This window comes from Diceros bicornis, unplaced genomic scaffold, assembly GCF_020826845.1.
Source record: "Diceros bicornis minor isolate mBicDic1 unplaced genomic scaffold, mDicBic1.mat.cur scaffold_55_ctg1, whole genome shotgun sequence".
NCBI classification, from domain to species: domain Eukaryota; kingdom Metazoa; phylum Chordata; class Mammalia; order Perissodactyla; family Rhinocerotidae; genus Diceros; species Diceros bicornis.
The window spans coordinates 3,024,530-3,096,618 of NW_026691429.1; the positions used below are offsets into that span (position 1 = coordinate 3,024,530).

Genomic DNA, 72,089 nt, shown 5'->3' on the forward strand with positions numbered 1-72,089 from the left:
GTTCATAGAAATAGCACATTCCTGTGACTCTGCAATAGAGTTTGAATCTTTTCACACATAGCTTAGTCACAGATTTCTTACAGCATACAGGAATAGCCTCTTGGAATGGTCATTGTTTTCATGTTGAGTGTCTTGCCTGAGAATTTTTATATTCAGTTAGGGACCTGAAGTCATATACTTCTCTTACTCACAAATAATATTTCAATATGTGATCTAAAAGATTACATCTTGTATCAACTTAGTAAACTGGAGCCGACTGAAAACAAGCAATTACTAAAAATAGCTTCCAGTTTCTTAACTAGAAAATCTTCCATGGAAATAAGGGCTGTCCTTTCACACACCTGGCTGATTTATAACTGAAGATGCTGTACCCACTTGAGATCTCCAGAAAGGGAGAGTGGACATCAGTGAGGGCTCTGACATGTCTATAATCTGCTAACAAAGAAAACTTTGAATGTTTTCTTTATGTCCATATTTCTTACACATCACTGTTGCCCTAGGAAGCAACACCGCCTTCTCTGCCTGCTGTGTTCCATCACACTCCATCTCCCTGTCTCTGTCCGTCATCTTGGTATTTACCTTCCGTTCATCCTTTCTGTTCTTTTATTCTTGCTTCCTCCTTTCCTGCTGTACTTTGGGTTAACTAAGTATTTCTTTACATTGCATTTTATCTTCTCTATTGGGTTTTTTTGCTGTAACTCTTCATGTTATATTTTATTGTTACTACAGGGTTTATAAATACACATCCTTAATTTAATACAATCTACTTTGAATTAATATGACACCACTTTGTATGTAATGTAAAATCCTTACAACAGTATAATTCCATTTAACTTCTCCTATCCTTTGTGCTTTGTAGGTTACATATTTCAATTCAATGTATATTGTAGGTTCTACAGTGCATTATTATATTACTCTAAAGAATCAGTTAACTTTTAAAGATTATTAGTTAAAAAAATCTTTTATACCTACCCACATTTTACAATTTCTAACACTCTTATAAATACAAATTTCCATTTTCCTTTAGCCTGACTTTCTTTAGCAATTATGGTGTGAACCTGCTGGCAATACATTCTTTCAGCTTTTGATCATCTGAAAATATCTTTATTCTGCTTTCGCTTCTGAGAGATATTTTAAGTGGACATAGAAGTCTAGATTGATGCTTTTCATCTTTATCACTTTAAAGAAGTAACCCATTTCTTGTGGCCTACATTGTTTCTGATGGAACGGACTCATTCTTATCATTATTCCTCTCTATAAAATGTGTTTTTTAATCTGCTTGAAGAATTCCTTTTTTAAATAAACGTTTTATTTTAGAACAGTTTTAGATTTACAGTAAAATTACAAGGATAATACAGGGAGTTCTCATAGCCCCCACACCCCAGTTTACCCTATTACTAACATTTTACTATAGGATATTCCATTTGTCACAACTAATGAATCAATATTGATATATCGTTATTAACTGAAGTCTGTATGTTATTCAGATTTTCTTGTTTTTTACCTAACATCCTAATTCAGTTCACGGATCCCATCCAGGACACAACATTACATGTAGCCCTGTCTCCTCAGCCTCCTTTGGGCTACGGTAGTTTCTCAGACTTTCCCTGTTTTGGTGACCTTGACAGTTTGGAGGATTCCTGACAGATTGGTCAGGAATCTTGTAGAATGTGTCTCAGTTTGGATTTGTCTGTTGTTTTCCTAATGATGGGACTGGGGTTATGTGTTCTTGGGAGGAGAGACACAGAGGCAGGGTGCCTTTTTCATCACACTGTATCTAAGTTACATCTCAACATGGCTTATCACTATTGATGTTGACCCCAATCACCTGGCTGAGGTGGGGTTGTCAAGTGTCTCCACTGTAAAGTGACTCTCACCCCCTTTCCATGCTGTGCTCTGTGGGAGGAATTTACTATGTGCAGCCCACACCTAAGGAGTGAAGAGTTATGCTCCACCACTTACAGGGCAGAATATCTGCGTGAATTATTTGAAGTTCTGAAGATGGGAGACATCCATTCTCCCCCATTTTTAATTCATTCTATCATTTGTTTATATAAGTATGGGCTCATAGATATCTATTTATACTTTGGGTTATGACCAAGTAACTCTATTTTGTTCCTCCAGTTGGTCCAGTTTTGGCCATTGGGAGCTCTTTAGGATGGCTCCTGTGTCCCTTTGACAGACTGCATCTTTGTGCATTTTAATAATTGCTTCCTTACTTCTGTCATTACAAGATGCACCAGCCTCATCTTCTATATTTCCTACTCCATCCCTAGAAACAGCCATCTCTCCAAGAAGCCTTTAGGATTTTCTTTTTATCTTTAACTTGATGGAATTGACCATGATGTGCCCAGGTTTGGGTTTCTTTGTGTTTCTCCTCTTGTTGTAACATTACATATTGTACATTTGTTTAATATACACATCACGCTTGCAGTGTCTGGCACATAACACGTGCTCAACACATATTAGCTATTACAATTATTAGTGTAAAAAGATCTCATTTGCATTACATCTGAGGTCCTAAGTGACCTGGGAACCAATCTCCTTTTTGACCAAAATTTCACTAACTTTATCTCTTTTATGTGTGTTCTTCTCACCCTAATCACATTTCGTTTTTGCACACATAGCTGCTGTAGTAACATCTTCCCAGAAGGCACCGTGAGTCCTCCCAGAAGCCGTATTCTGCCATCCATGTGGCTCCATTGTGGTGCTTTCTCCTGTTGACCGAATGTGCTTACAAGTCAGAAGGGTGGTTGTCCAGGGTCTTCCTGTTCCCCCTTCCTCTTTGAGGATGGCTTTCAGTGGAATATCAATAAAATGCTACCTAACTGTTTATGATATTTATTTTCTAATGTTTTTATTCCTCTACCTTTACCCGCATTTCCAGCCTTAGGTTGTTAGAAATACCTTTATAATGTCTCTGAAGGCTCTTGAACCCTACGAAAATGCTAGTAATGTTGATTGGGGTAGCAGTAAGATTATCTTACAATGGAATTTGTGAGTAGGCTTTTGAATTTTTGAATCCTGATTTAACTGAGCCTCTTTTTCTCCTCTAAGAAGACTTAGAGGGAGTTAAAACAAACCAAGAGGGAAAATGAATCAAAATATCCCTTTATTTTTAATGGGATTGGGCAAGAGATCCCAATGGCCTCAGAACCCAATGTTTAGCGAATGTGCTGGACCATGTAGAGGGCACTACTTTTTTTTTTCCCCTACTCCAGGAAGGTCTGAATAGTCTCAATTCAAAGAAAGCACAAATATCACTCCTATATATTTCCCTTTAACGTCTAAGCCTTAGTGTCAGCCATCGTCAATATAACTAGAAGAAAGACTGATTAAAAAGAATCCAGGGCTGCCAAAAGCCAGGACAGACACAGAGAGAAGCCTAGAGCTGTCTTAGTTCAACTTGGCCAGATTTCCTGTGGTCACCACTTTGCACCAAATCTTAGGGCCACAGCCTTGGCCTTCTCCATTCTGTCCACTTCCACTGTGTCATCATGTGGAAGAAGAGAAAGAAAGAGCAAGTCAGAGTCTCAGAGGGCCGTCCTGTCCAGAGTGTATTTTTACAATTTTTGAAGGAAAGTGGTGGGGGGAGATCTTCAGTTTTATGTATACAAGAAAAACGTAAAAATTCTGGATTCCCAGGAAAGGTAAGACAATAGGGCATGGTCTTGTGCAGCCTCTTTTGTTGTTCTTCTCACATTTCGGGGTCAAGAAGAGAAGATGGTGATGGGCATGCATTATAGCTCCTGCTCCAACAGGTCCACAGCCAAGAACTCCACCCTATCCCAACTAACATTATAAATCATATCTGGGTGTGTTGCCTACAAAACTATCAAGACAGTGGTATAAACATACAAATGATAATTTAAAAAAAAATGATCAGTTACTTAAATACCCCAAATTCACGGCCACTTTATAAAATTTAGTAGGTATCTCTTTCCGTTATGGAATTACTTATCTCCACAGATAAGTAAAAATTTCATCGAAGTGTATCTTCCCTTATTTTGTTACCAAGAGAAAATCCCAATATATGGCCCCTTCCCCACTTATTCTGCTCATCTCTGAGTCAAAAGCTGAAAGAACAGTCTTTATTTGGAGGCTAATTTGCTTAAGTTTCAACTTCAGCCTGTGGAATCATTCATGGGAGCTGACACAGCCACCTCAGTACCCCCGGAGCCGGGTTTTCTCAAACCCAATGCTTTCACATTCCTCATCTTTCCACGGCTCTAAGAACAGTTAGTAGAGATAAGAATAGCACAGCAATGACCCCACACCCATAAAATTGAGAAAACATCAATAACAGAATGAAACGTGAAGACTGCAGCAACTTTAAATCTACGTACCAAGTCTAGACTGACACCACTATCAGTACAGTCAGCAACCTCATCTGGACCCTCCCTTCTGCCTACTGTGTCATTACACTTTGTGAGTCGTCTCTCTCTCCTTCTCTGCCGTTTTATGTAACAGTTCTTTCAAGTATGCCCTAGCATCCTCAAACCTCCAGGGATTTCCATTTCTCAGACATCACAAAGAACACAGAAGTAAGAGACAAATTTCTCTTGAAATTTACCTTCAAGGCTACACATTTATATGCATCTTTATATATCGTGTTTTCTGTCTTTCCTCCTTCCTGTAGGCTAATTTCCCTGTGTGTTCTCTGGATCACATCTCCTCTTACCTCCTCAGACTATTTGATTTATTCAGTTATTCTCTCTCGCTTCTCTCTCTCAACTTCTTTATATTTCCTAACATGTAAATCCATATCTGTACGTTAAAACACCTCCCCTGATCCCACATCCTTTTTTAATTATCACTCTTCTGCATGCCACATATTAAGCTTTTAAATGGGTTTCAATGCGTTAATTTTTTCCTCACTTTCCACTTTTTTGCTTGTTTTTGTTGTTGTTGTTTTTCATTGTAGTAAAATACACACATATAAGATTGACCATCTTAACTATTTTTAAGAGTACAGTTCAGTGGCATTAAGTACATTCACATTGTTGTGCAGCCATCACCACCATCCATCTCCAGAATACTTTTCACCTTGTAAAACTGAAGTTCTATACCCATTAAACAGTAACTCTCCATCCCCGCCTCCCCCAGCCCCTGGCAGCCTCCGTTCTACTTTCTGTCTCTGTGAATTTGACTACTCTAGAGACCTTATATAACTGAATCATACAGTATTTGTTCTTTTGTGACTGGCTTATTTCACTCAGCATAATGTTCTTAAGGTTTATCCATGTTGTAGCATGTGTCAGAATTTCCTTCCTTTTTAAGGCTGAATAATATTCCATTGTATGAATATGCCACATTCTGTTTATCCATTCATCTGTCAATGGACGCTTGACTTGCTTCCACCTTTTAGCTATTGTGAATAATGCTGCTATGGAAATGGGTGTACACATATCTCTTCAAGACCCCACTTTCAATTCCTTTGGATGTATACTCAGAAGTGAAATTGCTGGATCGTATGTTATTTTTTTAAATTTTTTGAGAAACCACCATACTGTTTTCCACAGAGATTGTGCCATTTTATATTCCCACCAACAGTGCACAAAGGTCTCTTTCACTTTTTTAGCCACTATGATCTTGTTTTACACCAGCTATTTAATTGAAACTATTCTTGACAGGATCGCTACTTAATTCCCTACCACTAAATCCAATAGTTCTTATTCCGTCTCTATTAATCATAATTTCTCACGAGTTTTCATTCATTAATAAATATTTATTGAGTGCTTACTCTGTGCCAGCCACTGTTGTACTTACTGGGGACGTAGTAACAAATGAGACAGATGAAAAACCCTGACCTTGTTAAGGTGTGTTAAAAATAAAAAAGCAAATGGTAAGTGGCAAATGTAAAGCAAAGACAATATCTGGGAGTTATTGATGAAAAGGTATTGAAAAGTTAAATAACTGGTTAGAGAGAAATCACTGAGAAGATGACCTTTGTGTAAAGACAAAAAGGAAATGTATGCCGAATGGTACACTTAAATTGGGTGAATTTGTGCTTTGCAGTTAATATCTCAAAAAAGCTGTTAAAAAAAATAAGTGGTAGAGAAATTTACAATTCGGTTATCAGCAGGAAAATAAAGAGAAGAAGAAAGAGAAAAACCAGTTTGAGAACAGGGGAAACTTTGCATTAATTAGACAAATTAGTTTTGAGGTTATGGCGAGGAGATTAAGTGTAAGGTGCGCAGTTGGGTGACAGAAATGAGAGATGAGGCCTCAGAAGAGATATCCAGATATAAGCGATACTGAGGGGCTGCGTGGAGCCCGTAGACAGTACCCAATATGTTCTCAGAGCATCACTTAATTGCTGCTCTACTCCTGATACTCAAGATGAAGTTAAACCTCTTTGAAAGTCTTATTGACTCCTTAAAATCACCAGTTCTGGTTTTTCTATTCATATTTTACACTTGAGAGACTATAACATGTTATGAGATTACAATTGTGTAAACCTATTGCTAAATTTAATTTACTTTTTGTGAGACATATAGTCATAGTTACTCACTTAAAGTAAATGCCATTTAGTAATGGTAGGATGCTGTTTTGAAACTAATGAGAATATTCTAAAACATAACACATTCAATATGTATAATTTATGTTGCTTATTGTGTTTTCAGTCTTTTGTACATTTAGTCAAATATAGAGTGCCAATTGTAGACTCAAATTCAATGCATTGATTTCAAGTTTCATTTCATTTCAACAAAATGGTAAGATTTGGTCCAACAACAAAGATTTCCAAGGATTTCTGTCCATTAAACATTTCTTCTAAAGAGCTTTTTCAAAGAGTTAATGGTAACTTAATCAAATACACATGGTTTAACATTTCTTTGCAAATCCAGTGATTGAGGAGAAAAACAAATTTGTGCAAAATGTGTTTGCCAGAACCTTTCAAAAATAGGTTAAGATGTATTTTGTTGAAAATGAAAGGCTGCTGGTTTCTCCCATCTCTATCAGCAGATACCGTTGTTGAAAAAAGGAGAGCCAAACCCAAAAATGATGGGACACTAGAACCAGATGTGAGTTCTCACACAGGAAAGTGTTTCATGATGTTCCAGACAACTAACACTACCAGCTTTGGTTACCATCAAATGGAGGCTTTGCAGCTGACACAGTTCCAGCCCTTTGGTAAGTGGTCTTGGGGTTGGCTCCAGAAGGATTGTCTCCTGCACCTGGTCTCCAAGCCTTTCTGTTATTCCTCTCTAGACTAATAGCCTTCAATATTAGTCTAAATCTTTCATCCATGACAAAAACACATATTACCTTTTTTGAATTAAACAAAACTCCACTCTATTGCATAAACTTATTACATAAACTTATGTAAGCTTAGGTTTCATTAGTAAAATGGGGATAACATTGCCTTCCTTCCAATTCATTGAGACAATTGGAGGTGTTACATGCCCAGTTTAGAAGAGCGACCAGAATGAGGAGTCCTCATTGTGAGTGGCCAGGACTCAAGGGTCTTTGCTCCCCAGACCCACTTCTCTCACTTCAGCACAGCTGTATTTTGGAGTATTTCCCTGTGACACCACGCTTGAGTCTAATTTCTGTGGCATTCCATATTTTTTAGGTTGTAACAGAAATCCAATTTGAACTAAAGTAATGAAAATAGGATTTATTGGAAGAGTACAAAAGTAGAAGACAAAATTAGTGAAAAATATAAAGGAGGTAAGGCATCTCCTAGCATCACTGTCAGCAATCTCTCTCCCAGTACCCACCCCTCTTCCTCTCTCTCTATCTCTCTTTCTTTCGATCTCTTTGTATTTTGTCTTTGCTTTTTGTTTTTCTTTCTGTCTCAGCTTCATGCTCTTGTACGTCTGATGGCTTTCTTCACACAGCTGAGCACACAGCTGCTGGGAGCTCAGGAGTCACATCCTTAAAGAGTTGGGAGAATGTGAAGGAGATTTGTTCCCCAGAGAGTTGGACAGGAAACTCCTGGAGGGTGCCGACTGGCCTGGAGAGTCAGGTGTGTCTTCCTGGACCAACCATTGTTCTGAGGGATGGAGTATGCTGACTCACCCAGGGTCAGGGCCCACCTGGAGCCAGAGAGTGTGGAGACTGTGAGGGCAGCACTCCTCTTTTTCAAGAACCAGATGGTCAGACAGGAGATTTACCAAGGGAAGAAGGGTTACAGTTTCAGGCAAAATAATTTTTGTTTACTGTAGAAGTAGTAAAAAATACTAAGCTGCAATTAATAGCATTGTGCGTGTATGATTCAGATAGCCATTCCTGTCTTCAAATAGGCTTTCTAGACACATCAAAATGTGAAAATAGTTGAACAACACGAGTTTCTCAAATTATTAAAGTATTTTAAGAAATTAGGATAAAAAAATCCTTGCCCAAATGATGATGACAGTCTATTCACAGTTGTAAATGAGCCAAGAGAGAACGTAAGTCTGCATAGATTACTCAGAATTTTCTCCAATAAAGAGGTCAATCTGGAGTGCTCTTGTCCTCAACGCTAACCCTTGATTCTCCCCTTAGAGTGCTGAGAGCACTGGATTTCACTCCTCGCTCTCATATGTTAGAAATGAGATCTCCTCCTCCTTCTTCTATCCTCTGCTCTCCTTCACTTATAGATTAAAAGTATTTATTAAGCACACAGTAGGTGCCAGCAGGAGTCCAGGAACTGGTTTATAGTGAATAATATTACACATGGAGTTGATTCCTTATGCAGTGAGGCTAATGGAATGCCTTCTACATCCTGGACATTCTGACTAAATTGTATTGTCCTACACACACTGTTAATACATCCTTCATTATTTTCCTTGCAGGCATTTTTATACAAGAGTAGTGAATTGTTTGAACATTATCTTCCGTTCTCAAAATATTTTCAAAAGATGCTATTTCCTTTTAGTTAAATATAGTCGTGTTCAATAGTGTTTGAATCGTGCACTTCATTGGATGCTGGGGGCAATCTCAGCCACCCTTCTCTGCTTCCTCTCCATAGCACTCTTCACTGTCAGATACACGATACAACTGACTATTTATTACACTGAATGTCCATCTGCTCCACGAGAAGGCAAGTGCCACGTGGTGGGGGTTTCTCTTCTCTGTTTGCTCCGCTATCCCAGTGCCAAGAAAAGTGTCTGGTGTCTAGCAGGCTCTCAAATTATATTTGTTGAATTGGGCAAAAATAAGACACAATGTCTGTCTTTGAAGAGATTTCATCTAGTTGGGACAGCAGAAATCTAAACTGTGACAGCAGATGCAGACATGGCCAGTGGAGGGTTCTCCATTCAAACTGGAACAGGAGAGGTCAAGAGACAATCTTAGCTGTTTTCTACATAAATCAATGGGAGTAAGATTGTAGATCTGGGTGCCTCATGTTGAAAGTTATGTTTTCCTAATAACCGCACTGTCTTTGAAAAGTAAATTGTAAACTAGATTTTGTGATTTAACAGAAAGCTGTCTTTCATTATGAACTTAGAAGAAAATAATAGAAAAACGGCCAAATGGGATACTTAAAAAACTCAATCTGCATTGAACAAAAACTGCAAGGATTAATAATTAAAATGCCTTTTGCTCTGAGGAAGTCTTAGCCTTTTCCCCTCTGCAAGTACAGGAATTTAGGTCAGGCAGCTGAAGGTAATCGAGAAGGCCTCCCCCTTTGAAAGAATACTGAGATTGGGCCCCCACGCTCGGGTCTGATAAGACAGACAGTTAGAATAACTTAGTAGGAACCTTCTCTAAAAGCTGCATCATCTGGTGGGCCATAGAGAGGCTGAGAGCAGGGCTGTTTTCCAACAACCACCAGAAGATGCTAGGGGAGCCAAATGAGGAATCTTAATCAGGTAAATATTAAGACTAAACTGAAAAATTGGAGGGCAAGAAGTTTACCTTACGCCCCATGACCAGCACTTGGAAAGTGGTCAAGGATGCTTTTCCCTTGAGTTGAGGTCGCCTGCCAGCATCTACAGGTGTCCTGGCTGCTCAGTTTCTATGAACAAGTCTTATCTTTAAAAGTGTATCTTGGGATCAGTCTTTCTCACCAAGAGAGTTACTAAATTCATATTGTTTGACATCATTCTGCCCGCGTAGGAAAGAACATGGGGAAACTGCAAACTAGATGGTGAGTTTGAAGATCTCAGGTATCTGTTGCTAGGAAAGTTACCATCACTTCCACTTAGTAGAAAACACCAAATTACTCACCAAATGTAATTCATAGAATCTCAAATGAAATAACCAATATTTAATAGTGGTTATCAAATGTGAATGTGCCAAAAGAATACAAAACAACATTTTAAAAATGCATGTTTTCAAGAATTGTTCTAAACATGCACAAATTAACATACATGCACACATGTACACACATTAATTTACACTCACGCACACACATACACGTACATGCAAATACATACAAATGTACGCACACAGATATATACATGCATACATCTATAATTTGTTTTACTAGGTTTAAAGTGGAAAGATTTACATTTTTATGAACATCCCGAGGCATCCACAAGTGGACAGTCTTAGCAGGCCTGCGCCATGAGAAATCCTGCTGTGGGAGGTGGCCCCTGCCAATTCATTTGATTTCTGTGACTGCAAACACAGAAGAATGTAGCAAAATTATTGAATGCCTAGAGCAAGCCTGTGGCCACCTTGCTACAGGTCTGTTTCTACTACCCCCAACCTAGTTTCCTCATTGTGGTGGGAGAAGGGAACTAGCAATGATATGTCAGATGCAGAGAAAGTGATTTTCGTGCACAGTCTCATGTAATTCACACAGTGACATTGACACTGGTCACATCATCTTTGTTGTACAGCCAGGAGAATGAAAGTTCAGAGTGATTAATAATATGCTGGAGGCCACACAGCCTGTTGGCGGTTGAGCCTGAGGCTCTGAGCACTTGTCTGTTGACTGCCCCACACTGTGTGCAGGGTCTGATCTCAGGAATTGATTCTGAGACCTGGTGCCATCTGAAGACTAGTGGGGTTTTGGGAGGTTTGTACTCTAAGCCTGGTGGTCATTGGACAAGGACATGTGTTTATTTATCAAGCTGTGAATTTGAGATTTGTGTGTACTTTGCTGCATGTATGTATAGCTCAATTAACAGAACAACAAACATTTGTCCTTGGAATTAGACACAGGGGTTAGAACAAACCTGTTCATGCGTGACAACAAGGTTCCTGGACTTCAGCCCAGTTTTAGAGCAGTGGTGGCTGTGCAAGTGCTGTAGAAATGAATGCAGCCTGGAAAGACTTGATGACTTCACACTTTTGAAATGTTTAGAACATGTAAGCATAATATATCTTTATAAAAACTACATCAAAGTGATAACTTTGCCAGTTTATGGAGAAGACCATTGCTGGTGATGAATTAAAAATGAGATAAATTGAGGAACAGGTGTTATTGAACCAAGTGAGCTCGCCTCCTGGTGAGTTAAATAAGACTCGACACGAGTAGAAGTTGTCTCACAAAGTAAAGTGTATTTGCAGCAAATAGGAGGCCACGAGGAATCATTTCTGAAGTCATGGCATCCCTGAACAAAGGGAAGCAGCAACTTTTATTTCGTTGGGGAATGAATATTCAAAAGGGAGAGGTGGGTATTCACTTGTAGAGGCTCAGTTGGAGAACATGCGTCCACATAATGAGGCCTAAGCTCCCCCTGGAGAGATCTTTGCTTTAAAAATAAGGCAAAGGTCGTGGGCACAGCTCCTGTGATGAGGCTTGGTCAGTTTCAGGATGGCTGGTGGTTACATCTCCCTTGAGTGCCTCATTTGGTCAGTTTCAGGATGGCTGGTGGTTACATCTCCCTTGAGTGCCTCATTTGGTCAGTTTCAGGATGGCTGGTGGTTACATCTCCCTTGAGTGCCTCATTTGGTCAGTTTCAGGATGGCTGGTGGTTACATCTCCTTAACATACAAAAGGAAAAGAAACAACTTGGAAAAACAGTTCATTGTTTCCAAACCCACCCTTGAGTTTCTGAGGAACCTAGTCAGTGACACGGGCACACAGTACAAAATGAATTTTCAAAGAAAACTGAAAAGAAATGAGAATTGATGGGGAAATGAAATTAGTGGGTTCTTTTAAAAGCACATAAAACATAGAGTCAAAAACTGCTGTTCAAAACGTTTTTGAACCAAAACCTCACCCTATGTAATTCTGTGGTGATTACATAATCAGGGAATCCCATAGAATTGCGAGTTCATATTGTCTGAAGGGTGGATACAAGACAAGTTCTTAAGGGAGATGACATCGTGTTTTTTCCAAGTAGGATCGTCTGGATATACCAAAGTTTATTTATCCACTTACCTGCTGAAGGACATCTTGGTTGCTTCCACGTTTTGGCATTTGTGAATAAAGCTGATATAAACATCTGAATGCAGGTTTTTATGTGTACCTAAGTTTTCAACTCTTTTGGGTCCATAGCAAAGAGTGCAATTGCCAGATCGTTTGTTAATAGTATGTTTAGTTTTGTAAGAAACCTCCAAACTATAGTCCAAAGTGTCTGTACCATTTTGTATACCCACCAGCAATATATGAGATTCCCTGTAGCTCCACATCCTTGCCAGCGTTTGGTCAATATTCCACATTTTGGGCATCCTGATAGGTATGTAGTGGTATCTTAATGTTGTTTTAATTTGCATTTCTCTGATGCCATGACTTGGAGCATCCTTTGGCACATGCTTATTTGTCATCTGTGTATCTTCTTTTGTTAGGTGTCTGTTAAGATCTTTGGCCCATTTTATAATTGGGTTGATTGTTTTCTTATTGAGTTTTAAAAGTTCTTTGTATATTTTGGATAACAGTGCTTTATCAGATGTATCTTTTGTGTAAATATTTTCTTCCAATCTGTGACTTGTCTTCTCATTCTCTTGACGTTGTCTTTTACAGAGCAGAAGTTTTTAATTTTATTGAAGTTCAGCTTATCAATTATTTCTTTCATGAATTGTCTCTTTGGTGTTGTATCTAAAAAGGCATCATCAAACCCAGGGTCATCTAGGTTGTTTCCTATGTTATCTTTTAGCAGTTTTGTAGTTTTGCTTTTAGATTTAGGTCTATGGTCCATTTTGAGTTAATTTTTAAAGGGTATAAGGTCTTTCTCTAGATTCATTTTTTTGTATGTGGATGTCCAGTTGTTCCAGCACCATTTATTGCAGAGATTGTCTTTACTCCATTGTATTGCCTTTGCTCTTTTGTCAAAGATCCGTTGACTATATTTATGGGGGTCTATTTCTGGGCTCTCTATTCTCTTCCATTGATTTGTCTGTCTGTCCTTTTGCCAATACCACACTGTCTTGATTAGCATAGCTTTATAGTAGTTGTTGAAGTTGGGTAGTGTGAGTCCTCCAACTTTGTTCTTTTTCTTCAATATTGAGTTGGCTATTCGAGTCTTTTGCCTCTCCATAAACACTTTAAAATCAGTTTGTAGATACCTATAAAATAACTCACTGGTATTTTGATTGGGATTGTATTGAATCTACAGATAAAGTTGGGAAGAATTGACATCTTGACAATATTGAGTCTGCCTATCCATGAACATGAAATATCTCTCCATTTATTTAGTTCTTCTTAGAGTTCATTCATCAGAGTTTTGTAGTTTTCCTTATATAGATCTTATATATATTTTGTTAGATTTATACCTAAGTATTTCATTTTGAGGGGTGCTGTTTTTAATTTCAAATTGTTCATTTTGGGTATATAGGAAAGTGAATGACTTTTGTATATTAAACATATATCGTGCAACTTGCTATATTCACTTATTAGTTCCAGTTATTTTGTAGATTTTTTTTGGATTTTCTATAGAGATGATCATGTAATCTGTGAACAAAAATAGTTTTATGTCTTCCTTCCCAATCTGTATACCTTTTATTTCTTTTTCTTGCCTTTTTTGATTACCAAGGACTTCCAGTACCATGTTGAAAAGGAGTGGTGAGGGGGTCATGCTTGCCTTGTACCAACTTAGTGGGAAAGCATTGAATTTCTCACCATAAGTATGATTTTAGCTATAGGTTTTATGTAGATAGTCTTTTTCAAGTTGAGAAAGTTCCCCTCTATTCTTAGTTTACTGAGAGTTTTTATCATGAATAGGTGTTAGATTTTGTCAAATGCTTTTCTGCATCTGTTAATATCATCATGTGATTTTTCTTTTTTTCCTGTTGATCTGATGGATTACGTTAATTGATTTTCTAATGTTGAACTAGCCTTGCATGCCTGGGATCAGTTCCACTTAGTTGTGGTGTGTAATTCTTTTTATACTTTTTCAGATTCATTCTGCTAATATTTTGTTGAGGATTTTTTTTTTTTTTTTTTTGCTGAGGAAGATTCACCCTGAGCTAACATCTGTGCCAGTCTTCTTCCATTTTGTATGTGAGTTGCCGCCACAGCATGGCTGACGAGTGGTATAGGTCCACGCCCAGGAGCCAGACCTGTGAACCTGGGCTGCTGAAGCAGAAGGTGCCGAAATTAACCACTATGGCACGGGGCCAGCCCCTGTTGAGCATTTTTGCATCAATGTTCATGAGAGATATTGGTCTGTAGTTTTCTTTTCTTACAATGTCTTTGTCTGGTTTTGATATTAGGGTAATGCTGGCCTCGTAGAATGAGTTAAGAAATATTCCTTCTGCTTCTGTCCTCTGAAGGAGATTGTAGGGAATTGATATAATTTCTTCCTTAAATGTTTGTTAGAATTCACCAGTGAACCCATCTGGACCTGGTGTTTTCTGTTTTGGAATTTCGTTAATTATCGATTCAATTTCTTTAATAGATACAGGTTTATTCAGATTGTCTGTTGGTTCTTGTGTGAGTTTTGGCAGATGGTGTCTTTCAAGGAATTGTTCCTTGAAATTGCTCCATTTTATCTAGCCTATCAAATCTGTGGGCATAGAGTTGTTCATTATATTTCTTTATTTACTTTTAATTTCCGTGGGATCTGTAGTGATGTTCTCTCTTTTATTTCTGGTATTAGTAATTTGTGTCCTCTTTTTTTTTTTTCCTTAGCCTGGCTAGAGGCTTATAAATTTTATTGATCTTTTCAAAGAACCAGCTTTTGGTTGCGTTGATTTTTCTCTATTGATTTTCTGTTTTCAATTTCATTGATTTCTGCTCTAATTCTTATTTCTTTTCTTCTATTTATTTTGGATTTAATTTGCTCTTCTTTTTGTAGTTGCCCAGGGTGGAAACTTAGATTGTTGATTTTAGATCTCTCTTCTTCTTTTTTTTTTTTTGGTGAGGAGATCAGCCCTGTGCTAACATCTGCCAGTCTTCCTCTTTTTTTTTTTGTTGCTCAGGAAGACTGGCCCTGGGCTAACATCCATGCCCATCTTCCTCCACTTTATGTGGGACACCACCACAGCATGGCTTGACAAGTGGTGCGTCGGTGTGTGCCCGGGATCCGAACCGGTGAACCCCGGGCCACCGCAGCGGAGTGCGCGCACTTAACCGCTTGCACCACCGGGCCCACCCCTCTTCTTTTTTAATATATGCATTCAGTGCTATAAATTTCTTGCTATGCACTGCTTTTGCTGTATCTCACAAATTTTGAATAGTTGTATTTTCATTTATCTCAAAATATGTTTTTTTGTGTGTGTGAGGAAGACCAGCCCTGAGCTAACATCCGATGCCAGTCCTCCTCTTTTTTGCTGAGGAAGACTGGCCCTGGGCTAACATGCGTGCCCATCTTCCTCTACTTTATATGGGACGCTGCCACAGCATGGCCTAACAAGCGGTGCGTTGGTGTGCACCCGGGATCCAAACTGGCGAACCCTGGGCCGCTGCAGCAAACCACACGTACTTAACCGCTTGCGCTACTTGGCCAGCCCCTCAAAATATGTTCTAATTTCTCTTGAGGTTTTTTTTGTTTGACCCATGTGTTATTTAAAAGCATGTTGTTTAATCTCCACATATTTTGGGATTTTCCAGTTATCTTTCTTTTATTGATTTCTACTTTAATTCTATTGTGGTCTGAGAGCAGACATTGTATGATTTTTATTCTTTTAAATTTGTTAAGGTATGTTTTATGGCCCAGAATGTGATCTGTCTTGGTGAATGTTTCATGTAAGCTTGAGAATAATGTGTATTCTGCTGTTGCTATGTGAAATCATCTGTAGAAGTCAGTAATATCCAGTTGATTGATGGTGTTGTTGAATTCAACTATGTTCTTACTGATTTCCTGCCTGCTGGATCTGCTTATTTTTGATGGAGGGGAGTTGAAGTCTCCAATCCTGATAGTATATTCATCTATTTCTCTTCCCAATTCTATTGGTTTTTGCCTCACTTAGTTTGATGCTCTGTTGTTAGTTTCATACACGTTAAGGATTGTTATGTCTTCTTGGAGAATTAACTCCTTTATCGTTATGTAATGCCCTTCTTTACCCCGGATAACTTTTCCTTACTTTGAATTCTTCTCTCTCTGAAATTAAATAGCTACTCCAGCTTTCTTTTGATTAGTGTCAGCATGGTGTGTTTTTCTCCATTCATTTACTTGTGATCTATGTATCTTTATATATAAAGTGGGTTTCTTATAGACAACATATAATTAGGCCATGTTTTTTGATAATCTTTATCTTTTACTTGGTACATTTAGACCATTGACATTCAAAGTGATTATTGATACAGGTGGATTACTATCTACTATATTTTTTACTGTTTTCTATTTGTTGCCCTTATTGTTTGTCTATTTTTGTCTTCCATTCTTTTTCTGCCTTTTGTCTTTTTAATTGAGTATTTTATATGATTTCATTTTCCCTTTTTTCTTAGCATATCAGTTACACTTCTTTTTTTTTTTTTTTTGCTTTTTTACTTGTTGCCCTGGAGTTTGCAATATACATTTATAACTAACCTAGTTCACTTTCAAATAACACTATACTGCTTCACATATAGTGTCAATACCTTATAATAACAAAATAACACTAGTTCCTTCTTTCCTTCCCTTTTATCTTTGCTGTTATTCATTTCACGTATATATAAGCATACATAGGGTATATTCATAAACATAATCAATTACATTGTTGCTATTATTATTTTGAACAAACTGTTATATATTAGATCCACTAAGAATAAGAAAAATAGAGCCAGCCCTGATGACCTACAGTTAAAGTTTGGTGTGCTCTACTTTGGCGACCTGAGTTCAGTTCCAGGTGCAGAAACACACCACCTGTCTGTCAGTAGCCATATTATGGCGGCTCATGTAGAACTAGAAGGACTTAACAACCAGAATATACAGCTATGTACTAGGGCTTTAGGGAGAAATAAAAAAGAGAGAGAGGAAGATAGGCAACAGATGTTAGTTCAGAGCAAATCTTTCCCAGCAAAAAAAAAATAAGAAAAATAAAATTTTTATCTTACCTTCACTTATTTCTTCTTTGGTGCTCTTCATTTCTTTATGTAGATCTGAGTTTCTGTCTTATATTATTTTCCTTCCCTCTAAAGGACTTTTAGCATTTCTTGCAGGGCACGTCTACTGGCAACAAATTCTGTCAATTTTTATTGGCCTGAGAAAGTGTTTATTTCTCCTTCACTCTTATAGGATAATTTTACAGAGTACAGAATTCTAGGTTGATGGTTTTTTTTTTTTTTATTTTTTTTGTGAGGAGATCAGCCCTGTGCTAACATCCGCCAATCCTCCTCTTTTTTTTTTTTTTTTGCTGAGGAAGACGGCCCTGGGCTAACATCTGTGCCCATCTTCCTCCACTTTATATGGGACGCCGCCACAGCATGGCTTGCCAAGCAGTGCGTCGGTGCGCGCCCGGGATCCGAACCAGTGAACCCCGGGCCGCCGCAGCGGAGCGCGCGCACTTAACTGCTTTCGCCACCGGGCCGGCCCCGGTTGATGGTTTTTTTATCTCAACACTTTAAATATTTTACTCCACTCTCACTTGCATGGCTTCTGAGAAGTTGGAAGTTGGATGTAATTCTTATCTTTGTTCCTTTATAGGTAAGGTGTTTTTTTCCTCTGACTTCTTTCTGGTTTTTTTGTTTATGTTTGATTTTCTGTATTTTGAAAACGATATGCTGAGGTGTAGTTTTTTTGGCATTTATCATATGGTTTGGTGGTTTGGTGTGAGACATTAATTTGGGGAACTTCTCAGACGTCATTGTTTTAAATATTTCTTCTCTTTTCTTCCTTCCTTCCTCCCTCCCTCCCTGCCTCCCTCCCTCCCTTCTTTCCTTCCTTCCTTTCTTCCTCCCTCCCTCTCTCTGTCCCTCCATCTTCCCATTACATATATGTTTCACCTTCTTTAGTTGTCTCACAGTCCTTGAACATTCTGTTCTGTGTTTTTGTCTTCATTCTCTTTGCTTTTTAGTTTTCAAGGATTCTGTTGGCGTATCCTCTAGCTCAGAGATTCTTCAGTCTAGTCTACTAATAAGCCCATCAAAGCCATTTTAAATTTCTGTTACAATTTTTTGTCTCTAGCGTTTCTTTTGGTTCTTCCTTAGGATTTCCCTCTCTCTGATTACACTGGCCATGTGTTCTTACATGATGTCTACTTTACCCAGGAGAGTCCTTATCATATTAATCATAGTTTTTTAAAATTCAGTCTGATAATTCCAACATCCTGCCATGTACTTGCTTTGTTTCTTCAAATTGTGTTTTTTTGTCTTTTGGTATGCCTTGATAGCCAGACATGATGTGCCAACTAAAAGGATCTGCTGTAAGTAGGCCTTTAGTGTTCTGGTGGTGAGGTGTGAGGGGGAGGGAAGCAAAGCACTCTGTAGTCCTATGATTAGGTCTCAGTCTTTTAGTTGCCTTATGCTTCTGGACTGTGGACTTTACAAGTGTTTCTTAGTTTTTTCTCTCCCCTCAGAGAGGACAGAATGGCTATGGTGGGCTTCCTTTTGTGGAAGGCTAGAGCTGGCTGGAGGTGGGTATTCCCCTTCCCCAGGTCAGTTAGGCTCTGATAATAGCCCAGCAGGTCAAGCTCTGCTTGACTGGTTGCCCCACAATGGCAGGCCTTGTTAAGAAAAACTGAGTGCTTTGGTGTCTCTCAAAATGGTTTCTTTTCCCCTCCCCCTGTTGGAAGCCAGAGAGGATTTTTCTCTGATATTTAGTATGGAAATCTAGTTGGACTCTTGGAGGTAAATCTCACAATATTGTGGGAACCCCCTTATGACTGGGTCCTCCTGGAGTTTTTAACTCTCAGTTTTTAACTGAGCAGTTTGTCAGTTACAGTTAAGGTTTTACTACCCCAGTGCTAGTTCCCAAGTTGGTTTCCCCCGTGAGTCTCTGCTCCAGGAAGCCGTGACTGCCTGTATTCACCTGTTGTCTTTCCAGTCATAGAGCAGCAGTTTGCTCTGTGTCCTCTTTTCTCTTATGGATCCAAGAAGAGTTGTGGATTTTTCAGTCTGTTCAGCTTTTTACTTGTTAAGACGGAGTGGAATGGCAGTTTCCAAACTGCTTACTTGCAGAACTGGAATGTAAGTGTTATTTTAGTTTTCCCCACAGGGCTTGTTAGCCAAAAATGCCTTTCTAGCCACCTGTTATACCAATTACACAGCCTGACCAGACTGCCTTACTTGGGCCTAACCCTGTTCCTAAAGTTCTTCTAAGAGGATTAAGAAAGAGGTATATGGACTATCACTTGAGAAGTTTATCGTGAAAGGAAGAAGGTTTGGATGGTTTCAAAGCTTTAAACATGGAGACCTGACAAAGTATAGCATATTTCCTGTATGTGTTATAGAATCTAAATAACTTGAAAGACCCTGGAAGAGGCAAAGACACCAGGTTTTGTGAAAATGGACCAGAGTTTTTATACAGGCAGGTTTTCCTTAGGGTATGTAGACACGGTAGCAAGAGGTTGGGAAAGCTAGGGAGACCCTCACCAATAATCAAAGTAAAAAAAAGTTTACTGTAGGTATGTACTGCTCCACTCTTGGGTAGACAAGTTGTGAGATAGATGCATGTTTTGTGGAAAGCCAGAATTATCTTATGTTCAGTTCTCTTTCTGTGAGGCCCCAACATCCTAGGTCCTTTTTGTCCACTGAAATGTGTGAGCTGTTCTTGGCCCTGAGGGCAAATATCTCTCTGTTGGGATGGAGAATGGAAAAGGCAGGTGTCAAGTGCCCCAGCTGTCTATCATTTGTAAGAGAATCTGGGTAGACTGCTCCCTGCTCAACTCTTGATCAATGTATATGTTGACTCTGGCCGTAGAGACTTTCCAGAGACGCTAGATTACAATGAAGAACCATTTTGAGGGGCTATGGTTTCCTCTGCTCTGATTTCTTTTTTTGTGTGTGTGAGGAAGATTAGCCCTGAGCTAACATCTGTCGCCAATCCTCCTCTTTTGGCTGAGGAAGATTGGGCTTGGGCTAACATCGTGCCTGTCTTCCTCTACTTCACATGGGACGCTGCCACAGCATGGCTTGACAAGCGGTGCGTCGGTGCGCGCCTGGGATCCAAACCCGCAAACCCCGGGCGGCCGCAGCGGAGCGCGCGCACCTAACCACTACGCCACCAGGCCGGCTCCTGCTCTGATTTCTTGATCAATTCCTTCCTACTGCTTTCTGTCTTCCTGTAATTTCTCAAAGTTTCTGGTCTACTGGTGGGACCTTACCTTGGTTTTCAGTGTTATTATTCTGTCATTCTGAAGGTATATACATTATATTAATTATGTGTGTGTAGGGTGGCAGTTGGGAATATATATTGCCACTTGAGAGGGATCTTGAGATGAAGGCTAGGCTCGATGCACATATTCAGTTTGTCTTATTGAACCAAACATGATGACTAAATTAAAAACCCTATAATCAGGACCATAGCCCACTTAAGATATTGCCTTTATTAAAATGACTAAAGTTTTATTAAATAAGAACTGACCGTAATCTTTGCTTTCCGTAGTTACTTCTGAGAGTGTAAACTTCATCAAATATTTGAAATCCTTACACGGAAGCTGTGACTCCTGACCTGTTGGTTGGAGCCTACCTCCAAGTGCAAGCTTTGAGTTTATAAGAATGGGTACCTATAGCTGTCGAAAAGGCAGGAGGAAAATTAGATTCCAGGAGTAATAGACCCAAGACTCCTGGTTTATTCAACATGGGACTGGCTCGTTGCAGAACTGAGAAATACCTTTTTATCTCTCAAGTTTTAGGCTTATTTAACATTTCATATGGCTATTTTAGATTCCAAATATTATTATCTAGTATAAAAGAGTGCTTTATGTTTTTCTTAATTCTTAAGATGCACAGTAGTCATGAACAGTAATAAGTGTATCATTGAAGAATTATCGTTGGAGCATTGATAGGATTTAAATTCTGTATCTGTACGGTATAATATTAGGTTCTCATTTTAAGCTTTATATTTGAAAAGCCGGGTATAGCAGAATATTAATAGTAATGTAATAATCACAAGAGTTTCAACATGGTAAAAAAGTGCTAGTAGGCAAGTATGTATTTGGTTTTCAAACGGTATCTAATTGTTCTTATCAGTATCGAAAGATCCTGTTACTGCATGTGTCCTTATGTTTTATTTCGTTTCTTTTAGGTCTCTTTTATTCAAAACCTTGTATTTTGTGTAGAAAGAGTTTACCGTGTGCCTGATTTTGGTGTCTGGGAAAGAGGAAGCAAATATAATAATGGCAGCACAGAGCTACATTCGAGGTAATTTGTTTATTTCTAAGGTTTTTTTTTTTTTAATTTAAATGTGTGGAATTTGAATATGAATAAAAATCAAAAGTATTAGATGGGAACTGTGGTTTCTATGTTAATTTCATCTCTTTTTTTTTTTTTTTCTATGTGATGCAGATGAAATTCACTTAAAATTAAACCAGAAGAGTCTGCTCTCAGTGCCGATAAACAGATGCAGGAAAGGAGCAGGGTGTCTTTCCCAGCCTCCCGTGGTGTTGGTACATGCATATCAGCCTCCAGTCCACGGCTTGGCCTTGCTGCTCAGCCAAGTCATTTTCTTTTTCCTCTTTACAATGACACTCTTTGAAAGATCAAGGAAATTAAAATTGCCAAACACCTATGTATATACATTGCATGTAAAATTCCCTTCCATGTTATAGAGCTGATTTTTGTCCTAATCAGAGATACTTATACTCTTCATATAAAACTTAACATTCATTGTTTTCTCTGAGAGGTGTGGTCACCATCTTGAGCTGTGGTTTAGGGGGTTTGAATAAACAAGAATAGTTGATAACTTATGTTAGTAGTTTGTGAATTTCCTTTACTCTTTAGGGTGAGGGAAATAGCTTTAATGACTGATTGCACCTTTCAGATGTAAATTTTTGCCCAGGAGGTCATCTTTTAACTAAAAAGTGTAGCTCAATGAGTCCTATCCATTTCACACTAAAAGATTTAAGAATTTAAAGGTGATTAACTATAGGTCAGTTTACATCATTGAGACTTGAAGTAGAGAAACAGTTTAAGAAACACTGGTTAAGAGGAATCCACAGCTGTATATTTTTTTGGGTAGAAGAACTAATCACACAGAAAACTAAGCCAATATAAGATATAAACTAAGATATAGAAACTGGCTCCAGATCTCTAGCTGTGTATCATCTCCATGCCTCAGTTTCTTCATCTATAAAATGAAGATAATAATAGTTTCTACTTTATAAAGTTGTTATAATGATTGAGTTAATATATATGTAAAGCATTTGAATACCTGGCATAAGTGAGCACTAGAATACAAGTGTACTCACACATTTAAGAATATTTTAATAACAAAGATTGAAACAAAAAGGACTTCAGTTAACTCTGGGTTAACTAAAATACAAACATTTTTCTGTAAGTTTTATGATTCATATGAGGCATTTTTATAGTGCACAGCAGAATAGTAACAATCAGTGAAGAAGTCAGTGAAGTGGAGAAATAATTTGTGGGAAAGTTCAGTTCAGACATTAAACAAATTCTGGCAAATATTAAAAATAGGAAGATAATGTTATATTTCAGCCATAATCCAAATTAAGTTCTCAACATTTTCCAGATTATCAAATTACAAGAAAGAAAGTGGATTTGATTAGAAAAGGTGATTTTTAAAAATTTACCTTTCTAGCATTTATGATTTATCAGACCTTTTATCTGCGTTTTAATAACCGTTTGATACATGCCAATGTTATCCCACTGACATTATTTTCAGTATAAAATATTTGGAGTGGCGTTTTTCCTGTTTATAAAAAGTGTAGTAAACTCAGAAAGAACCTTGGGTGAAAGATACCATCCTCGAAAGTGAAGGTGTTGGAAGGTTTCTAGTGAAAAAACAGGCTCCAACTTGTTTTCTTGTAACTAAGGTGCTAATCTTTAATTGAACCATTAAGGATTGTATTTCAAGGCTTGGAAGATCATTATATGATGTTCTTTGCTACCTTTTGCATGCAAAATTAATCTTAATTGTAGCAGGCCAATTCTATTCAAATGGATGGGTAATGAAGTTTGCCATTAGGTTTGGATGATGGGTTTTATACATTTAACATTGATCTTTTAATTTTCTATGGTATAACACTTTACAATTCTCCATAAGAATTCTAAACATTTTTTTCAAATGTGTCTGACCTCAGATCTCCACAAGCCTTCTTGGATGTGTCACCTCTGGTGCCAAAAGGGTCTATTTTGACACTGCAGGCGGACTTGGCACTGACGGACGCAGCGATAGCGGTAGTCGTGGGAGGCCAGTATCTTTCTGTGCTCAGGCCTGGGTAGTGGAATGTGGAGCTGCTGCTTAGCCTGTTGCTGCTGTAAGACATCCCAGAACTGTCTGTGCCTGGTTGGATCTGATCCTTACTGCTTAGTGCAATACCCTGTTATCTCCTTAAGCTGTCCTCCTCATTTCAGACAGCCTGAAGTAGTCTACAGTAACTCTTGCTGTAAGTACCCACACCACCCTTTTTGCCTTCTGGCTTTCTTTGCCGTTCTCCCTCTAGCTGTGTACTATACGGTCCTCCTTAGCAGGAGTCAGAGAAGAGACAGAGCACAATCTGACTGTTGCCTTGGTGCTCACTAGGGCCTTGGCCAAAGCGACTGGCTTGGTGAATGTTCCTTTCTTCCCTTATCACACTGGGCACATCCCTTCTAAGCTGCAACTTGATCAAAGAAGGTTACCACCCCTAGGCCCCCAAAAGGCACACATAGTATTCCGAAGTCAGAGCCTCCCTTTTCAGCATCCATTCTCAGTGGTCCTTTAATAATTGCAATCTGTGGCACTGTCCAGTTACAGAATATATTTTATTTAGGTCGGGCAGGGAACATTATTGCCTTTTATACGGGAAGAAACTAAGGTTTAGAAGGTTTAGCGATCTCCCCCCGACCCTGCCTTTAAATGATACACCCCAGTAAGTAGTAGAATCAGAACTGGATTCCAGGTGATTGGCCTCCAAGTCCAAAGTTGTTTCTGCTCTTTCACGTTGTATTTTCAAGTCTTAAAAAGTTTTTCTAAAGTTTGAAAGAACAGTAGGGTATATGCTCTTGGTGAAACTGTTATAAGTTTCAAGTATATCTTTGTTTAGTAATCAGTACAGCTTGATTCAGCTTAATGCTTTGATCAGACCCTTCCTGATCTGCCCTTTTCAGCCCCAGGTTTGCTGGTATCCCTTTTAGTCCAAGTTTTTGAATTATTTAGTATTTCTTAGATAAACCCTAGAATTTTTTTCTGAAAGGTGATCTCTTTACATTTATCTGAACTGCATTCTAGCAGCTGCCTCACCCTTTTCAGGGCTTTAGGAAAAGGATCCATTGCTCTAGGCTCACTATGATTTTCTTGAAATGTTTCCTAAGCAAGTGTTCCCTGCTTTCCTGGTTTTTCTGTTGACTTGACTTTCCTCAAGTGACATGCTCCTTTCAGTTTCTCCCAGGGTGTCTGGAACTGTGTCAGCTAATTCTCCTCTTTTCTCTTGTTCAGTCTCTAACAAATGCCTATGTATTTTAAAATCCTATATTATTTGATTTAATTACATTTTCCTCCATATATCTTTTTGGTACCTATTTATTGTAGCACTAATTCTTAACCCCCAGAATTACGTATCCAAGTAGTCTTCTCAGCTGCTCCAAGTTGAATTAAAGTATTTTAATCTTTATATTTCCCCTTCCTCATTTATGTGAGGATATTCCTACACCTTGGGACTACCTTTAAACCAAAATTCTTTGTTTTGGAGAAGAGATGAGTCATCTATAAGATGTGAATTGAACCTTCACCAAGACTAACTTTGAATTTTTTGGCTGTTGGGAAGAAAAAGGAAAATTGTACTTAATAACTTAGTAATGTGGATATCTGCCCAAATAGAAAGAAAAGTTTTTGAAACATTAACTCCTAAATAGAACTTTCTATTTAATAGCATAATTTCCTTTTTTACTTTGTTAAATCTAATATTTGCGGTACAAAGAAGACTGTAGAAGCAAAGAGAATTTAGAAATTTAGATCTGATTTTTCAGTTTTTTTTTTTTTTCATGGTTTTATGTTCTATTCGCTTGGCTTTTCCAATAAAGAAAGCCATCACTAAAATATCAGATAAGTAACCATCATATCACCACTTTACTCAGTTTAAGATGTTTTTAGTGACCATTTTATTCCACACAGTGCTTGTTATTTAAAGTAACTACTTAATCTTCTTAAATCATTTTTGATGTTCCAGTCATTGAACTATGATAGAAGCAACTATCCCTCCGTTCTGCTTCATTTTATGTATTTTTGCTGTACTGAACAATTCATCAGCACCCATTAAAACTATAGTCCTGTCAAGTTCTTGCTGTTTCAGGGGATATGATTGGGTGGCTCAGGGAACTAAAGCATAGTGTTAATGAGCAGGAGGATGTGAATTTAGTTCTCATGCTTGTCAATGAATTTTTTGGATTCTGTGGTGGGTTGTCAATCACTGAGTCCAAACCCATCATCTTTTCTAGAAAAGCTTTGAAATATGCAACAAACCACTTTTATTACAAACTATCTCCCAAGCGAACATCACTTCATTTTAGCCCTGTTAAATGAATGTTGAGGTAACACTTTTCAAGACCAGATTGGTGAATGTTCTACTGGTAGTATTCACCTAATATTAATATATTCAATAACTAATTATAGAGTAATTTAATTTTCTGAGAATGTCTTGTGCTAGTAAAATATTTTTAACTCTTACAACAGTATGTATTATATTTGACAGTAAAATGTAAGATCACATTAGGAGTATGTTTGAGTTTCTAAATAGCTTGCTGTAGCCAGAGATTTAAATAACCAGTGGATAATAAAGTAACATATTTGTGAATTTCAGTTAAGTCCAATTATTTAACCAATTGCATTGGGAAAGAAAGTTAAAAGAGAAAGAGTTCCACATTTACTCTAGTCCAGGTACAGTGTTTGTTTTTTTTTGTAATGCTTTATTTAGAAGACAATTTCAAAATTCATCCTTTAGCTGTCTTGTTAAAGACAAAACCTTGAGTTAGCTACATCGTGTATCTCCTCCAGTGCAGTATTTCTTTTGGATATTTGCCTTTTGAATAATTTATTTATTCTCGCTTCTCAAAATACTACAAACAGTCTTCATAACACATGTACGTCACACTGTAAGTGGAGGTTTTCTGGTATTACTCAGTTAAATGCATGTAAATGTTTGTGCGTTGGGGACTATAAGGGAACTCCTAGGACATCAGGAACACATTCTTAAGCAAGAACACCAGTTGACGATGGATGTTTTTGCATGAACTGTCAGAATAGATGACCCCTAGGGGCTCTCCTAACCCTTAGGTTCCAGGAGTCTAGAATTCTTATGCAGGTACTATTTGGTTTCCATTTGGAGCATGCAAGGCTGAGTATGATTGGCCTACTTATTCTGGGTACGTGATAGAATTAGGAACCTGACTTAGGTTCTTTTCTGGTTACCTATTGTTGCCAATAAACTACCCCCAAATTAGAGGCATAAAACAACAACAATATTTTATTAGTATTAACTCTCATAGTTCTGAGGGTTGCTGGGCTAAGCTAGGTGGTTCCTGCTCAGGGTCTTTTATGCATTTTCCGTCAGTTGTGGGTGGGGTTGGAGTCAGCTTGATGGCTTCCTCACTCAGGTATCGGAATGTTGACTGGAACCTTGGCAGGAGCTGTCTGCCACAAGACTTATATGAAGTTTTTTCATATAGACTTCCTCACAACATGGTGGCTGGGTTCCAAGGTCCAGCGTCACAAAAGAGAGGGCCAGGTGGGGGCTGTATTGCCTTTTATGACCTAGCTTTAGAGGTCATGCAGTATAACTTCCACCACATTCTATTTGTTAGAGTCAGTAAGACCAGGCCATATTCTAGTGAGGGGAATAAGAGTCCACCTCTTGATGGGAAGACTGTCAAAGAATTTGCAGACATGTTTTAAACTGGCACATATTTTTCGCTTGGACTTTATTCCTTCAGGTTCTAGGCCTTGTCATTTCTCTGTTTTCTTTTTCCTACCTTCCTGTGGGTTCTTCAGCATTTTTTAGAATTGCGTATTGATTTATCTGTAATGATTTTGAAGGTATCTTTTTGTATAGCTTTTTAGCGATTGCTCTAGGTATTACATTATATATATAAACTGAGTGTACCGCGGTCATTATTTCACCCACTGGAGGCAAATATAGAAGTCTTACCTCCATTTATGTCTTGTTACGCTCCCCCATTTATATTATAGTTATCATAAATATTTTTCCCACATGCATTTAGAACCCACAGTGTTACAACTGTTGCTGTAATTGTCAAACATAATTTATAAAACTCAAGAGGAGAAGAAAAGCCTATCGTGTGTACCCATATTTTTGCTTACTATATTTTTTCTTCCTTTTTGATTGTTCCAAGGTTGATTGGTTGGTTGGTTGCTTGCAATCATTTTGTTTTGAGAATTTACTTTAGTCATACTTTTAGGGTAGATCTACTGGTGACAGATTTCTTATTTTTCTTTCATCTGGGAATGTCTTGTGTAAATAAATAAACAAATAGGATATATTTACTGGTATAAGATTCTGGGTTGACAGTTCTTCTGTTTCAATGCTTGAAAACACTTGCGCCACATCCTTTTAGCCTTCATGGTTTTTGGTAAGCAATTCATTGTCATTCCGTTGTTTTTCCCCTATAGGTAAAATGTTGTCCATGGCTACTTTAAAGATTTTTTCTTTGTCTTTAGTTTTCAAAAGTTTTGATGTGCCTAGCATGGATATATTTATTTTATTCTGATTGAGTTTCACTCGCTGCTTGAATCTGTAGCTTTTTGTTTCTTGCAAATTGGGAAGTTGTCTGCCATTATTTCAAGTACTTTTTTTTTTAGCTCTGCCCTTTTTCTTCTCTCCTTGAGGGAGTCCAATGACATGAATGTTAGATCTTTTGTTATAGCCCCAAAGGTCCCTGAAGCTCTCTTCGTTTTTTTTTTCTAGTCAATTTTTTTCTCTTTTGTTCTGATTGGATAATTTCTATTGTTTTATCTTCCAATTTGGTTATTGTTTCCCCTTTCTCCCCCATTCTGCCATTGATCCTGTCCACTGAGCTTTTAATTTTTATTATTGTAATTTTTCACTTGTAAAAACTTTGTTTACACTTTTCTGTTTCTTAGCTGAGGCTTTCTATCTTTTCACTTGTTTCAATCATATTTATAATTGCTCATTGAAGAATTTTTATTATGGCTGTTTTAAAATCTTTGTTAGATAATTTTAACATTGCTTTCGTCTCAGTGTTAGCATCTATTGATTGTCCTTTTTCATTCAGTTTGGCTGGGTCTGGTTCTAGACATGATCAGTGATTTTTGATTGAAATGTGGACATTTTGAGTATTATGTTGTAACACCCTGAATCTTATTTTAACTTTCTATTTTAGCTATATTTTTTTGGCACCACTCTGCCAGGGGAAGGGGGCAGGGTCATCACCTCATTACTACTGGGTAGGAATGTAAGTCTAGGTTTTTCTTTGATATCCAAGATGGAGACTCTTCATTGTTGCTGGGTCCAGTTGGGATGCCTAGTTCCCCAGTAGGCCTCCACTGATACCTCCTTGGCTAGGAAGGATAGGAGTGCCTCATTACTCATTCCCAGTTGGCCTCTACTTATGGAACAGGGAGAGGATGTGGCCTCTTTGCAGCTGGGCATTAGTGAAAGTACTGACTCTCCATTGGACCTCCTCTGATGCCATCCCAGCAGGAAGGGTAGGTTCACCTCATTACTGGCAAGCAGGTGTGGAAGTCTAGGCTTTCCGTGTGTTCTCCACTGACGCTGAAGTGTGAGGGGGGAGACTTCTTAACACTCATTGGTAATGAAAGTCTTGGCTTCCTTCTTGGACTTCTCTGACACCACACGGCAGCTGAGAGGGTTGCAGGTTGGGTGCAGTTCCTTATTATAGACTCAATGTAGAAGTCTAGGTTCCCCACTAGCCTTTACAGGAGTGAGTGGGGGTAGGGCCACAGTTTTCTTTTCTTGAGTGGTTCTTCTCTAAATTTTAAACTGTCTAAATTTTGAGTGGTTGTTGTCTATTGTGTTTTGCTAGGCTATCCTTTTCCTGGTCCTTTAGCTAGAGAGAGCAGGCTTTTGTTGGGGCTTTTTTTAATACACCTACTGGCATTTCCTGGTTTTTGGCTTCTTTAGCTCTAAGTCTGGTATATTGGAGGCAAAAAGGAAACTCAGGGAACTTACCAAGTGTTGTTCCTAGAATCCTAAGGCTCCTAGCCAGTCTGGCTTTCCATCTTTCTGAGGCTTTTTATTTTTGTTATGTGATGTCCAGGGTTTTTTGTTGTACTTAGTGAGAGAAATAGGGAAACTTATGTCTACTCCACTTCCCCATCCATGTATTTTAAAAGGTTTCCCACCTATTTACTATCCTGTATTAAAAGTAATGCATACTTGAGAACATTTCATGTAAACAACCCATTGAAAATGTAGATAATGATGATTCGAATAGCTTAGAACAGTGGTTCTCAAATTTAAAGTGCATTTAACCCCCTGGGGGGCTTTTTAACACTGATTGTTGGGCCCCACTCCTGGAGAGGAGTGAGAATTGGCATTTCTAACAAGTTCCCAGATAATGCTACTGCTCTGGGGACCACACTTTGATAATCACTCCTTTAGAGAAATGCTGAAATGATGACTGATCATTAATTTTAAATGATATTAATAGCATATGCATTTGCTTTTAATAAAAACAGAAAAAATGCAATAAGTAAAATAAACTGGATATTAGATCTAAAATATTTAAATGTTATTTATAAGATGACAGTCATATTTTTAATGAAATTTGTCTTCCCATTTTCCAGCACTATTGTATGTGGCATTTGAGAGGGCAAAGGAGTACGTATTTTATTATAAACAGAACAATATAGCAAAAAATGAGAGGTATGATGATCAGTTGTTTTGTGAGCATAAAGTAATGCCTATTTTATTGGACTCTAAGCAAAGAGTATTTGAATGGGTATATTAAACCCCACTCCGTGGTAAGTGTATGATGTGCAAGAACTTTTTTTAAGGCTCAGAGTTGATATCAGAAAAGCTCTTTTACATTGATCTGAGCTAATGATGCGCAACCTTGTTATTACTGTGCACATATTATAATATACCTTCCTCTAAAGTTCATCTTTTTTTTTCTTGAGTTAGTGAATATAAATGATACTGGAATTAAAACTACTCCCATCAATAGTATGACCATTTGCCTAGATCAAGGTGAACTTAGAAATATTTTTCCCAGAAGATCACTAACTATAAAAAAGAGAAATTAAAATAGTGAAATGTCAGACTGCGATCTCTTAGACATTATTCTTCCTACAGAAGTTGTTCTAAGTTTTAATAAAGAAACTTACTTGTGAATATTCATCAGATAATGGTTCTTATTTTGTAGCCAGATATATTAGAGTTATAAAGTATTTCCTTTTCTCTTTTAGCTCTGTTGGCTTAGCAAAAGCAGCTCTAGAAGCAATTAATGGATTCAACCTCTTTGGCAACCAGGTAAAAAAAACAGCAATAGTAACAATAAACTGTGATTGTTTATTTGAATTATGTTTTTAATTAATTTGGCCATTCATTAACCAAGTTGTTCCTTATGATCAGAGAATGTCTGAAATTTATGTGGCAGACCATGGTTGAACAGACTTTCCTTTGAATATGATTTGCCGGTTAAATTTTAGTTTTCTAACTAAAAAACATTGCTTAATTAGAAAAAAAAAAAAATCTCTTCATAAAGAATTCTCATTGTCTTTGTTCCCTAGCTTTTTCCTCAGGTCTCTTGTTGAGCTTTCACAGTTTTAAATATTCCTAGCCTTATATATCATATATTTTCCATATTAGTTCTCATGTTGGTTTCAACTTAATGTAAATCTTATGTAGAGGGGAATTTGTGTAATATGTGCAGCCAAAGAATTGGAAATTTTAATCCTAGCTTAACCCTCAACTGGCTGTAATTATATGTCTAAATCTCATTTTCTTCGGGATAAAAGAGAAATCCTAAGGGTTGCCTTAAATTTTCTTAAAACAAGATCTTTAACAAGTTTCTGCACCCAATCAAGTGACCGTGGATTGAGTTGTCAATGAAAGGGAATAAAATGTAGGAATACAGGTTATTACTCTGGATCAAGAACTAGGCTAATTGTCTTTAGCAATTTTTGTAAAGATTCTTAAGATGGGAGGGCAAAGGCGGTTTCCAGCTGATATTATAATTAACCTTAAGTTATTAAAATGCTTGGTGGTCTAGTGGTTAAGATTCAGCACTCTCGTTGCTGTGGTCTGAGTTCGTTTCCTGGTCAGGGAACCTCACCACCCATCTGTTGGTTGTTATACTGTGGCAGCCATGTGTTGCTGTGATGCTGAAAGCTATGCCACTGGTATGTCAAATACCAGCAGGGTCACCCGTGGTGGACAGGTTTCAGGGAAGCTTCCAGACCAAGGCAGACTAGGAAGAAGGACATGACCACACATTTCTGAAAAAATTGGCCATGAAAACCCTATGAATAGCATTGGAGCATTATCTGATACAGCACCAGAAGGTGAGAGGATGGAGCAAAAAGACCAGGCGGGGTTCTGCTCTTTGGTACACAGGGTCACTAGGGGTCGGAACGGACTTGATGGCACTAAAAACAACAACCAATTAAAATGCCGAGTCAGTAAAAATACATTTTAGAAAGTTATGCAGATATGCAAAAGGTAACATGGTTTTTGTTATGGCAATTGTAATACTATGTACCCGAAGTCTTGAATTTAAGAAAGTTTTAAGTTGAAGTGTTATAGTACAACTGCCTCTCTTTCACTCCCTACATCCACAAACTCACTTCTGTTCTCACTCTAACTTCCTCTTGGAGGATGGACTCTGCTTACATCCAGGACATGAAGAATGAAGAATGAACATAGACATGAACGGATTGGGAAGAGGGGAGCAGCACCTTATTTTGGGTGCCCAAGACTAAATCGCCCACTTCCCACACTCTTCCTCCTCTCTCAAGACCTCTGGCTGGAGAAATGGAGAGATCAGAGCTCATGGGGGTTTGAGGGGTGTGAGCCTATCGAAATCATGATTATTAATATTATGCCTCTCCTGGAGATTCTTGGTGCCTCTGGCACTGATCTCTTGGCTTATGTCAACATTTCTTTCTCACTGGAAGAGTCAACATACTCATGGAAGTCCCACATGTATCCTTCAGTACTTCTCATTTCCTTTTCACCCTTGCCTCACTCTCAGTACATTCATTTAAATTAGTGTGTACGTGTGTATGTATGAATTTGTGTGTGTATATGTGTGTGTGTATGTCTGTGTTTGTGTTTGTGTATGTATATAGGTATATTAGATAGATAGGTAGGTGGGAAGGAAGGAAGGAGTATGGCATAAAGGTATAAAGGCATAAACATGGCATAAAGGTATGGCATTGTAGCATTATTTACGATGGCCAAGATATGGAAACAACCTAAGTGTCCATCGATGGATGAATGGATAAAGAAAATGTGGTAAATATATATACAATCATGTGGCGCATTACGATGTTTTGGTCAACAATGGACTGCATATATGATGGTGGTCCCATAAGATTAGTACCATGTAGCATAGGTGTGTAGTAGGCTATACAATCTAGGTTTGTGTAAGTACACTCTGTGATAGTCACACAATGATGAACAGCATACAGTGTGCCTAAAAGCACATTTCTCAGAACATATCCCCATCATCAAGTGATGCATGACTATACAATGGAACATTATTTAGCTATGAAAAAGAATGAAATCTTGACATTTGTGACAACATAGATGAACCTTGAGGGCGTTATGCTAAGTGAAATAAGTCAGACAGAGAAAGACAAATGGCATATGATCTCACTTATATGTGGAATCTAAAACAACAAAACACCAAGCACATATATACAGAGAACAGATTGGTGGATGCCAGAGGTCGGGGGTGGAGGGTGGGTGAAATAGGAGAAGGGGGTCAAAAGGCACAAACTTCCAGTTATAACATAAGTCATGGGGATGTAATGTGTATCATGGTGACTATAGTTAATAATACTGTATTGCATATTCGAAAATTGCTAAGAGTAGATCTTAAAAGTTCTCTTCACAAGAAAGAAAATTTTTGTAACTATGTACGGTGATGGATGTTAACTAGACTTATTGTGGTGATCATATTGCAGTATATACAAATATTGAGTCATTATGTTGTACACCTGAATCTAATATAATGTTATACGTCAATTATACCTCAATTAAAAAAAAAAGAATGGCATTGTATTTGGAGTCAGGAGACTCACTGTACGCTCTGTACTCCCACTAGTGAGTTCTGTGACATTGGCTAGTTGTTTACCTGTCTCGGCTTCCTCAACTAAAAAAATAGAGATAATGATACTAGGACCTAACTCAGAAGGTTTTCATGCAAATAAAAAGCTTAGTATAGTGCTTGGCAAAGATTAAACCCTCAATAAATATTATCTCTTGTTATTGTTAATGAAGTACTGGTAATGTTAAAGAACGGAAATGAAGAGATTGGACTGAAAAGCTTCTAGAGAGTATTTCAAGGAGACTTAGAGGAGTCATGGACTAAATCAATAGTGTTACAGCAGCAGTCTGGAAAGATACAGGTCTTGCTCTTCTGCCTTCCATGGCATACCAAGTAGTGTGCTGAATGGAGTTTTGTGTCTAGGTTGGACATTATAAGGTATTGGTCAGCTCTTTTTTGCAATCGTGCCATCTCCTTTGATGTCCCTGAGTCTTAGTGTATGTTGCTTATGTGTCTGGTATATATACTACATATATGCCTCCACCTACATAGAAGCCCACACGTATACATGCTACCTTTCCTAACTACCCATGTTTCAGGGCTCTGTCTTCAGCCTACTTTTCCCAGGAAGCTTTCATAGATCTCTTAGCCATAACTCTAAAAGCACTGAATTGCTCTACTATACTTTCTGATTCTGAGTTATAAATATACTGCTAGAATTGTTCCTCAGCCATAATGTCTCAGTCTTGGCTGCACAGTGGAATTATTTGCAATACTGATTGCTGGGCTCTACCCCTGGAGATTCTGATTTAATTGGTCTAGGGGGAGACCTTGGCCTTGAGATGTTTCCAACTGCCCAGGAATTGTAATGTTCAGCCAAGGATGAGAACGACTGCTCTAAGCAGAGTTAATATTGACCTTGGTTAGCTCATGTCCATTCCCAGCAGAGCTGTGTGCCAAATGTTTGCCGAGTTGACTATTCGTTGAGTATTTTGGATGGAAATATAGACAAATAATGTCTTATTCCTTTAGCCACATAGATGTCACATGTTGCAAGTGGAGCTCTCCATGTTCCTTTTTTTTGGATAATATCAAACAGTATCCTAGTTTTACCAATTCCCTTTCATTTTTGTTTCTGATGTGGAGAATTACAGAAACCTGACTTTGTTAATGTTAAAATTCCCACCTCTACAGCAAAGTTAAAAATATACCTGCTAAATAGTAGCACATTTAAGAGTGCATATGATCTTTTCAGTGTTTAATCATTTTATCATATTGCTCCATGTCCTTCAATGGGCTGTGGTCTAATTAGAAGTCAGTGGCTGGGAAAAGAACTGATGTAACAAAGAAATGTTTTTATTCAAATGAAAACCTATAGAAACCTCCTCAAGATTTGAGGGATTTCAGATCAGATGAATATTCTCAGCTATTTCCAAAAACTGTTGATGTAGTGTTTTAGAAGACCTGATCATGTGTCTTTAACTAAATTAATTTAGAGCTTTGAAAAAGTACACCTATTGATCGCAACTCAGACAATCTTAGATCTTTGGAGCTGGAAGGGCCCTTCTCTCAAAATGAGTGGTCACAGAGTTGAGGTGGCTTTTCACTGGTCATGCAACAAAGAGGCAGAACAGGAATTAAACCAAAGCCACTTGGTAATGAATCTGGAATATCAACTATTAGTACAGGAAATCTTAAATCTTGAATGCTTTCTACCTTTAGAGGTGAGAACTGTGCATTTGCTTTTGAAAACTTTTAAGCCATTTTCTTCTTTTTTAAAAAATTTAATTTTTTTATTGAGGTGTAATCAACATATTAGTTTCAGGTGTACAACATAGTGATTCAGTATTTGTATATATTATGAAATGATCACCATAATAAGTCTAGTTAACATCCAAACCCACACGTAGTTACAAATTTATTTTTCTTGTGGTGAGAACTTTTAAGATCAACTCTCCTAGCAACTTTCAAATATGCGGTACAGTATTGTTAACTGTAGTCACCATGCTGTATATCACATCCCCATGAGTTATTTATTTTATAACTGGAAGTTTTTACCTTTTGACCACATTATTTTCTTCTTAATTGTTGAACTTCTGAATGAGACATCCACTTGGCAAACAGCGTGAAAGGCTTGCCTTTTGCCCTTTTTGTGCTTCAGTGTATGAGATAAGATAAATGTTAATTTTTATTTTTATGGAAAATTGTTGGGTGGAATAAGCTTTTAGCTTTGATAATGGTTATTATGTGTTCTTACACTTCCTTTCTTCTTTTTTTTAAAATGTCAGACTTGTCTTATTATTCAAGGAAAAAACCTTATCATTTAAATCTTCCCTGTGAAAGCAAGTTATTTTTCTTTGGCAGAAAATATCTAAGAAGAAAATGTGATAAAATGGCCTAATGTCTTTAGTGATAAGTTTATAATAAAGGCTAATTTGGAGCATTTAGAAACATACTCATCAATATGAGAATCACATATTTCATCATACTTTCAAATATGTTCTCTATAAATATAGTGACATATATAATATTTAAGTGATATTTGACACTATTTAAATAATAATTTTTAAATAAATTATAATTCACACTCAGCAAATGTCATAGACATGCTAAGCAACAGTTTTGTGGTTCCTGGGTCTGAGTCTCAGCTCTCCCCTTTCTGAAACCCTAAGAATTACTACTCAGGTTCACCTCGCTCTGTAGTTGGAAAGTTCTTTTAACGCATGTGAGTAGAATCTTCTGTAGAAAAGAGAAGCATGGCTTGTGAGAGGGGCTGCTGGAAGCTACTGTTGGGCCAGTAAGTAAAAGTTGACTATTTACATGCCCATTGCCACCACAGCCATGATGCAGAGGGGTAATTCCCATCAGTAAATATCCTTTCTGTAAGAATCCTGCTCTCCAGGCTCTGCCACGGAGCTCAAGAACAGCTTAATGCTGAACTAGGGAAGAAAGTCTCCTGATGGTAGTTCTGTGGTATGATTTTGCATTCAGAAGAACAGAAATCATGTGTAGTAGATACACTGAGTGGGTTCATCTTGTTTTATGCTTTGATGCTATGTGGCAGCAAGCCTATTAGCTCAGGTTCAGAGAAGTGATTGATGGGGTAAAGAAAGGCCCAGACGATCCTTCAAATCATTTCCCTTTGAATTGAGACTAAAGAGATCAGCAGTGTCTTATGGTCATAGATGTCACCCTTGGCTTTAGGTACCATCTCAAAAGTGTTTGTTGCAGTCATGGAGTCTGAGGTAGATGGTTCAGTGCAGCTCTTCCCCACCATTGGAACTCAAGTCCCCATGACAGTGGTTAGGTTGAATCATCTTCTAGTGTATTTACTAGAAAGTAGTCATAGAAACTCAGTTTGGGAATACAGTTTGAGCTATCAGTCTTAAAATATGCTCTGTAGATGGAGTCAGGATATGATGGTAGAGTTGTGATAATTTCAGGAAATGGAAGATGAAAATAAAATATACAGTGTTAATCAGATACTTTGGAGTGACATATACATATAAAACATCCTTTCATATTCCTGGTTTTGATTGGAGAAATCACAATACTGACAAATGAGCTGAGGCCAGAATCTAAAAGGTAATGACTAGAGAAATTGCTCATGTTATGCAGAGCATTCAAAGCAATGCAGACATATCAAACTTCCTTTGAAATTTGCAGGCATAAAATTAATGTGTCTGATGATTTAAAGTTGGTGATAATTAATTCCATAAGTAGGGTCTCCTTGATGACTTTCTTAAAAATTTGCTTCTGAAGAGGAATAGGTGCCCATGGTCTTAGGTGAATTTTATGGTGAATTTTATCTTCCTGTGAATCTTGGCCCTATGCCTAAGCATGGTATATTTTTTAAGAGGACAGCCACACAATATAGTTAACTAGCATTTGCTCTCACTGTTAAAATCCAGTAATATTATGAAATTATTTTTCCCTTTGTGCATATTTCTTAGAGGCTGGCAGAGGAAGAAACCTGAACAAATACTTTGATGAATTTAGATAAATAAACCATTTATTCGTGGCCAGAAAATAGAAATTGGCTTGTTTATATTAATCAGATAATGGCAAGAATTGCCAAATTTGCTATTTCACTTCATTATTTATAAATTACACTAGTTAGATTTTATCTTTTAAAAATTCAGTTCAAGGCAGACTGATTTGGCATGCAATTAACTTTATTAATTATGAGCCTAAAGATAAATTATAAGTCCTGTTATTTTGTGTATTCACAGGCTCCCAACATCTCATACCTATTCATTTCTCTGCTGTTTGTTCTAACTACCCTGCCTGCTCCCCTTCCCACAAAAATTCAGATCCTAGCTTTGGTCCTTGCCTTCTCCATGAAGTATCCCAGGTTCCCTATTTTGTTTTTTTTATGTTACCTTTAGAGATTTATTATCATTATTATTCTCTCATCTAAGCCACTCACTTGGTACATAGGCCCATATCTTGGTACATCGTCATGTATTGCCTGCCATGTGCAGTCTTTTTGTTTTGTTTAATATTCATCTGGTTAGGACTGAATATCACCTGGGTCAGCTCCTTGAGAGCAGAGGTCAAGTTCTATCTTGTTTTCCTCAAAGCAGAGAACACATCACTCTGACAGTGGCAGATACCGCATGAAGCTTTGTTGAATTCAATTTTGTCAGTGGATATGAAAACTAGGGAATTTCAAATAATAGAAAGGACAGTTTAGTGTTAATCTGGTTGTAGAATGACAGCCTCACTCATTTCTTCTTCATTTATTAATTTACTCGTCAGAGTTAAAACAGATTTAAGAAATGATATTATGAATGAGAAATCATTCTATTTTTTTTTTTTTGGTGAGGAAGATCAGCCCTGTGCTAACATCTGCCAATCCTCCTCTTTTTTTGCTGAGGAAGACTGGCCCTGGGTTAACATCTGTGCCCGTCTTCCTCCACTTTATATGGGACGCCGCCACAACATGGCTTGCCAAGCGGTGTGTTGGTGCGCGCCCAGGATCCGAACCGACGAACCCCATGCTGCCGCAGCGGAGCGTGCGCGCTTAACCACTTCCACCACCGGGCCGGCCTGAGAAATCATTCTATTTTATGAGCTAATACTCATGTATGTACGTGGGTTAACAGGAAAAATGTACATATAGTGAGTCTGATATTTGGAGGTAGGGCCTAGTACCACTAGACATTGAGTTTCAGTCTAGGTGATTGATTTGAGGTATTTTAGTTTCAGAGTGAATGCGTCTTTGAAGTTGGTGAGAATTAGAATGATAGTTCTCTTCTTCCCTTCCCCATGTGTTTTTCTGAGTATTCTCTTGTAATGGAAGCTGTATTTGTATTCCAGTTTCATTCTCTGTGTTTTCAAAATGTTTAGCTCCCCAGTAAAAGAACAAAGCTATGTTTACTTATGGCTATGCTCATAAATACGGAAAGCACTAATGGCTAAATATTAAATTTTTTTTAACTTGGTTAGCAGACCAATTGACATTTTTTGTTACACCTGTCTTTTTGTTCAAGTTTTTTGGCTCTTACTTGAAAGATATTTTTTATTGTGGGAAATTGTATAACTTAGTGGTTAAGGTGTGGGCTTCTGTGTTAGAGACTTGATTTTGAACCCGTGCTCTATTAAACTAAGATTTAGCATCTTTTTCAGTAAAATGGGGATAATAATCCTCTATATATGGGGATTAAATGAGATAATCCATGTGAAGCATAAAGCACAGTGCCTGACACACAGTGAATATTAGCTTTTATTTGCATTTTTATTATTTGAGATTCTCCTGTCTCTATATTTTAATCAAGTAGTTTTTATATCTATAATTCTAGATTGTATCTAAATTTGCTTAGTTTGATCATATAATCAACATTCTTTATTAGGACTGTACAATTCAGATTTTGTGAACTCAAATTGGTTCTTGTTTTATTCCTTGTCAAAAATGTGAGTAAACTATTTGTATTTTTATTAACATGAATATCCTTAATTGATTAGGTATCTTACAATCAATACATTTTGATTTATAAGAAGACTGAGGAGAAATAGGGAAATGTAAAAATAACATTTTTTATGATTATAAAATGAATGTTTATTGCAAGAAATTTGGGAAGTGCTGAAAGTATAAAAAAAGAAAATTAAAATCTTCTGTAATGCCACTCTCAATGCAACCAGTGTTAGTGTTTTTGTGAAATTTCTTACAGTCAAAATGCCCAATGTTCTACAAGTCGTTTTTTCTTAATTTAGGAAATGTTTTTCTCTTTCTTGTTCCAGGGCTGTTCTTGGTCGGTTATATTTGTGGATCTCGATGCTCACAATCGCAATAGGCAAACTTTGTGCTCACTCTTACCCAGAGAATCAAGATCTCATGTGAGATATTTTTATAATAAATTAATAAGAGCTATCGTTTATGATTGTTATGTAATTTTGTTTACTTTTCTAAGAATGTGTTCCAGAATGTTAGAGGTTGCCAGCAGAGAAGAGAAGAGAGAATAGACGTTGCCTCTCACTTGCCTGGTCTGTGGAGGTCTTGTTCAGGAAGTGAGCAGAGCTGTGGACACAGCTGCTTTGTCTTTCGAGTCTTTTGTAGAACAGGAGAAAAGTAGACCTTTTATTTTTTCAGGAGGGAGTAGCAACATTATACCAAAATGAATTTTTTTGTCACAGAATATTAGAAAAATATTTTTCATAATTTATATTCCTTTTGAATAAAATTATTTTTCATGCTTCTTTTCTCTCATTCGAGTCACAATTTTTTTTGGCTGATAAACTTTTATATGCCTATAGTACGCAATTGCGGATTTTTATAGGGGTTATTTATGGCTCTATTCTTAGAAAACACTCAAAATGGAATAATTTAATTATTTAAAAATAACTGTTTTATAGAAGTAATGCAGGATTATGATCAAAGAAAAACAAAACCCACAAATAAGCAAGTAATAATAATATAATATCCACTCGTTATTCCACCACTCAGTTATAATCTTAGGGTGACAACATTTGTGTTTATATGTTTTTATATATTTTTATATACATATATACTTTTCATTTTATAATACTGGGAGAATATTGTTCATAATATTTGATAATCTGGTTCTATGAATGGACATGTTTCCAGATCAATAAATGTTTCTACAATATAAACTTTAATGGCTGCTAATTTACTTATCTAATTGTTGGACATTTAGATTGTTTTGTGTTTTTCACTGATACCAAAAAATTGTTATGAGAAACTAAGTTTTAATGATTAGTTATTGGTGTTAAATTTTTACACACTGCCTTAATTAATATCTTAAAGTTTGAGTCCAGTGTTGAACCTTGAAAATACTCCTTATTGGTGAATAAAGTTTTATCTCCTCTGTAAGCTTCACTAAACCATACCATATAAGCGTCTGTGTGTCCCTTGTAGCACAGCAATCTCACTGTCAGTTAAAGACTTTTATTGACTTATTTATTGACTTATTTCTTATTTACTTACCTTTTATTATCTATTCCTTATTTATTGACTTATTTTTATCGGCTTTTCATCTCCATGATTCTCCTTGGGCTGTGTTGATCATATCACTGCAGGCACTTACAGTCCCTTCTTTTTTTTTATTGCTGCCAGAACACAGATGCTGCCCTGCTCCCCTGCATCACTTATCCTGCATTTGCCCTGGATGATGAAGTTCTGTTTAGCCAGACACTTGATAAAGTGGTTAGAAAATTAAAAGGAAAATATGGATTTAAACGTTTCTTGAGAGATGGATATAGAACATCACTGGAAGATCCCAACATACGCTGCTACAAACCAGCTGAAATGAAGGTATCAAAAACTATTCCATATCAGGGCATAACAGAGTGGTCAAAAGCACCGATTGAGGAGTCAGACTTCTTGGGTTTGACTTCTGGCTCTGCTACTTACTAGCTGTCTGGCCTTGGGCGTGTTAATTAACCTCTCTGTGTTAATATTCTTCATTGGTAATATAATAGTACCTACTATTATTGGTCCTATTATTGAGGTTCTTGTGAGGATTAAATGAGTTAGTATATGTAAAAATGCTTAGATCGGTGCTTCGCACATCGTAAGCACTTGATAAGTGTTAGCTCTTACCACCAGTGAAGCCCATTTGCTCATATGGAGCCATATTGATTCATCGGGTGAATAATTCTTCTTTCACACTTCCAGAACTCTGCCTGCCTGTTTCATACCATTTGTCTCATGTAATAGAAAATATCTATTTGTGATCCAATTTTCAATCTGTTAAGCAAATGCTCTTTTTTTTTTTGTTTCACTTAGACACTTCCCTTTGAAATATAGTCCTCTAAATAATTAGTTTTAAAATATTTTCTATTTCAAATATACGTATGTACCACTATATCTAGATTTATACTAGGTGTTTTTAAGCTGTCCAGAAAACTATAACACCCCCCAAAAAGGTAAGCGTGCCTCCACATTGCTGAATACAATTAGTGGGGTAGATTGAAAATTACTTTTGTAAGCATTGTCATAATTTTGACTCATTCACTGAAGATAGGGAAAATCCCATGAATCTGTATATAAAAAATGTCCAGGCAGCATGGTACCTTGTAATTTGTTTGACAATTAAATACTCTTTTAAAATTTTAGTATACATTTAGTTTTGCAGAACAGCGAGACACACTATTTATCATTTTATTTAATTTCACAACTGACTATCATTTGGGAGCATTAGGAGCCATTGTATTGTGTACATCTTTGAAACCTTACAGCAGTCTGTTAGATTAAGCCAAAAGATCCGTTTATCTCTTAAACACCTTGAGATGTTTCTTTTCTATTTAATACCTTTCCTGTGCTGATTTACAGCACTTACATTTGAACTGGACCCCCTGTAACTACCACCCTGCATACTTTCAAGTTTGGATCAGTCAGCAGGCTCTCTCTATTTCCCACCTATTGCTGAGCACCACCTGAGAAAAGGCCACAGCAGTGTGGATAGATGCCACCCCGGATTAGGACATCCATCTTGGTTCAGTTCTCATCATTGCTTTCACTGCTTGTTAGTTCTGCTATGTGACCCTGCCAGGGACTCCTCTTATAAGCTTCTCAAAATTTTTTCCATTTGTACTCAAGTTCCCAGACTTGACTTCTCACTTTCTACTTGTTAGCCTTACATTTCTGTTTGGCCTCCTCCACTGCATCTATCCTTCATCCATACTTACCTCCATCTCTCTTGTCTCCCAGAAGTTGCTGTCTGTTCTTCATTCTAAGGCTAACCCTCCATATGTACACCTCATCCTGTTCTCTTTTAGTTCCTAGGATTCTTGGTGTATCATTTGTCTTATTCCCTGATAGATAGGTGTCTGTTTTTATCTCTTTCTTTTTGTCTCCTCATCTTCCCTACTTCTTCCTTCCCGCTGTTTTGCTTCCCCAACTCAAATCAGCTTCTTTTTCTTCCACTATAACACAATGAAGTTCATCATTAAAAAAACAAGCAAAAACTCTCCCTCACCACTCACCCCTGTCTGCCTCCCATCGCCTCTCTCTTTGTGGCTACACTTCTGAAAAGCACGGTCCATTCTAGGTGTAGTACCTCGTTTGCCTCTACTCACTCCTTCACCTTATAACCCTGCTCCTCTTCCCAGTACTTCCGGTAGCTGTGCTGGCTTCAGTCAGTTTAGGTCACTGGTCATAGTGGATGCTTTTCTGGCCTTATTTCACTTATTTCCTTGGCATTTTGGGTGTCTTAACTGAGTTCTCTACTTGGAACGTTTTCTGTGACCCCATTCTCTTCTGACTCTGCTTACTTCTCTCACTGTCTTTGTTAGTCTCCTCTGCAGGTTCCTCTTCTTCCACCTCTTAATATTACTCTTCTCCTGGGTTCCATCCTTACTCTTCTGCTATTCATGCAATCATAGCTATCACTGTTAACTTTAGTGTCTCTGTCCCCTAACTCATACTTCTCCCCAGGTGTGCCCTACCATGTATCCACCTGCCTTCTGGACGTCCTCCCTTGGATGCCCTGCAGTCTGCTTATGTGCGTCTCCCGCTCTTCTGCCCAGGTCGCAAACCTGAGAGTCATCCTAGGCACTTCATTCTCACTCACCCCTCGTTGTCACTCACCAAGGCTGACAGATTTAACCTTCCTCTCTATTAACTCCTTGGTTTAGGCTAGTGGTTCATAACAAAGAACAGTTTTGCTCTCCCGGGGGCCTTTGACAATATCTGCAGACATTTTTTCATTGTCACCACTTGGTGGGTGCTACTGGCATCTGGAGGTAGAGGCCAGGGATTCTACCAACATCCTGCAATGCACAGGATAGCCCCTACAACCAAGAATTATTTTGCCCAAAATGTCAATAAATGCTGAAGTGGAAAAACCTTGTTTAGGCTATCGTCTTTTCTCTTGGATTATTCCCAGCAGCCTTCCAATTGGTCTCATTTTCTTGCCCTAAAACTCTCTTCAACACTGCCTGCTGTCCATCTAGCAAGTAAATCTAATGAATAAATCTGTTCCTGCTCAGTATTCAACAGTGGTTCTGTGTCGCCTCCAGATCAATTCTTAGTCTCTTAGGCATGACCTGCCAGGCTCTTCTTGATCTGGCTGGCCTGGCCCACCTGTTGGGCTTCAGCTTTCACTATTTCTTCCTTGCTTGTTCCAGAAATACTGAATTGGTGGTAGTTTCTTTAAGAAACTTTGTGCTTCCATGCATCTGTAGTTTATACTTTTGTTTCTCTGTGTGGAGTTCCCTTAGCTCATCTCCCTGGAGAAATCCATCAAGCATTAGCTGAAGCATCTCTTTTCCTATACACCCCTTCCCTGACCCCTAGGCAGACTTGGGTCTTTCATTCCCTGTGTTTCTGGTATATCACGAATGTAGATTTCATCGGGTGCTACAGTTGTTCGTTTACGTGCCTGCCTCTCCCCTAGGCTGTGAGCTCTTGAGGGCAGCTTCTCTGTCTTTTTGTCTTCACAGCCCTCTGTCTAGTTGGCTGCCAGGCATTGCTGAGTACTTAGCAAATGCTTATTGAATGAATGACTACTGTGTGTGATGGATTAAATGAATGAGCGTTTGAATAATAAGAGTTCTGAGAAAAATTTTTAAAAAAGAACAATGAAACTACTTATAAATCAGTCCAATTTTGTTATTACTATAAATGAATCTTTTATGTACATCCTAACTATAATTATTCTAATTAATATAATTTTCTAATTAATTTAGTGAAATTTTTAATATTTTATTTTTGTTTTAGCTATTTGATGGCATTGAGTGTGAATTTCCCATATTTTTCCTTTACATGATGATTGATGGTAAGTGAGCTTTCCTCCTGAAATTTAAGCTATAGGATATAAGTGGTTTAAAGAAGAGAAAAATGAAATATGACTCCTTTCAGCTAGCAAAATAGACTGCACACAGTGATGTTAACTGCTCTGCATTTTTGTACGCTACTCTTCTGCTTTCTGAGTGAATATTAAATCATTTTCTGTAAAAGAATTTAAAGAATTAAAGAAATACTTTATTTAAAAAATGATGCAAACATATTTTCATATTTGCAAAGAAGTTTTTTTTATGAATAGAAATCACGAATACCATAATTCGTAACATTGTGAATATCTATAATATTTACACATATAAATAGAGATATTTCAATTAAAATTCTGTTTTCGATTCTAAATGCTAACATGACCTTCTAAAATCAATTTCCTGAAAAAATATCACGCACGTTTGCATTACCTTTTTCAATTTTATTTTTATCATTTATGTAGAAATTACCAAAATAATTATAACTGGGCTAATAGATTTTCCTAAGGTAAAATTTCTGTGGTGCTTATTGAGCTCAGATGCTGTTGGATTTTATATTTTACGTTTTAGGAGTTTTTAGAGGCAAAATCCCAACCAAGTAAAGGAATATCAGGACCTTCTGACTCCAGTGCTTCATCAGACCACAGACGGTATAGTTGGCTTGTTTTTCAAGAAATTCTTTCCTCCTGATATTTCCTTCACATTCCTTTGAAAAGCGTAAATGATTGCTTTTTAAACAGAACAGTTTATTTAAATTGAAAAAAATGAATGAGATCTTGAATGAATTAGAAAGAATAATTATTAATTTGCTATAATAAATTTGTTTTTATAAAAGGAGTTCATTAGGCAATACAAGGATGGAGACGAATTTAGGTCGTCATGGCTGTAGTAATTGGAAAATAGTTCACTGGATAGGCCCGGGTTCTTCATCTGTTATCTACTGTGTAACTCCACTCTGTGTAGTGTGGCAATAATATAAAATGACTGATTTGTATTCAGGTCACCAGAAATGGTATGTTCAGGTGACTGCTGCCCCCTCCAGAGGGCCAGCTAAAGGCTCTGTCCTAGCCTAAAGGTACTACCATTGTCAAGAACATTCTGGCCTCCTCTTTGGAGTTGCTTCTAGGGCTTTTAGCATGTTATTTTGAATGTCTGCTGTGATGCTAAAATGTCATCCTTTGAGGATGGGTTTAATATTTTAGAAATGGTCAAAAGGCCCCATCTTATGAGTAGTATGTTGGTTGCAGTTAAACACTGTCAGGGCCCATAAAAGAACATAACTGATTTTTCTGTATGACTAGAAAACTAGTTATCAAAGGAATTCCAAAGGAGAAGTTCCAAATATCTTTGGGGTTTGGAAGTATTAATAAAATGAGAATATGTTCTCATAAGTGAACATCTTTGAAAACATATTTATCTGGAAGTTAAAAATTATGATTTGTTGGGGCTGGCCCAGCGGCGCAAGCGGTTAAGTGTGCGCGCTCCACTGCAGCGGCCGGAGGCTCACCGGTTCGGATCCCAGGCGTGCACCGACACACTGCTTGTCAAGCCATGCTGTGGCAGTGTCCCATATAAAGTGGAGGAAGATGGGCACGGATGGTAGCCCAGGGCCAGTCTTCCTCAGCAAGAAAAAGAGGAGGATTGGCAGATGTTAGCTCAGGGCCGATCTTCCTCACAAAAACAAATATGTATATACGATTTGTTGGTGAAAATGGATGGCTTATGGGCACAATGCATGAACTGGCGGTTACAGCACTGAGCCCTGTTCCTATCTCACATGAAGTTTGTGATATTCTTTAGGGTTTTCCACAAGTACCCTAAATACTTCACAGTATGTACTCACCCTTTAAAATACTTGTAATGTTAAAGTAGTGAAATGTTTATGGATAAACATTGAATTTGAAATAAAAATTAATTAATTTATTTATGTCTTTATGCTCCAAATAATTACTTGTGCAATGTGAGAAATAATGTAATGCGTGTGGTAATGCATATGATATTTAAAATCCCTCGAATGAGATCTTTTAGTACTCAGTGGTAAATCATTGATGCCTTGAGGTGGTGGTTTAGTGTACCACACTTTAGGCTTCATCACATTCAGAGAGTGGTGTTCAAACTATTCCCTGTGAATCATAGACCTTTTTACTAGTTTTAGACACAAACATCGTGATTGATTGATGCATGAAGAAGGAAGCAAATTTTAGGGAAATGAGGGAAATTAAGTTTACTATGGGCTGATATTGCAAAAAGTCTTCTGTAGCACTCTACTGGAATTGGGTTTTTTTCCCCCTTTACATCATCCACAGAGATTCTAGTCTTTAAATAATAATTTTTAGTTTCACCAAGGAATATTTTTAAACAGTTTGCTCACAGGGTATGATGGATTTTTTCTCTTCAGTGATATTGAATGGTAGATAATGGGTTTAATGATTAAAATGAGGATTTCTTCCCTCTAAGCAATGGCTCAGGGTTATAATTCTTCATTTAAGATTATACAGTATCTCATTTGTAAAACTTCCATAGACTAATCCTATTAAAAATAGCTTCTTCAATGGCTCTAAATATTTGCGTACTGTATATTTGTTGGTTCATTTAAAGGTGTTAAAATTAAATGTTGTTAAAGGAGATATGTTAACATTGTTGGCTAAAGCGTAACATATGCTGTCAAATTAGTGTTTTAAAGTCAAGAAGCTTTTTCCGCATTTTGCACTTGCAATTTCTGAAAGGAGCCAAAATATCCAATTTTCTGTAGTCTATCAAATCTGTTACCTCCTCTACAACCTTTCTCTCTCCCTTCTAGTTATTGCAATTTCTTGAAGAGAAAATTTGGGAAGGACACTGATTCGTTATATTTTAAATATTTATTTTTAAACTCCATAGGTTATCCTGTTGTACCAAAGCACTACTATGTGCCAGCTGATTTTGTAGAATCTGAAAAAGAAACCCTGGTAGTCAGAAGCGATTTCCTAGCAACTGTGGCCGTGATGGAAAACTGTTTCTTTGGGGACAAGCCCTTTATATCATCGCAAAACTCCTGGGTAAGTGGAGAAGGTTGGGAACAATGTTATCTCTTGTTATCAAGTCGTTAGAAATAAGTATGTCAGGGCCTGGCCCAGTGTATTAGTGGTTAAGTTCACACACTCCTCTTCGGTGGCCTGGGGTTTGCAGGTTTGGATCCCAGGTGTGGACCTACTCACTGCTCATCAAGCCATGCTGTGACAGGCATCCCACATATAAAGTAGAGGAAGATGGGCATGGATGTTAGCCCAGGGCCAATCTTCCTCAGCAAAATGAGGAGGATTGGCAACAGATGTTAGCTCAGGGCTAATCTTCCTCACCAAAAAAAAAAAAAAAAAGAAGAAGTAGGTCTTTGCAGACATTTTTCTTGTGTTTGCCTGGCGTTTCATGCTGCTAAGAGGTCTTGGGGGAGTTTCTTAGTATGTAAAGGTATATTAATATGTCTGTTTCACTGAATGATGATGGACGGTTTCTGGGAAGAAAGTCAGATAGTGTGGGTACCATTATCATTTAGAGGGCTGCATTCAGCTTAGTGGATAGGTTTCTAACAGAAGCCTATGGGAACTTTGAGTTACTTTTATATAATGTAATAAAATTCTGATTTAATATAGCAATCATGTTTGGTCATAGCTTTAGTAAACCACTTGCCAAAAGGAATTGGTTATCCCAGAGTTTTCTTCTTTCCGGTAAATACACATTGGCAATTTACTCAGTTTGCTAGAGGCTTAACGGGAGCATTATTCATAATTCTTTGAAGAATTATTCTTTAGCTTTTCCTAAAACTTCAGCTGAATAAAAGTACTCTTTGGACACATTGAAATGAAGGCTAATTTAACGAACACAAAGAACTATTATGCCTCTTCCTGTGCGATTCCTTGCTAAAATTTAAAATATTATTAGCATTTCCATCAAAAAGGCTATCTTATTAGAGGCAGAATTCCTTTATGACAAAAAGATTATGAAACAGGCTGATCGTGAATACTGTACCTGTACTAAAAGAACTGCTTGCTATGTGAAATACTGTTGTTGTCTTTGTTGTCCCCAGTACTACTGCATAAATGCTAAATTTGTGCTGTAGGAGTTATTGTCTTTGGTTTCTTTTTTTTCCATTCCATTAGGGAAGAATGTTTCAAAGTCCAGATTTCCAATTCAAGCTTTACACAGATGATATATAAGGGCAAATAGAAGCTAACCAAAGAAGAGAAAATTAACTTAATGCTGTTTCCAGTTTGTTCTTTTCCTAACTGTATTTTCTGGGTCTCCATATAAACTTAATGCTAATTTTAAAACCTGTAGAAAAATTTTCTTCCTTTAAAAGGGCAGCTTTTTAATAAGGAGTTGATATTATTTATACAGGTTTTGCATTTAGATTTTCCAACAGACAAATATATATAGATGAAGTAGTGTTCTTAGAATCAAGCCTAGTTGGTAAGGTTATCTCTGGGTAGAATGTTATTTCCTTCTCACTAACATGAATATGAAGAAGCCTTGTTGATACTCACAGCTAAATAAAACATATTATAGTAGAGGAGTAGCTAACCTACCTAAGGACAAGAATTTTAACATCAGAATCCTAAGTACTATACTTGGAAATTACAAACGAGCATAACGAAGTTTTTCTGTGATTCAGAGGCTGAAAACTGGTGCCTGGGATATGGGATTTGAGATCTAAACCTTCTTCATTCTGCTTCTTGCTGTATATTCAGCCTGAGCTTGATACAGTGAGAAAAAGTGCTATTTGAGCAAAGCCTGTGGATAAAATTGAGAAGCCTAGTGAATTGGGAATGCAGAATTGACTATACTCTACATAAGCAAATTGAGCTTTAAAAAAAAAGAAAAAAATTGAAAACAATATCAATCAGTAAAAAAGCATTGGACCTTCTTTACTCCAAAATTAATGTATTCAGTGTAGACAGATTTTGAGTTTAGATACCATTTTCTTATCTTAAGACCAGAGTGAACAGAAATGGTGTAGGTCATGCCTTGATCTGTTTCACGATCAAAAAGAAGAAAGAGCCTTCAAAGAAAGAGTCAGTTTCTTTTCTTCCCTGCTGAGCTTCTACAAAGGCAGTAGAGAACATGCAGAGGGTGTGTTGCAAACTAAGAAACAACATGCTTGTCTTCCCTGAGAAAGAGATGCTGCATATTCTTTAGCACTCTTACCTAGCTGTGTGTCTTCTGGTTGACAACTCACTCTTAGCTATTGTATACTTGCTCCAAGAACCAACACACTTCTGTGGACGTTAATCAGCATTCTAGACGCCACATTTACCAACAAAGGCTTATTTATTCATTAAAGAAGCCTCAGTTGGATATCTGCTTGGCAACATTTTATGGACAGTTAATTGATTGGAGTTATGTGAAAATAATAGAACAGTAAATCTTTAAAAATATTCTGGAATATATGACTTTTACTAATTCAGGCCAGTTTGTATCCAGTGAAATCCACTAAGAATATTTTGTTCTGTGTGTGCCTTAGTGAATAATTATACAACAAAACTATGTGACTTGTATTCCACTGTTAGAGCAAAAAGACTCAATATGGTGTTTCCTGGCCGAAGGCTTGACCTACCCACTGTGTTCTTAGAAAATAGTTAATTATTACAGTATTTCTTTTATTTTCTTTAGAAAATTTAGACTTTTAGAATATCAGTGTTTGCTATAAAATGGGTGAATAAATTGTAAACATGTTTATTTTAAACCAGAGACATATTTTAAGATACATTTGTCTTGTCTTAGAATAAAGTGATCATTTGTTATACCTACAATTGTTATTTAAATTTGGAAGTTTAGAAACTATCCATGTAAGAGATGATCAGTCTGTAGAAAGCAGTGTACTTTTTGAGTTCTTTGCAAAAATAACTGTAAAAGTATTTATCACATAAAAGTTCTTTGGATTGCATTTCTTTTCTGAGGTTAAGAAAAGTAGGGAAATGTAAGATAACATAAGGTTAATGACAACTTTACTCTAAAACTTTCCCAAAGCCATTACTTAACTTTAATATGTTTTCTTAGTATTTTCTAAAAAGAGAAACTAACATATCAGTTGTTTAGCTTTAAAAAATATCTGACTTCTAGATTTTATCTTGTCTTTTCAATATACATGCAACTGACTTTCCTTTCTCTGTACGTAGGACATTGACAGTGATGACCTTCATGTAGGTCCTACTGTAAGATCCCAAATCGTTAAAGATTAGAGCTTTATATACTGTATAACTTAAGACAGGTGAATAGAAGGATTTTTTTAGAATGGATACTTTGAAAACATTATTAGTAAACATCAGGAGTTAAAGTCAGTCATGTTCTTTGATTAAGCTTGAATTATTGAGTAATTTTAATAAGTACACCTTTCTCTCCAATATACACAAACTCCCAAAATATTCAGGTGAATGAAATTTTTCTTGAGTTTTGTGAAGACTTTTTGTCTTTTTGGCATGAATGTTATTTAATTTCCTGGGAGTTTTATTCAGAGACTTTTAAAGTGATAAAATGGATATAAAAGTACTTTAAAATATCCAAAGTGTTATGTACATATAAAGTTCCCAACTTAATTTCTTGGGTACCTAAAGTTCTTTGGTAAGTCATTGTTTCAAACTCAATTTATTTTCCACTAGACTATATTTTAAATGAGTATTAATACCTAGCAAACTTGTAGCCATGTGATATAGATTATTTCTCTGACATTATCGTCTTTTTCCTCCACTTCCTTCTCCCCTAGTTTCTCTTCCTTTTTTCCTTTTCTTCATGTTTTTCTTTGACTGTAGTGGAAAGATCAAGAGTTTTGGGGTCCTAAACTTAGGAACTAGGCAGTTCATCGTTTGAATATAAGTTCTACTACTTACTATTTATATGACTTGAAGAATTTTCTTACCTTCTGTGATCATCAGTTTCTTTATTTTTATGTCAGAAAGATTAACTGATGAGGAAATATACATAAAGCATTGACTGTGGGACAACTACATACTTCAATGGTTCTTCTACTTCCTGCCCTTCTACCCTCCCTCCCTCTCTCAGCCACCGTTTAGGATATGGTTTTGTGAAAATATGTTGCATAGTTCTTGTTAACCAGGCAACTCAGGATGCTCCTGGGCCCTCCTTGCTAGTACTCTCATTGCCACAAAACATCACAGGAAGAGAATGCTTGCCTAGTTGCTCCATAACCATTCATCTGCTTGATGATTCAGCTACTATTTGTAGAGGCCTGCTCTGTGCTAGTCACTGTGATATCCAGTAGCTCTACAGCAAGAAAGGAATGTGACAATCTAGGAAATATTTCTGTCCTCTGAGGGCAGCCTACTTATTCTGATATACTGCTTCCTAATTCCAGTGTTTGTAACTAAGATAAGTCCATTTGCATTTGATTTCATTCATGATATTTCTTGCCCAATTGACCTCAAATATAAAAGCCACTTATTAAGCCTGGAAATTTAATGCTTTTAAAAGTTAAAGTAAATCAGTGATCACACCCCTAGTGTGCATGAGGTCATACGAAACTGAGGTCTTGATTTTCGTTGGTCCGTTGACTTCAAATGCAGTTGACTTAATTTTATTGCTCAGTATAGCACGTGTTTTGTTACTGATCAGTAAAGGTAAAATGAATAGATAAGAGTACAGATATAGTTATAAATTGTGGTTGCTGAAAGATTTCCCATCTGTTACACTTCAGGAAACTTCAAGCAGAAAGACATCAATTTCTGAGCACTTTTGTTATCCTTTTCGTGGTATCCTTGTGATTGATAGTGACCTATAATGGGATTTCTGTGCAGTGGGCATTATAAACATCTTGAGAGCACATGTAATACAGTATTACTTGAAAAGCTTCACGTAGGAAGATTTTCTTCTTTTAGCTTATTGTATAAATGACTAGCTTTCTTGAAACTGAAATTTTTAGTTGAATTGCTACTAGGTCTAGAAAACTTGTATAAAAAATTTATGATTCCACCCTCAAATATCTTAGTGACATTGAATATGAAAGCAGTGATGCCTAGAGTTCGAGAAGACTGCATACATATTGTCAAACTATTTCCCAGAAATGCTAATAATAATACCTGCCTTAAAATGTGTCAGATTCTGTGCTCTACCCTTTACAAATAATGTCCTAAGTAATCCTCCTAACTCCTCTATGAGATGGGTACTCTGTGTCATAACTGAAACTCCGAAGAGCTCAGCACCTCACCCGAGGTCACCCAGCCCGGGACTGACAGAGACTTGATTGATTTATTCAGGAGTCTTCGAGGTGCTTGCGTCACCTGTAACCTTTGTGGCAGTAAATATGCTTATTAAAAATAAAAACTTTGGTAACCTAATAAGAATTAATTTGTATCCTGTTTTCATTTACATGCTGATTGTTAAAAACATATTTCTTAGTCATTTCTGTATCCTCTGTGAATTGTCTGGATATCTGCTTTGCGCATTTAACCTTGGTTTTACGATTTTTCTTATCAGTCTACATAAATGTTTCATATGTTAGGTATACTAAATCTCTCTGACGTTTTCCTAGTTTGTTTGCCTCTAAACTTTGCTTGTTCTGTTTTTCGATGAATGAAATTTAAAGTCTTTATATATTCAGGTGTTTCATTGTTTTTCTATTTAACTTTTTGCCATAGAATTTAACATTTAATCTTTGAAAGTTCATCACTGTTAATCAATTGAGTTAAAAACATATATTATACATTTGAAATTTTTTGGTACAATGTATTCGGTTGAAGATCTACATTTTCTTTTTCTTCATAGCTCATTTCTTAATACATGTGTTGCTAATATGTGTCCCTGCCCCTGAGAATCAACCAGGCTTTGCAGCACAGAATTTTACTCCATGAATTAGCTGCTGAGCCTGTTTTAGTGTGTCCTATGTGATTTTGGTGTCATGATAAAAAATTACTCTGTTAAATTTCCTTTAAATTGTCATTTCATTAAAGAAACAAAAATTCTCCTTAATATTTTCTTTTTACCCTCAATAATTATTGTTAGAGGTGAACCCAGGGTATGTTTTATAAGCCTTTCTATGCATAAAAAAGTGCAAATATTAATGAACCTAATCTGTCTTCTAAGGATTTAAAGACAGCTACTCCTATTTATAGAAATGCTTGATTTTCTGTGAGCTTTGGTACTGTATTGTGAAATGTAGGAAGCCAATTGCTCTTTTCTCCTGTTGTCTCATTTTCCCTTTAGCAATTCTGTAGTTGGTTGGGTGTAAGTTCTTTCAGGCTTCTCACACTTCGCCAGAAAGCTGCTGTCACGGAATTAGCGCAATGAGGAGCTCCGTTTTTGCCTCCTGAGTGATAAAAATCAGTGCAGTGAAAAAAATGTATGTCTGTTAACTTGACCTTTTAAAATACCTGTCGCTTTTACCTCTATGGAAATTAAAGTAATGATTATGGCAATTAATGTTTCCAAATTTGTTAACTCACCAATTTATTATTTTGGTTAATAAGTCTCTTGAGCACCTGCTGTATGCCAGATGCTGTGCTAGGTAGTGGGGTACAGCTATGAGTGAGAAGCATACAGCCCGTGGAGACATAGACAAGCACATGGTATAAGTGGGGGAACATCAGGCTAGATACGCAGGTGCAGTACAAAGAGAGAAATAAGAAGGAAGTACAAAGAAATAAACTTTCAAAAGACTTGGTTAACTATTTGATTCATATCAATTTTGATACGTTAGCATTTATGCTTTCCAAGGATATAAAGATTTCTTAATTTATCTGTCATCATTTATAAATAACAAAATAATAAAGGTAGAATTTCATTTCTATAGAATGACAGTGAAACATCAATTATGTAAAATGCTTGTTGGTAGTGGAAATTTTTCCACATCTCAATGATCAGACAAATGAAATAGGGAAACAATTTGCTGCTATTTAGACTATCATGGTCAACCTTGCATCATGAGCTAAAATGATAGTAATAAATTGGAATTATATGTTGATATTTGCCATAATTAAGCCTGTATTGGTTTGTTTTAAATTTTGCAAAAGTATATTTTTTTTCAGAGAGAAGAATGTTCTGTAATATGCTCCCTGATTTGGGTAGGAAAGTATAACATATCAAGGTCTAAATTGTTTGTTTATTGTTTCTTCCTCCTGGTGTCTCTTCCATCTGTATTGTATAGAATGTCAGTGTTCTCAAAGGACAGAATTGTATGTGGTTTAGAACCCCGACTCCAGAGAGAGACTGCCTGTGTTGGAATCTAAGCTCTGTCATTTACCAGCCATGTGCAAGTTGCTTAACCACTCAGTACCTCCATTTCATCATCTGTAAAATGATAAAGTTGTTGTGACGATTAATGAATTAATACATGTGACATACTGCCAGGGATGTAGTCAGTTCTGTGTGAGTGTTGCTAGGGCTGCTGTTGCAGAGGCAGCAGTGGCTTCTGGGGCTGCTCCTCCTTTTTTTGTTATTCTATTTTTAATATCACTTTTATTATTATTAAAAACATCTTCCAAGTGTTACTATAAACACCTTTGGCGATTTTGCCTGTTGGATAACATTGCACATGTGCCCTGAAGTTACCCTCAAATAGAAATATAATGAGAAACATTCCCAAAACTGCAAAGAAATTTATAAGCATTTTTGTGGTTAACTCCCTGTTCTGTTTTTCAGAATTATTCACTGTCTAAAAGCAGTACCTAAAAAGCTATGGAAAATGAGGTGTAATTTTTTTCTTTTTTTTAGTAAATATTATACGTGGGTGAATTTATACAAAACTCAGCGTGGTGTCGTTTTTATGTGATCAATATAGAATTGAAGATCAAGAGTGAAATGAGCACATTTTCATAACTTAAGTGCGGTAAAAATAAAAAAGTGTGCTGACTCACTTTAGAATAGTTGGATTCCTTTTTCGATGTTATTATTTAATTATGTTTCACATGTCTGAGCATAATAAGATAACTTGATAGATGTGCAAATGCTGGGTCAGAGTATGCTTGCTGTAAATTTGGGTAATACTGCCAACTTGTCCTCTGACGAGATTATGCAGAATTATATTTGAGTTGTGGTTTCCCACCACCGACTCTCTCCTCCCCAGCTTAGTTTCTTCCAGGCCCAGGGAGAATCCCTGCCTCAGTGAGTCTCAGGTGCTGATGGGCCTCTCAGGTGTGTTAGAGCAGAAGACAGCAAAGAACCACTGACTTAGTACCTTCTTCTCAACCTCCCCTCCCAAAAATCTAAGTGGCGTTCCTTGTTGTATCCTTGGATTTTATCAAAAGTTGCCACAAGGGACTACCACATGAAAAGAGCTTCCGTGTTTACAGTATAGCAGCAGTTGGAGACATTACCGTCATGCTGGTCAGTGCCCCAGAAAAAACGCCCCATCTCAGAAGACTATTGTAGAATTTAGCATCAGCAGACACTTTGACTCCCCTTAGTGAAATGATTTCCTTCCTTGAGAATGCAAATGCATTATTTTTAGAACAGCTTTATTGAGGTATAATTTACACACCATACATTTCACTTATTTAAAGTTTACAATTCGGTGGTTTTTAGTATATTCACAGAGAATTGTGCAACTGTCACTACAAACAGTTAATTAATTTAATTTTCATCATCCCCCAAAAAACCTCATACCCTTTAGCAGTCACCCCCCACTTCCCCCCAATCACTTCACCCTTCCCCCATTCCCCCCAGCATCCTGGCTATATCAGACAATGTTCTGCTGCTATTCATGGTGTTTTCGTGGCCAGATTTTTTGGAAGTGGGTGGCCGGGTTCTCCTTCCTAGTCTGTCTTAGCCTGGAAGCTCTGCTGAAACCTCTTCACCATGGGCGACCCTGCTGATATTTGAAATACCAATGGCATAACTTTCAGCATCACAGCAACACCCAGTCGCCACAGTGTCACAACTGTGACATGGGTCGTGTGGTTCCTGATCAGGAAACGAACCTGGGCGACCGTGGAAGAGCACCTGATCTTAACCACTAGACCACCAAGGCTGACTCCTCACCCCAGCACTAGACAGTCATTAATCTACTTTCTATTTTCTATAGATTTTCCTGTTCTGGACATTTCATGTACCTTGACTCATAATGTGGGGCCTTTTGTGACTGTCTATTTTCACTTTTTTTCATTGTTTGCAAGGTTCATCCATGTATCAATCAACACCTCATTACTTTTTGTGGTGGAATAACATGCCATTGTATGTATATACCACATCTGATTTATTTATCCATTCCTCAGGAGATAGACATTTGGGTTGTTTCCACGTTTTTGCTGTTATGAGTAATACTGCTATGAACTTTCATGTACAAATTATTGTTTGACATTGTTTCATTCATAAAATGACATGTTTTTAGCTTTCTTGGATATACCTAGGGGTGGAAAACCACTGAATTGTAAACTTTAAATAGGTGAAATGTATGGTCTATACCTAGGGGTGAGTCATATTGTAACTCTGTGTTTAACATTTTGAGCAATTCCAGACTGTTTTCCAAAGTGGCTAAACGATTTTGCATTCCAACCAGCAATGTATGAGGGTTCCAATTTCTCTACATTCTCTCCAACCCTTCTTCTTGTCTGTTTTGATTATAGCCATCCTAATGGATGTGAAGTGGTATTTCATTGTGGTTTTGATAAGCATTTCGCAAATGACTAATGTTGAGCATCTTTTCATGTGCTTATTGGTAATTTGTAAATCTTTGGAGAAATGTCTATTCAGATATGTCTATTCAGGTACTGTGGCCATTTTTAAATTAGGTTGTCTTTTTATTATTGAGTTTTAAGAGTTCTTTACATATTCAAGGTACAAGTTCCTTACAAGATATATGATTTGCGAATACTCTCTTGCATTCTGTGGGCTAACATTCTGCTTTCTTGATGGTGTCCTTTGAGGCACAAAAGGTTATAATTTGGACAAAATCCAATTTATCTCATTTTTTCTGTCATTTATGGTTTGATGTCGTAGTTTTGTCTAATTCAAAGTCACAAAGATTTATGCATATTTTCTTCTAACAGTTTTATAATTTTAGCTCTTACGTTTAACTTTTTGATCTATTTTCCGTTTATTTTTGTAGATGGTGTGAGGAATGAAGGTCCAACTTCATTCTTTTGCATTTGGATGTCCAGTTGTCCCAGCACAATTTGTGGGGGAAAAAAACTTATTCTTTTCCCTCTTGAATTGTTTTGGCACCCTTGTCAAAAATCAATTGACTGTAAATGTAAGGGTTTATTTCTAGACTCTCGATTCTATTCTGTTGATCTGTGTGTCTTATCTTCATGCCAGTACCACATTGTCTTAATTACTGTAACTTCTTTTTTTCAATCTGGATGCCTTTTATTACTTTTTCTTGCCTAATTTCTCTGGCTAGAACCTCCATTACAATGTTGAATAGAAGTGACAAGAGCGGACATCATTGTCTTGTTCCTAATCTTTGGGACATTCACTCTTTGATCATGAGTATGATATTAGCCATCAGTTTTTCATAGATGCCCTTTATCAGGTTGAGGAAGTTCCCTTCTATCCCTAGTTTGTTGAATGCTTTTTATTAAGAAAGGATGTTGAATTTTGTCAAATGTGTTTTCTGTGTCTACTGAGATGATCATGTAGTTTTTTGTCCTTTATTCTATTGAAATGGTGTATTGCAAGTATTGATTTGGGATGTTAAGCTATCCTTGCATTTGTGGGATAAATCTCACTTGGTCATGGTGTGTAATCCTAAAATGTTACTGGCTTTGGTTTGCTAGTATTTTCATTGAGGATTTTTGTGTCTATATTCAGAAGAGATTTGGGTTTGTAATTTTCTTTTCTTGTGGTGTCTTTGGTTTTGGTGTTTGGGTAATACCAGCCTCTTAGAATGAGTTGGAAAGTGTTCTCCCTACTATTTTTTGGAAAAGTTGGTGAAAGGTTCCTTTTAGTTCTTCTTTAACTGTTTGGTAGACTTCAGCAGTGAAGCCATATGTTCTGAGCTTTTTTTTTGGTGGGAAGTTTCAGTCACTTGTTACAAATCTGTTCAGATTTTCTGTTTTTTCTTGAGTCAGTTTTGGTAATATGTGTATTTCTAGGAATTTGTCTATATCGTCTGGGTTATCTAAATTCTGGGTGTACATCTGTTCATAGTATTCTCTTATAATCCTTAAAGGTGGTAGTAATGTTCCTTCTTTCATTCCTGATTTAGTAATTTGTCTTCTTTCTTTTTTTCTTGGTCAGTCTAGCTAAGGGTTTGTCAACTTTTGAGCTTTTCAAGAATCTTCTTTTGGTTTAATTTATATTCTTTATTGTTTTTCTATACTCTATTTCATTAATTTGCACTCTAATCTTTATTATTTCCTTGCTTCTGCTTGATTTTGACTTAGTTTGCTCTTTTTCATCCACTGTCTTAACGTGGAAGAATAGGTTATTGGTTTGAGGCTTTTCTTCTGTTTTAATATAAGCATTTACAGATACAAATTTCCCTCTGAGCATTGCTTTACCTATATCCCATAAGTTATGTTATGTCTTCATTATTTTAATCATCTCATCAGAAAGTACATTAGAAAGTATTTTCTAATTTCCCTTTTGGTTCTTCTTTGACCCATTGGTTATTTAGGATTACGTTGTTTAATTTCTACATATTTGTGAATTTCTAAAACTTCTTCCTGTTATTGATTTCTAATTCATTCTATTGTGGTCAGAGAACATACTTTGTATGATTTTAGTCCTTTTAAATTTATTGAAACTTGTTCTATGGCCTAGCATATGGAAGACGTTCCATTTGCATTGAGAAGGATATATATTCTGCTCTTATTGAATGGAATGTTCTATAGATATATATTAGGTCTGGTTGGATTATGGTGTTGTACAGATGCATTTTTGATAATGTCATTTCCCTTCTTTTTTTTCAGCTGATGAATTAATCAGTCCTAAAGACATTGATCCTGTTCAGCGCTATATCCCACTACAGAATCAACGTAACGTGAGCGTGAAGTTTTCCAATCAGGTAAAGAGAGATTTTATTTCTTGATTTAGACTCATTCAAAGACATTTAAAGCTTAATTGAAGAAGAAATTTTATTCTGAAGGGGTTTTTATTGCTTTTTCCGAAGGCGAAGATTCTCCGTCTCTGGTTAGTTAAAATTTACTTGTGGTAAAGGGCTCTTTTTTAGTGAGGGAGTATGAGCCAGATATGTCTAACAAGATGTTTTCCAGGTACACATTTTCCTCTTCAAAGTGGGTAAGCTTAAGGTGTCAAATGTCTTTGAGAAGATGCAGTACCTATGGGAGGCAGGGAGATAGATGAGACGGCACCATATTGAAGGGAATGGGGTCTGGTGAAAGGCCCTGTGCTTGACGTCTCTCCAGCGCTGTGTCTCTGTGACGGGACAAGTGACTGACAGAGTTCTTCTTAGTACTTGGTGATGTGTCGGGTGAAGGAATAGTTCTCAGTTTTTTACATTTAGTAGCTATGGATTCAGATTGTGTTGTGTCAACAACATAAGTGTTTGCAGGATCAGCAAGATTGATGTAGACTTGAGCAAACTCTCAAGTATTAAATGATACCAGTAATGAGGACTGTTAAAATGAAAATGCTGTGGATTATGGAAACTGCCTGAGGAGAAAGGGAATGAACTTGAGTGTGTGCCTGGGATTCCAAGCAGTTAACATTTATTTAATAAGAACAGCATCAGAACTTATAGAAGACATGTCTACAAAATTGAAATGCTCCTTTTATTTTAAAAAACATACATATACAAACACACACACACAGAAATAAATGTTTGTTTTAATGAGAGAAAGGAGAGCCAACCAGCTCCATTACATTCTATCACGCTATTTCTGAGTCTTTTGCTGGTCTTCAACAAAACATGTTAAGTACTCCTTGTGGTTTATAGATGGGAAGCTATTTGGGAGACTTGTAAATAAATGTTAAGATTTTCTCAAGAACATAAAATCCCTATGTTAATATGTGATAGAAATTTTTCACTGGCCTGTTAGCTCCTACACAAGGTGGGGATTTAGCCTTTATCTTAGTTACCACTGGGGTCAGTGCAGTACAAGTGTACATTCTGTACAGATTTGAGACATGCAGTTTATCATTGAAGAAATGATAAAATAGGGAATACATTTAACTTCATATTACCCAGTGCTGTGACTCGGAGCCATTTTAAGACTAGTGTTTATCATTTACATAGCATTTCACATGTGTGACCCACTTCTCTAGGGCAATGAAATCTCAAATCCTTTTCTTAGAAAATAAAGTAATAGGTCACAGATTTGAGGTGTGGGGGCAGGAGCCAGAGAACATCAAAGCACATGGCTAGCAAAATCAACAATATAAACAATTTTTATGCTTGATACTTATAAGGAAGGCTGTGGGTTATTTTTATTTTTTGACATCCAATATGCTTGCAGCTCTTTCTCTCTCACTCAAGAAAGCACATCAGAGTGAGTGAGAGTGACTTTTATAGAGAATTTGCTTTACGTGTATTTTTTAACATTGAAATCATTTTCTGATGTTGCTATTAAATTATCTGTGGCATGCCTCCCTGGTGGAGCCACATCGCAGCTAAGAGACTTGCTCTAGGGTAAGGACAAAGGCTCGTCTCCTGCAGCCATGTGGTAGATTACGTCTGTGCAGAGTTGTGTATGGTTTCTGAGAGGGAGATGATGGGGAGGATTGGCAGCAGAAAATTGCGGGGAGCTGTCATGCCCCACCCTACTGGCAGCTTTGTTGTGGTCGGATATAAAATGGTGAGGTGCCCTTGTCACTTTCTCAGCCATTTAAGCGGTAGCCAAGACTGGCGTGCCCATGTCCATTGCTGGCTTGGGTGACATGGACTGGCGAAATATAGAGGTCAGATGTAGTCCTCTGCTTGAAATGGTGTCAGTGGCCTCTTGGTCATGATTGACCAGGTCAGACTTTGCAATTAGCTGATGTGTGGGGGTTGACCAGGTGCTTTAAAGTCTGCCAAGTGTTGGAAAAAGTAAATAGAGAGGAGTAAATTTCAGACAATTCCTGAAAACGAGTGAAATCCCAGACTTGGAAGGAAGATGTATCGGGGTCCCCATGACCACCCTTAGCCTCAGAGATTCACTAGAAGGACTCACGGGACTCGGAAGCTGTTGTACTTGCACTTGGGGTGTATTACAGTGAAAGGGTACAGGGTAAAACCAGCAGAGGCACGTGGGGCAAGTCTGGGTAAACCAGGCACAAGCCGCCCAGTGTGCTCTCCCAGTGGAGCCGTGCGAGACGCAGTTACGCAGCAGCCACGTGTGACAGCGTGCAGAGCGTTTCCAAGCAGGGAAGCTTTCTCAAGCTGGAGTGTCCAGGCTTTTCACTGGGGGTCAGTCCTGTGGGCGTACAGCACCCGCATGACTGACCTCGGTCATTCAAGCTCTAGCCCCTTAGAGAAAAAGCAGATGTTCCCCATAAACCACAATGTTAGGGGAAACCCTCTGGACAAACCACAGCACAAGCTGTGGCCCAAGGCCTCAGGCATGCAAAACACTCTTTCTTATCTGACAGAACATTCCAAGAAGCCGGCCAAGGGCCCATCCTGAAAACATGCCTTTCTTGGGAATGTTCAGGGTTTGAACAACACAGACCTGCCGAATCAACTCATTCCTTCACAGAAGGGTTTATGGCAGAAGGAAGTTTCCAGAATCCAGAAAGCAGGGAGTGTGCTAGCACTGTAGAAAGGTCCATTCCTTCAAGTTTGCATAGGGCTATTGGCACATTGCAAACCCAAAACGTTGAGGACTAAATTGAGAACTGTTGATTTTCTTAACAATACCCGTAGCAAATTCATTTCAGGAAAAGGGAATACTTTTGTACCTGGGGGTAAGACTGAGGTTGGAGAAGTGTGGTATCATCTAGGGTAACCCTTCTCACTACTCACTCTTTAGTCAGAAATTGCTGTTTCCTCTTGATGTTAGTTAGAGAATAAAACAAATCCCATTTTGTAAGTAAAGTTTAGAGAAGTAGAAAGAAAAGCATTGTAAGCAATAGCAGATATACTTGAACGTATTATGAGATTCTGACCAAAAAAGAAAAAAACCTTTTGGAGGTCTTCGAATGTAAACTCCTAGAGATAAGAAACTATGTTTTATTCATTTTTGTAGCTTCAGGACCTGTCCTAGTGGTCCTGAAGTGGACTTCTCATGCAGATATCTCTAAATCTGTTTCTCTAATTGTGATTCTTTCCTAATATTTAAACTTGAATTTCCAACTACCTGGTAATCATCTCTCCACAGATCTAGTATTTAAAACCCGATGTTTCTGGTTGTATACTTATTTCTAACTCATCAAGTTGTATACATTAAATATGCACAGCTTTTTGTATGTGCATATTTCTCAATACAGTGGTTTAAAAAATTTAAAAAGAAGTAAAAGCCAACATTTCTAATGCCAAATTTGTTGTCTTCTCTTTTCAAACCTGCCCCTCTTTCCACAGTCCCTATCTTGGATAAGAAAGGACTGCAGTAGTCTCTTCTCACACCAGTAGCTTCTGTATTCAGTTGATTGTCATATTGGCTTTGCCTTCGCAGTAACATCCACATTTGTCTCTTCATATTCATCCGCACTGCCATGTACCACTCAGACTTTATTACTGCTCAATGGGATGATTACTATAATCTCTTTGTCTCCAGTCTCTCCTCCTGTTTATCATCTGTGCTTGAGAACACATGATCTTATAAAGCGTGGGTGCATTCATGTTATTTTCTGCTTAAAACCTTCCCTGACTCTCTGCTACCTACACGATAGATTCTAAACTCCATATCCCGACATTCGAGGCCCCACACGGTCACCTCAGTTCCTTGTTTTTCACCTATATCCTGCAATTTCTCCAAATTTCTCCCTGCTCTTCCTTCGCAGAATTGTTGATCTAATATCACACCCTGCCCTCAACCACTCCCAGACCTCCACACTTAGTGCAACCTTCATCCTGAAACCCTGGCCTCTTTTTGAGTCAGAATCCTTAAAATCCAAGCCCCATGCAGTGCCTTTTTCTTTGACTACATATAAAAGTTATATAAACGCAGGGGCCGGCCTGGTGGCATAGTACTTAAGTTTGCACGCTCTGCTTTGGTGGCCTGGGTTCACAGGTTCAGCTCCTGGGCACGGACCTACACCACACATCAAGCCATGCTGTGGCAGTGACCCACATACAAAATAGAGGAAGACGGGCACAGATGTTAGCTCAGGGCCATGCTTCCTCAAGCAATAAGAGGAAGATTGGCAAGAGGTGTTAGCTCAGGGCCAATCTTCCTCACCAAAAAAAAAAGTTACATAAATGCATATTGTAAAATGTGAAATAATACAGATAAGATTACAGTGCAATTGCATTACAATCCATTGGGAGTATTAACCATTCCACCATTTCTCCATCTCTAGAAAAGCCTTTTTTAAATCTATATCTGTTTTCACCTCTGTCTCCAAATTTCTGAATAATGTAGATGTAACTCCTGTGCTTGATGTTTTACCTTTACACAGTATCTGTTGTTTCTTTGTTTTGGAAAGATCACTTGTATACCCCAACCTCCCTTCCATCTTAATCTCCCAATATTTAGTAGTTATTTTTAGTTCTTTTATTTATCACCTTTATAACTTTAAACGATGTAATAAAACTACATTTTTTGGGTCATCTCCTTTTGGGAACTTGTCCTTATTTTTGATGTCCTAAAATTTCATGGGAACCTGTTTTTGTATGAATCTTATTTTCATTTATTTTGCTTGGCATTTGGTTGCCCCTTTCATTTTGTGACTTTCTTCAGTTGTGGGAAATTTTCTTAAATTATATCTTTGATAATTTCCTTTTCTTTATTTTCTCTATTCTTTCTATTAGTGCTCTTATTAGTGAGATCTTAGACCTAAAGGAGTGATCCTCTGAATCTCTTCTTTTTTTTCATATGGTTTCTATTTCTTTGTGTTTTTTTTTGCTCTACATTCAGGGAATCTTCCTTAACTTTTTGTTCCAGCTCTTCTGTTGAATTTTTTTTCAGTCACATTTTAATATCTAATAGCTCATTCTTGTTCTCATTTTCATAGCTTTCTAGTTTTTATTTAAAATTATTGTCACAATTACTACAAATTTGGAGAGTCAAAAATTTTTGAGGTATCAATTGAATAAAAACTTTTTTTAACTTTTTATTTTGAAATAAATACAGATCCACAAGAAATTGCAAAGAAATGTCCAGGGAGGGCCTGTGAATCCTTCACTCAGCCTCCACAATGTTAATGCCTTATATTACATAGTACAACAGAAAACCAGAAAATTGACAGTGGTACAGTCTATAAAGCTTATTCAGATTTAACCAGTTATACATACACTCGTGTGTGTGTATGTGTGTGTGTGTAGAGCTCTGACCATTTTAATCACATGTGTAGCTTTCTGTAACCTCCATCATAGTCAAGATACTTAATTGTACCATCACCGTATCATAATAAGGCTTCCTTGTGTTACCCCTTTTTAACCACACCCACTCCCTCACCCCCAGTTTTAACCCCAGACAACCACTAATCTGTTCTCCATTTTATAATTTTGTCATGTCAGGAATGTTATATAAATGGAACTATATGATATATAACCTTTTGGAATTGTTTTTTTTCACTCAGCATAATTCCCATGAGACTGATACAAATTGCTGCGTGTTATGAAGTTTGTTCCTTTTTATTGCTTAGTAGTATTTCATGGTATCACTATACCATCGTTTCACCATTCACCCACTGAAGGATATCTTGTGGCTTATTTGACGTTTCTTAGAATTCCATTATGATTTATTTATAATGTTTTTTAGTGTATTGCTTTCTTAAATTTTCTTAGTAGTTGCTCTAGGAATTACCATATACATACTTAGATTATCAAAACTCTACTGTATCAACATTTTACCACTTTAAGTGAAGTGTAGAAACTTTACTTCCGTTTAGTTTTCTTTCCCTTTTTCACTTTTTAAGCATAATTTTCTTAAGTATTTCCTCTGCATTAATTGAGCAGCACATCAGGTTGTGTGAAAATTTTTGCTTCAACCATAAAATTTGATTAAAGAAACTCATGAGGTAAAGGAGAGTCTGTTCTGCTTATCTCAACTTTTACCATTCCATTATTCTTTCCTTTCTGAATGTCTCAGCTTTCTGGAAAAATGGTTTCATATAATATGTGGTATTTTGTGACTGGCTTTTTTCACTTGCATAATGTTTTCAAAATTCATCAATCTGGTAGCATATATTAGTACTTCATTCCTTTTTACAGCCAAATAACATTCCATTGTATGTATATACCACATTTTATCCTTTTCTTTCTGTTTAGATAGCTTTCTCTTGATATTATTTATAAGTAGGTCTGCTAACGAACTTATTAGTTTTCCATTGTCTGATAGTGTCTTTATTTCCCCTTCATTCCTGAAGGATACTTTTGTTATATACAGGACTCCTGATTGGCAGTTGTTTTCTTTCAGCACTAAGAATTATTGTACCACTTCCTCTGGCCTCTGTAGTTTCAGATGAAAAATCCCTTGTCGATTCAAATTTGTGTTCTTCTATAGGTAATACGCCATTTCTCTCTGGCCTGACACCAGCCTGAGCTGGTGTGGGTGGATCGGCCCACTCACTGGTTCCCAGGTGTGGCACTGGGGCTGGGTAGGCTTGTCACTGCTGTGGAGCTGCTGCTGCTGGTGGATCAGACTGCCTGCTGGTGCCCTGGTTCTGAAGTAGGGGTTGAGCTGGCTCTTGGAACTTTACTGCCGCTCCTGCAGGTGAATTGGACTGCCTACTGAAGCCTGGTTTGCCAAACAGGGATCTGGACAGCTCACTGGGGCTTCTTTGCTGATGCTACAGTTGTATTGGCCCACCAGTGCCCTGGTTGTGAAGCAGAGGTTGGGTGGGCCCATTAGGGCTTTGCAGTTGCTGCTAAAGGCAAATTGGCCAACAAGTACCTCAGTTGAGGAACTAGGGTTGGGGTCCCCACTTGGTCTCTGTTGTGCTTCCTGTTTCCCAGTCCTTTCGCCAGAGAGAACAGACTTTTATTGTTTTTGTGTTTGTTTATTTTTTTGTCTATGCCTGTTGTGTCAGGCTGCAGGATTCCCTGGTGCTCAGCCCAGCATATGTGGGATCTCAGGAATCGCACTGTATTGCCATTCTTCAAGTCCTGAGGTTCTTAGCCAGTCCAGTCTACCTTCTTCTTTCCAGCTTTCAGAGTCCTTTAATTGTTATCCATTGATTATTTCCAGGGTAAAAAATTGTAATTAGAGTAGGAGGGAAAACTGAGTCTACGCATCTTGTTCCCATTTCCCTTTTTTCAATAGATACTTTCTCTCTGTAAGTCTTTCTGTAAGTAAAATTTGGAGTTAAGATTTCTTCTGTTCTTGAAACATCTTTTTTCTCCAGAGTAATTGTATAAAACAATAACAGCTATCATTTATTGAACTTTTTTTTTAATAAAAGCTTTATTGGAATATAATTTACATCCTATACAAGTCACTAATTTAAGGTGTACAATTCAATAATTTTTAGTATATTCATCACAATCAATTTTAGAACATTTTCATCACCCCCAAAAGAAACCCTGTACCCTTTAACAGTCACTCTCCACTTTCCTCAACCTTTCTCTCTCTCCCTACCCTAGCCCGAGGCAACTACTAATCTACTTTGTGTCTGTGTGGGTTTTCCTATTCTGGACATAGCATATAAATGGTTTCATATATGTGATATTTTGTGACTGGCTTTTTTTACTCCCATAATGTTTTCAAAATTCATCAGTGTTGTAGCATGTATCAGTACTTCATTCCTTTTTAGGGCAAAGTAACATTCCATTGTATGTGTACACCATATTTTATTTATCCATTCATCAGGTGATGGACATTTGGGTGGTTTCCACTTTTGGCCATTATGAATATTGCTGCTATGAAATTTTGTGTACAAGTTTTTGTGTGACATGTTTTCATTTTTCTTGGACATTATGGAATTGCTGAGTCATATGCTAACTCTATGTTTAACATTTTGAGGAACTGCCAGTCTGTTTTCCAAAGTGACTGCATTATTTTGTATTCCTACCAGCAAATTATGAGGGTTCCAATTTCTCTACATTCTTGTCCATACTTGTGATTATCTGTCTTTTTGATTATAGCCATTCTAATGGGTGAGAAGTGGTATATCATTGTGGGTTTTTTTTTTTTGCCTTCCCTGGTTACTAATGTTGTTGAGCATCTTTTCATGTGTTTATTGGCAATTTGTATTTATGTTATTTGGAGAAATGTCTGTTAAGATACAGTGTCATTTTTTAATTGGGTTATTTGTCTTTTTATTATTGTATTGTAAGAGTTCTTTATGTATTCTGAATATGAGTTCCTTATATGATCTGCAAATTTTTTATGCCATTTGGTAGACTGTCATTTCACTTTCTTGATGGTGTCATTTGAAGCACAGAAGTTTTCCATTTTGATGAAGTCTAATTTATATGTTTTTTCTTTGGTTGCTTGTGTTTTTGCTGTCATATCTAAGAAACCATTGCCTAATCCAGGGTGATGAAGATTTATGCTGATATTTTCTTCTAAGAATTTTATAGGGTTAGCTCTTATGTTTAGGTCTCTGATCCATTTTGAGTTAATTTATGTATATAGTGTGAGGTAGGGATCCAACTTGGTTCTTTGCATGTGAATATCCAGTTGTCAAAGTGCCATTTGTTAAATCTCCAGAGTAATTTTTTTCTTTTTTTTTATTGTGGCAAAATATACATAACATAATATTTACCATTTTAACCATTCATAAGTGTACAGTTCGTTGGCATTAAATGCATTTACAGTGTTGTGTAACCATCACCACTGTCTATACCCAAAACCTTTTCGTCATTCCCAACAAAAACTCTCTACCCCTTAAACAATGACTCCCCCTTCTCCCCACGCTCCAGCTCTTGATAACCTCTATTCTGTCTTCTGTCTCTATGAATTTGCCCATTTTAGGTACCTCATATAAGTGAAATTATACAATATTTACCTTTCTGTGTCTAGCTTATTTCACTAAATGTAATATCCAAGGTAATTTTTGTGTTTCATTAATGTGATGTTTCTCTTTCTTCCTGCTGGTTATTTTGTCACCTACCTGATGATCTTCATTTATCCAGTCATATTAATGTGATGGATGATCTGATTGTATCTTACGTGGTCTCACTTAAGTGTCTCAGTGTCTTAAGTGGTCTGCCCCCACACCACCTCAACAAGAGGTGAGGGAGATGGGATTAGGAGTTTTGTCTCTCAGGGATCAGACCCTCATCATTCTTGCCAAATGCCAGAATGTGAAGGGGAAACTTTGAGGAGGCTCTTGCCTACACTGGAAGCATTAACTTGCGCCAGTCAGTTTGTTCAGTATATTAAGAGAAAAACTTGGTTTTATTGCTGACTGTGGTTCTCTGTGTGGGGCATGAGGCTGGCCACTGTGGCCTTTCATCAGTTCTGTGTCACACCCCACTTCTCCCATCTGCCCTCCATTGTGCCTGCAAACCAGGTGCCCCTCTGGGGCCCCTCTATTCGGTGGATCGACTCCCACACCTGTGGCAGCATTTTGGTGATACTCTAAGTGGTATAGTTTGGCATATATGGGCTTCCTCTGCTCTGCTTTATGCATTAATGCACTTCCATTTGCCGTCTCTTATACTAGAAATGTGCTGAAATATCTTATTTGATGTTTTCTCTTCATTGCTGTGGCATTAGTTTTTTTAATTTATTATTAACATCTTTATGGTCATTTCTGTGGGGTCTGAGGAGGAATGAGAATTGAGTGCATGTGCTCACTTTGCTCTCTGGAACTAGAAACCTAAGCCTTACCTCCTTTGCTTGAGTCTTATCTCATTGTTTCTGTGAGTGTTTTGTTCTCCAGCTACCCTCTATGCTCCACAGATCTGGGCTGATAAACCTAACACTGGGATTTAAGCAGAGTAAATGTTCATTAAACAGTTGTGATGACCCCAAGTAGATGCAAACCAAGTAAATTAAACGCCAAAATTATTCATATTATCTGATAAAGAAATATTTGAAAGAAAATAATTAACCCCAACCTGTTAATTAGTCTGTCCTTTATTCTTATAAATAGGGTAACAATGCCTGCTCTTCTTGCTCCCACTTTCCTATGTCACATTTGATTTAGAGAAGATAAATTATACAAAAGACCATATTATCCAATCATCCTATAAACAACTCCCTGGAAACAAGTCATGTGGGTTTGGCAGCTGTGCCACTAAGCCTGCTTTCCTATAGCTCTTTACGCACTCCATGTTACAACACTTGTCACACTGTCGTAGTTGTGGCCTGGCAAGGCTCCTCACGGTAGAGAATGTGTCTTATTCTTCTTTGTGTTCTATCAGCCTAGTCTGGTATTTGTCAGGGCAAGAGAAAGGAAATGAGAGAAATAAGAATAGCCACTATTGATTGTGCTCCTACGGTATGGGTATTTTATATGTATTGTATGTATTATATCTGATTTTAACACTTTTCTGAAATATATATTATTATACCCATTTTGCAAATAGCTAACATGAGTCTCAGAAGGGTTAAGTCATTTTTCCAAGGTCACACAGTTGTCAAGTGGCATAACCAATATGAAGGTGTTACCTGAAGAAGGAAAGGGGGAGGGGATGTCAAGCATTTGGAAGCAATGATTTTTGTAATGGTGTGGAGGAATTAACAAAGGAAATAGCTTATTAACTGAACAGGCTGGCTCAATATTACACCACAGAAAAATAGTTGCACCTGTGCCTTAGCACACTGAGAGGGCTGTGGAAATGATCTGAAGAATTAGATGCAGAGATGTCACCTCATGGGGTTGATCATGTTAAAAGGGTCTGTTAGCTTCTTTCTTCTTCCCTATTAGCACTAGGATGAGACCAAGTCCACAGTCTAATAATTAGTAATTTTATTAGGGATTTTCTTCTTCCTTGTCCAAAGGAAAACACTTTCAGGAGGCTAGCAAGCTTCTTTGAGTGTTTACTCTCCCTCTCCTTTCACCCTAACTTGTTGTCGGTAGATGTTCATCGTTTTCTGTTGCCTCAGTAATTCTGGTGCTGACTACCTACTGATTATCTGTCGATGAGACTTTCGTTGTTCGCACTGCAGTGACTCTGCCATGTTAACATCAGATAATGGTTTCTTGAAGGCTGTGTTTGTTTCCAGCCTTTGCTGCTCATTCATATCTGGAAGAGATTTGACTGGTGCAGAAAGTGTAAGCAGCAGACCATGTACATTTCACTGATTCTTTGTATTCTACATTGCAGTTGTCCACTGGGGATAAGGTGACCCTACAGAGGACATCCATTTATAGCAACCAGGGGTAGGTTTCTGGAGTTGTAGAGCAAATGGACTTTCTTTTGAAATGTGTATTATACTAATCAAAATACAGAAGATTAGTGGTTAAATAGGAAAACACACTTCATACCTTTTTAAATGTTTGCAGGATTCTGTCTGAAACTAACATATTTAACAGGCAGTAGCATAAGACCAGCCAGGAATTGGGTTTCTTTTCTTCATTTTTAAACCAACTTGAGAAAATTTGATGTTGTTTCTTGAAATTGATGTTGAATGCAACAGAATTTTTACATAAATAAGCCATTCTAACATCAAAGGACGAGTCACAGAAAAAAAACCACTATGATATGAAAATGCTGTGTTAATATTCAAGAATATAAATAGGAGAGATTCCATATTGCTAGACCTTCTGCCTAGCAAAACAGTGTAGAGCACAGCCTCTGGAGGCACAGTATATGGGTTTGAATCCAAGTTTGGGCAAGTTGGTTAACCTCTGTTATGCCTTAGTTTCCTCGCATGTAAAATCAGAATAATACTCAAGAGTTGTGAGGATTAAATGAATTAATACAGGTAAAGAGCTTAAAACAGCTCCTAGTTTGTAGTTAAGCACTCAACAAATGTTAGCTATTATTAATATTTGCATTTTGATAGTTCCAATGCAGACGCGGTAGTTAATCGAGGTGCCCAGTAGTTAATGAAAAGAAAAGGTACAAGGTTGTGTTGCTATTGAACATGGCTTATGGTAGAATTTGAAACGATGAGCAGAAAGTTCTTGGGAGACCAGGGTTGAGGCTTAGTTCTTTGCCAGGGTGTGGGTAATGCAGATGATGGAGTAAAGGGATGTTCAAGGAGGGCAGGACAAAGGAGTCTAGTGAGAAGGTAAAACAGTGTCAGTGGATATGAAAGTGTGGAGAATTTTGACTTTGAGATGGTGGTTCAAGAAGGATTTGACTACCTTGTTGGCCGGGAGGAACAGCACAGCACTGGCAGAAATTCAGGTGCTGGTCTTCAGACCTCCCACGATTCACCCGCAGTGTAATCTGGGGAAGGTCTCCTAATGTATCTGGAGTGTAGTTCTCTAATCCATA

The 72,089-nt window shown here is 37.4% G+C and overlaps 2 long non-coding RNA genes across 2 annotated transcripts; both read left to right on the forward strand.

Moving 5' to 3' along the window:
- The first annotated feature begins 21,427 nt into the window (after positions 1-21,427).
- LOC131403202 (uncharacterized) lies at positions 21,428-41,292 on the forward strand. Its single transcript, XR_009219289.1, has 4 exons — positions 21,428-21,544; positions 30,747-30,810; positions 39,797-39,892; positions 41,130-41,292. It is a non-coding gene; the product is annotated as an uncharacterized LOC131403202 (long non-coding RNA).
- Positions 41,293-45,420: 4,128 nt separating this feature from the next.
- On the forward strand, positions 45,421-59,693 carry LOC131403198 (uncharacterized). The gene is made up of 3 exons (XR_009219284.1): positions 45,421-45,435; positions 47,666-47,823; positions 59,620-59,693. It is a non-coding gene; the product is annotated as an uncharacterized LOC131403198 (long non-coding RNA).
- Positions 59,694-72,089: the final 12,396 nt, after the last annotated feature.